Here is a 72,089-nt window from a genome sequence, read left to right as displayed (position 1 = left end):
GCTTAGACCTGTGGCACAGTTCCACCCCCTGCAAGCCCCTGATGGACTAAGATGCCTGGATCTTGCTCCTCCTGCCTGCTTCAAGCCTCTGTGATACTCTGCCTGTCTTCTTCTACGGCCTTGCCCGCCTACCTACTCCAGGCCATTGGGCCCTGAAGACGCAGGGCCGCAGCTTGATGACTCAAGTGTTGGTTGTACCACTAGTATTACATTCTTCATGCAGAAGCTCCCAATCAGTTGCCAATGCCCTGCCTCCATATACCCACACAACTTCATCCCTGACTTCCTTCAGCCACTTGGGTCTCTCTACTTAAATGCCACCTAATCAGAGGGCCCAATTTCAAATAATATACTCATACACCCCTATCACTGTATTTCCCCTTACCCTGCTTTTATTTTTCTTTGTAGCATTGATTGCAACCTGTTCTTTGGTGTGTGTGTGTGTGTGTGTGTGGGTGTGTGTGTGTGTGTGTGGAGTACTCAAAGGAGATGCGGAGTACTGCTATCTTGGCCTTCAGAGCCAGACTGTGTGCTGTTTCCTCAACAGGATACACACACACACACACACACACACACACACAAACATACATGCATGCATGCATACATACATACTGCTATTTGATATGTATATATATGAAAATAAAAAATATTTTCTTATTTATCTACATTTATGTATGAGAGCAGGGCTTGGTTTTATGCACTGCTGCATCCCAAGGATCTACACGTTGCCTGGCACAAAGTAGGAGCTCCATTAAGCTCCCTTCCTTGAATGAGAGAAGGGAGAGAGAGAGGAAGGAGGGATCTCCCACTTGGTGAGAATCCTCTAACTTAAGTGGTTCCTAAACGGTGATGACATTCCCATGTCACCTACATTTTTAGTATAGTTTGTGTATTTCTTCCTCGATTCTTGTAATAAAACAAGGGTACTCTGCGTAAATCATGGAATGCTTCATGCACACAGCAGGTTGCCAACAAAAAATCAGCATTAATTCTGCACCGTAAATGAGAAAACCACAAGTGCTTGGTCCAAGGCCAGCAGTATTTTAAAACCATAATTGTGGGATTTGAGCCATTCTGCTGGGCAGAGGGCAAAGATGAACCCAAAGGCTCTTAGCAAATGGCTCACCTGGGCTTCTCATGATGAGCAGATATGGGGCACCATGTGGTGAAGTTTAATCCTAATTCAGAATCAAAGAACAGAAGAGCTGGGAAGGACTTAGGCAGATCTGCATCCACTCCCTGTCTCTGCAGTGTGACAGTTGGAACACTTTTAGGGCTCTGGGGTTAAAAACGTACGCCCCTGTTCCCAAACCTCCCTTCTCCCATTCCCCATCCGTCTCCAGGGGACATGGACACCTGACCGGCTTTCATGACACTCTTGGGGACATGACAGAGAAATCCTGGCTTGATGCAAAGGCAGGTGGATTGGTAACTGTCGCGGACCCTGTCGGACTAGCACTTGTACCTGCTTGCCTGAAGGCTTTTCTGGCAACAGGCAGGAGAAGCCAGGAGCCAGTGAGGGTGGGGAGTTTGTGGATAAGTGCCTGGGCCTCCTTCCCCTTGGTGGGAATGATTCTCAGACATGTTCCACACTGTCTCCTAGCACCCCCCAACAGGATAAGAGCTCCAGTTGCCCTTGGCAGTAACTTGCTTGGTAATGCCCCTCTTATTGCCTTCCTTTCCCTGTCCTCACTTCCCTACCAGTATTTCCAGGAATCACCTCCCAAATAAAATATTTGCACTGAACCATTATCTCTGGGTTTCTTCTGGGCAAACCCAAACAAGACATCAACCCAGAGCTCCAGCTTAACCACATGGTTCACTCATGGATTCTCTTCATGCTAGCATCTGAGCATCTGTTCGTGCCATTCCCCACCTCTGGAATTTGGCACATATTCTCTGTCTGGTTCTAGTATTAGCTATTTTTGCAGTCAGGGCAGCTAGGGCAGGTATGTCATTACCATGAGACCAGAAGTTCCTGGTGCAAAGGGACTTATGCCTTAGACTTTTTACTCTCCCACAGTCTATGTCTAAGACCAGATACTTAATAGGTTCTCAATAAATAGTAGTTTAATGGTTAAAGTCTCCAGAAAAGAGGTTTGTGGTACCAGAAAAATTTGATTGTAGATGACAGAAAACCCAACTCAAATAGGGCTAAGCAGAAGTGGGAATGCATTGGCTCCTAGAACTGAGAAGTCTGGGAGTAAACTGGCTTCAGGCAGGTCTCCATCCAGGGCTCAAACAATGGCATGGGGACTCAGTCCCTCCTGTTCTCTGCTATCCTCTGTGTTGGCTTTGTTTCAGGGTTCCTGTTGGGGGACCTCAGCAGTTGTCTCATCAACTTCATTGCATGGTGGCTCTGGGAGCACTGGTCCCAGAGAGAATCAGCCAGAATGCATACCCATCCCTGGACCTATCTTTATGGCCAGGGAGATGGGTCATGTACTTCACTCTGGAAAGGGGGTGGTGGCGGACCCTGAGGGGCATGGTAGAATGCCATGTGACTCATGTGACCTCCTGAGAGGAATGGTGGGGTACTCAAAGGAGATGTGGAGTAATGCTATCTTGCCCTTCAGAACCAGACTGTGTGCTGTTTCCTCATCTAAAAAAATGGGAATAATAATGGTGTCTACCTCAAAGGAGTGTGTGAGGGTGAATAGAATTAATGCTAGTGCCTTTAGCCCATGCCTGATACATGTAAATCATTCAAGTGTATTTTAGTTATTATTACAGCATGCTCAATAAGTTATTACTATTATAATAATTATTACAGCATGCTTAATAAGTTATTTTTTTATTAAATTCAGTTTTATTGAAATACATTCACACACCATACAATCATCCATGATATACAATCCACTGTCCACAGTATGATAACATAGTTATGCGTTCATCACCACAGTCTATCTCTGAACATTTTCCTTACATCAGAAAGAACCAGAACAAGAATAAAAAATAAAAGTGAAAAAAAACACCCAAATCATCCCCCCATCCCACCCCATTTGTCCTTTAGTTTTTATCCCCATTCCTCCACTCATCCATACACTAGATAAAGGGGGTGTGATCCACAAGGTCTTCACAATCACACTGTCACCCCTTCTAATCTACATTATTATATAATTGTCTTCAGGAGTCCAGACTGCTGGGTTGGAGTTTGGTAGTTTCAGGTATTTACTTCTAGCTATTCCAATACATTAAAGCCTAAGAGGTGTTATCTATATAGTGCATAAGAATGTCCACCAGAGTGACCTCTCGACTCCATTTGGAATCTCTCAGCCACTGAAACTATTTCGTCTCATTTTGCATCCCCCTTTTGGTCAAGAAGATACTCTCAGTCCCACGATGCCGGGTCCACATTCATCCCCGGGAGTCATACTCTGCGTTGCCAGGGAGATTTACACCCCTGAGAGTTGGGTCCCACGTAGGGGGGAGGGCAGCGAGTTCATCTGTCAAGAGGGCTCAGTTAGAGAGAGAGAGGGCCACATCTGAGCAACAAAGAGGTACTCAGAGGGAGACTCTTAGGCACCATTATGTACAACTTTAGACTCTCCTTTGTGGTAATGAGCTTCATAAGGGCAAGTCCCATGCTTGAGGGCTCAGCACATCAAACTGCCAGTCCCAATGTTTGTGACAACATACGCTAGGGGATCAGCATCTTAAAGTTTAGAGATAGGCCTTACAATTCAGGGATAGAGTTCACTGCTATAAGAGCTTACAATCTAGGGACTATTACAATTATTGTGTCCACGTTAGGCTATGTTCTAAGATTCAATTCTGAGTTTACACATTGTAGTTAGTCCATATTAGTGAGGCATCATCCCTCTCACCATGTTTTCTCCAACACTTTTACTCCTATATATATATTTTCCTACAATTTTACAGAGTTATATTCACATACCATACATTTATCCACAGTGTACAATCAGTTGTTCATGGTATCATCATAAAGTTGTACATTTATCACCACAATCAGCATTTGAACATACTGATTACTACAAGAAAAATTGTTTTTTTTTTTTTTTTTTTTTTAGCAGTAAGAAAAAATAATAAAAAGAAAAATAACATATCATACAATACAATATACTACTAAGGGCAGCAAATAACACCACTACCAAGAATCCCATATTACTCCCCTATATCCCCTTCTCATATACATTTAGCATTGGCATATTGCCTTTGTTACATTTAATGGAGGTATATTACAATGTTACTGTTGACCATAGACTCCAGTTTGCTTAGATTATGTTTTTTCCTGAATACCATCCCTTTTTCAAATTTCTACATGGTTGACATTCATTTGCTTTCCCACATGCAAAAACATTTTTATATTTATATATTTAGTAACAGTCATTGGCCACTCCAGTTTTTGCCACGTTATACAGTCCCAGTCTTTATCATCCATCTTTACCTCTGGTGTCATACATTCTCCTATCCCACCTCTTTCAGCTTTACTCACAGGCATCTTTGTTCAGTGTACTTACAATACTGTGCTACCATCACACAGTATTATGCTATCTATTTCTGGATCTATGCAATCAGTCCTAAACATTCTGTAGTCCTTCAGCATCAAATGGCTGATCTCTGCCCTCTTTCTATCTCCTGGTCGCCTGTGTTGTCAGCTTTTAACTCCCAAAGTTTGTTCATTAATGTCTGTTCATATTAGTGAGACCATACAGAATCTGTCCTTTTGTTTCTGGCTAACTTCACTCAACAGAATGTCCTCAAGGTTCATCCACATTATTACATGATCCATGTCTTTGTTCCGTCTTACAGCTGCATAATATTCCATCATGTGTATATACCACAGTTTGTTTATCCACTCGTCCTTTGATGGACATTTGGGCTGTTTCCATCTCTTGGCAATTGTGAATAATGCTGCAATAAACATTGGTTTACAAATGTCTGTTTGTGTCTTAAGTTTCAGTTCCTCTGAGTATATACCCAGCAATGGAATAGCTGGGTCATATGGCAAATCTATATTTAGCTTCCTGAGGAACCTCCATACTGTCTTCCAGAGTGGTTGCACCATTCTACATTCCCACCAACAATGAATAAGTGTGCCTCTTTCTCCACATCCTCTCCAGCACTTGTCATTTTCTGTTTTTTGGATAATGGCCATTCTGGTAGGTGTGAGATGATATCTCATTGTGGTTTTGATTTGCATTTCCTTAATAGCCAGTGAAGTTGAGCATTTTTTCATATGCTTTTGAGCCATTTGTATTTCCTCTTCAGAAAAATGTCTGTTCATGTCTTTTGCCCATTTTTTAATTGGATTGTTTGTCTTTCTGTTATTGAGATGCAGGATTCCTTTATATATTCGGGATATTAAACCCCTATCTGATATGTGGTTTCCAAATATCATCTCCCATTGTGTAGGTTGCCTTTTGACTTTTCTGACAAAGTCCTTTGATGTACAAAAGTGTTTAATTTTGAGGAGATCCCATTTGTCTATTTGTTCTTTGTTTGCTCGTGCCTTGGGTGTGAGGTCTAAGATACCACCTCCTTTCACAAGATCTTTAAGATATTGCCCTACATTTTCTTCTAAGAGTTTTATGGTCTTGGTGCTAATGTTTAGGTCTTTGGTCCACTTTGAGTTAATTTTGGTACAAGGTGTGAGATGGACATCCTCTTTCATTCTTTTGGAAATGGATATCCAGTTCTCCAAACACCATTTGTTGAACAGGCTGCTCTTTCCCAGTTGCTTCAGTTTCACTGCCTTATCAAAGATCAGTTGTCCATAGATGTGAGGGTCTACTTCTGAACACTCAATTCGATTCCATTGATCAGTATATCTGTCCTTATGCCAGTACCATGCTGTTTTGAGCACTGTAGCTTTGTAATATGCTTCAAAGTCAGGTAGTGTGAGACCTCTCACTTCATTCCTCTTTCTCAAGACATTTTTGGCTATTCGGGGCATCTTACCCTTCCAAATAAATTTAGTTATTGGTTTTTCTATTTCTGTAAAGTAAGTTGTTGGGATTTGAATTGGTATTGCATTGAATCTGTAAATCAGTTTAGGTAAAATTGCCATCTTAACTATATTTAGTCTTCCAATCCATGAACATGGTATGTTCTTCCATTTTTTCAGGTCTTGTTCAATTTCTTTTAGCAGTTTCTTATAGTTTTCCATGTAGAGGTCTTTTGTGTCCTTGGTTAAGTTTATTCCTAAATACTTGATTCTTTTGGTTACTATTGTAAATGGGATTTTTTTCTTGATTTCCTCCTCTTATTGCACATTACTTGTGTATAGGAACACTACAGATTTTTGCGTGTTGATCTTGTAGCCTGCTACTTTGCTGTATTCATTGACTAGTTCTAGTAGCTTTGCTGTAGATTTTTCTGGATTTCCTACATATAGAATCATGTCATCTGCAAATAGTGAAAGTTTTACTTCTTCCTCTCCAATTTGGATGCCTTTTATTTCTTTTTCTTGCCTAATTGCTCTAGCTAGAACTTCCAGCACAATGTTGAATAGCAATGGTGATAGTGGGCATCCCTGTCTTGTTCCTGATCTTAGAGGAAAAGCTTTCAGTCTCTCCCCATTGAGTGTGATGTTAGCTGTGGGTTTTTCATATATTGCCTTTATCATATTGAAAAAGTTCTCTTCTATTCCTATCCTTTGAAGTGTTTTCATCAGGAAAGGATGTTGAATTTTGTCAAATGCCTTTTCTGCATCAATCGAGATGATCATGTGGTTCTTCTGCTTTGATTTATTGATGTGGTGTATTACATTAATTGATTTTCTTGTGTTGAACCAGCCTTGCATACCTGGAATAATCCCACCTGGTCGTGGTGTATAATTCCTTTAATGTGCTGCTGGATTCGATTTGCGAGTATTTTGTTGAGGATTTTTGCGTCTATATTCATTAAAGAAATTGGTCTATAATTTTTTTTTTTTTTTGTAGTATCTTTGCCTGGTTTTGGTATTAGGGTGATGATGGCTTCATGGAAAGAGTTAGGTAGCTTTCCCTCTTCTTCAATTTTTTTGAAGAGATTGAGCAGGATTGGTACTAATTCGTTCTTGAATGCTTGGTGGAATTCACATGTGAAACCATCTGGTCCTGGGCTTTTCCTTTTTGGGAGCTTTTGGATGACTGACTCAATCTCTTTACTTGTGATTGGTTTGTTGAGGTCATCTATTTCTTCTTGAGTTAATGTTGGTTGTTTATGCTTTTCTAGGAAGTTGTCCATTTCATCTAAGTTGTCTAGTTTATTAGCATATAGTTGCTCATATTATCTTCTCATTATCTCCTTAATTTCTGCAGGGTCAGTAGTTATATTTCCTTTTCCTTTTCTGATTGCATTTATTTGCATCTGCTCTCTCTTTTTTTTTGTTAGCCTAGCCAGTGGTCCATCGATTTTATTGATTTTCTCAAAGAACCAACTTCTGGTTTTGTTGATTCTCTCTATTGTTTTCCTGTTCTCAGTTGCATTTATTTCTACTCTAATCTTTGTTATTTCTTCCCTTCTGCTTGCTTTGGGGTTAGTTTGCTGTTCTTTCTCTAATTCCTGCAGGTGAGCAGTTAACTCTTCAATTTTTGCTCTCTCTTCTCTTTTAATATAGGCATTTAGGGCAATAAATTTCCCTCTCAGTACTGCCTTTGCTGCATCCCATAAGTTTTGATAAGTTGTGTTTTCTTTGTCATTTGCCTCGAGGTATTTACTAATTTCTCTTGTAATTTCTTCCTTTACCCACCGGTTTTCTAAGAGGGTGTTGTTTAGCCTGCATATGTTTGTGAATTTTATGACCTTCTGCCTTTTATTTATTTCCAACTTCATTCCATTGTGGTCTGAGAAAGTGTTTTGTATAATATCAATATTTTTAAATTTGTTGAGACTTGCTTTGTGACCCAACATGTGGTCTATCCTAGAGAATGTTCAGTGAGCACTTGAGAAAAAAGTGTATCCTGCTGTTGTTGGATGTAGTGTTCTATAAATGTCTGTCAAGTCTAGTTCATTTATCATACAATTCAACATCTCTGTGTCTTTAGTGATCCTCTGTCTAGATGTTCTGTCCATTGATGGGAGTGGTGTATTGAAGTCTCCAACTATTATTGTAGAGGTATCTATTTCTCCTTTCAGTGATCGCAGTGTTTGCCTCATGAATTTTGGGGCATTCTGGTTTGGTGCATAAATATTTATGACTGTTATGTTTTCTTGATGAATTGACCCTTTTATTCATATATGGTGTCCTTCTTTGTCTCTTTTAATTGTTTTGCTTTTGAAGTCTAACTTGTCTGATATTAATATAGCTACTCCCACTTTTTTCTGGTTGTTGTTTGCATGAAATATCTTTTTCCAACCTTTCACTTTCCGTCTATGTTTGTCCTTGTGTCTAAAGTGAGTTTCTTGTAGACAGCATATAGATGGGTCCTGTTTTTTAATCCATTCTGCCAGTCTGTGTCTTTTTATTGGGGAGTTTAATCCATTTACATTTAGTGTTATTACTGTAAGGGCAGTACTTTCTACTACCATTTTGTTTTTTGGAATTTATATGTCATATCTTATTTTTTCCTCTCCTTTTACCTTTCCTGATAATCTTCATTTCTGCACTCTTCTCCAACTCTCTCTCTCCTGTCTTTTCCTATCAGCCTGTAGCACTCCCTTTAGTATTTCTTTAGGGCTGGTCTCTTATTCACAAACTCTCTCAGTGTCTGTTTGTCTGAAAATGTTTTAATCTCTCCCTCATTTTTGAAGGAAAGTTTTGCTGGATATAGAATTCTTGGTTGGCAGTTTTTCTCTTTCAGTATCTTAAATATATCATGCCACTGTCTTCTTGCCTCCATGGTTTCTGCAGAGAAATCTGTACATTGTCTTATTGACTTTCCCTTGTACGTGATGGATTGCTTTTCTCTTGCTGCTTTCGGAATCCTCTCTTTGTCTTTGACATTGGACAATCTGACCAGTAAGTGTCTTGGAGTAGGTCTATTGGGATCTATTCTATTTGGGGTACGTTGTACTTCTTGCCTCTCTAATTTTCTGTCTTTTATAAGAGCTGGGAAATTTTCAGTGAATATGTCTTCTATTATTCTTTCTGCCCCTTTTCCCCTCTCTTCTCCTTCTGGGATACCCATAACACGTATATTTGTGCGTTTCATGTTGTCACTCAGCTCCCTAAGACCCTGCTCATATTTTTCCATTTTTTTCACCATCAGTTCTTTTGTGTGTATGAATTCAAATGACCTGTCTTCCAGTTCACTGATCCTTTCTTCTGCCTGTTCAAATCTACTGTTGTGTCCCTCCATTGTGTTTTTCATCTCCTCCATTGTGGCCTTCATTCCCATGAGTTCTGCCATTTGTTTTTTTAAGTTTATGAATTCTTCTTTATGGTCAGCCAGTGTCTTCTTTATATCCTTCAGCTCTTTTGCTATATCTTCCTTCATTTCATCAAATTTATTTAGCATTAGTTGCCTCCACTCCTGTGTCTCAGCTGAGCTATTAGTTTGTTCCTTTGGCTGGTCCATGTTTTCGTGTTTCCTGGTATGGCTTGTTATCTTAAGTTTTCTAGGCATCTGATTCTCTTGATTAGTTTATTTTGGAGCTTGTTTTCTGTCTTTTACTTAGTGGTTTTCTTGTTGGTTGGCTTTGTTTTCTGGCCTCTGTTATTCAGTTCAACTTATTCTAGACCTCTAACTTAGGTTCTATTTAGTTGATCAGAATTTTTCCCCTCTTGTTTTTTCTGTTTCTTGCTCTGCCTCTATGTAACCTTTTTGTGAGTGGGTCTCCTCAGATATGGTCGACCCTAGTCAGACTTTCCCAGTCTAGTGAGGCCCAGGTCTCATTGGGAGGGTATGGAGTTTTCCTGAGAATGAGACCCTCCTACGAGGCCTTTAGAATTGGTGCTTTTCCTCTCCTGTCCAGCAGGTGGCGCTGGCCAGCCCGCAGCTCCCCCACCAGTGAAAGGAGGTATGGAGCCTTTAGTTCTCCTGATGACTCTGATCCTGTCAGGGGCGTGGCTGACTGAAGCTGGAATCTGAATTCCAGCCCCTGGGGTCTGAATTCCCAGAAGGAGGACTGCCAGTTGAGCTGGCCTCCCTCCACTCTCCCAATCCTCAGAACTCCAGTTGTCTCTCAGGGGCACAATTCCCTTCTCCTCTCTCCTCTTTGGGGCCTCTCCAGGTAGATTCCTTGGTCAGCCTGAGTTGCCAATTAAAGACGGGGGTGGAGGCCTTCAGTAGTGAATACAGAACTCAAAGACACTGTGGGTACTCTGTCTCCCCCAAGCCCAGCCTAGTCCCTCAACCTGGGCTTTTGGATAGAAAATAACCACATATATTACTTTTAGATTAAAAAAAAAAAAAATAGAAAAGAAATCAATAAAAAGAAAAAAGGAAAAAAAAAAAAAAAAAAAGAGTCTCTTTTAAATGTTTTTCCCCAGCCTGGAAGTTTTGTCAGTGTCAGAATAGAGCATTTAAAGATATGCTTTGGGCTATTGTCTGATAATTACTCTCCAACCGCTTCAGTTCCACCCCTGCCGGGGTCTATTGAAATGCAAAAAGATAAGGGATCAGCGAGAAGCCAGAAGGGACAAAATGTAAGGGAAAAAAAAAATGGCTTTTTTGGAGTCTGGGAATGGGTGCCCTCTTTTAAGTCCGCCCACTTCTTGGAGCCCAGCCCTTCTTTAGTGTCGGAAATAAAGTGGTAACTGTAAGGGAATAAACGCTCTCTCGGTTCTGGAGGAGAAAAGAATTTATTTACGATCTTGCAAGATGGGGCGTCCAGCCAAACACGCGGAAGGCTGGCGCGCCAGAGGAAGAGAATGGCGATGTTTAAATCTCCTACTCCTAATTCGCAAGTCCCTCCCCTGTTTCCCCATTGACTGGGTACTACAGAGGTTACAGCCTATCCGAGAACACTAACTAATTCATCTTTTGAGATTTTAATTTGTACAGCCAATCCCAGAGAGCCAACTAGCTCATTATTGAGATTTTGAACTGATTAGCCAATGCCCCCCCCAAATTTTTATTTTTTTGCTGTGAGTTCCCGCCTCTGATACTACCTCATGTCTCTTTACATCAGGCAGATTCTCTCTTCTCTTTGTCTGGGGCTTGTTTAAACTGGTTTTGCCTCCATTTCCCTTATTCCATGCTGTCTCTATGTGAAAACGAAACTTATTCCTTTCTTACATTTAGCATCCCAGCTCCCAAAGTTAGTTAATTAATTTGTTAATTAATTCTGCAGTTGAGGCTGGTTTGAGCCTCCCTTCTTGCCCTCAGCAGATTGCTGTTTTTGGTTTTTTTTCCCCCCCTTTCAGGGAGCCGGCAGCAAGACAGTCTGTGAGGTCTGGGTGGGGAGGGGTGTCAGACCCCTGGTCCGGGGAACTTACAGTGTTCGCTGCGATCTCAGCTTTTCCTCCAATTCCAAACTTGTGTCCAATGTGTGCCTGGTTACTGGAGACCCCGAAAACACTGTTTCATATAGTTCTTGGGTAATTGCCAGCTGCTCTAGGGGAGAGAAGAAATTCTGCTCCTCACCACTCCGCCATCTTGCCCCCTCCAATAAGTTATTTTTGATTCTGCAGAAGCTCTCCTTTTGACCAGTTGGTTAGTTGGTTGGGTAATAAAATGATGAATCTTTTAAAATGTTGTATGCCTTCACATTTTAACTTAAAACATGTTTAAGTCTGAAGCCATCAGCAGAATTAGGACTAGGGTCAGCCAAGTGAATGGCATGGGGCACAACATTTAAGGAGGCACTCACTCTCAGGACTGATCCTGCTCTTATAGGGCCTTGAGAGTAAGTGCCTCCTTAAATTTTGCACCCTAAGATCCACACTTACCTCGCCCTGCTCCTGGCCTTGCCATTTAGGTCTGTTGATTGGAATGTCATGTTGTCTGTCTTTCATAAGACACACCCCAAAATAATGCATCATCTGTAACCTCCAGTTTCAGTTTCTTTAAAGTCGAGGGAGAACTAAATGCACTTGCAAAGCAGATTTTGAAATTCTTACAGATTTTCCCAACCTTTTTTGGTGTCTGGGCCACACCAAATTCAATAGCTGTGTGTGCATGTATGTGTGTGTATTAGCAATTACTGAATTTCTTCAGTAATGCCAAAACATTCAATTTGGTTTTCATACAAAGAAGACTTTTTTCATGGATTTCATAATACAGAATTAAACTATGGAATTAAATAAGTATTATGAGAATGCAAGATCCTTGAGGGCAAGACTTCTTTGTCTTATTCACTGTTTTGTCCTCAGAGCTTAGAACAGTGTGTACACATCACGGGTGCTGAGATAGCAGTTGTGTCAATGACTTAACTGGCACTAATAGGTTTTGTGAGCAAAAGGTTGTTTCAGTAAGTGGGAGCTGCATGATGTGTGCAGACTCAACTTGTCTACCAGCTTTGAGCATTCCACAGATGTCAACATCATGGTTTAGAGAGGGAATAGGTGGTCTCAGTTAATCCAGCAAGTGCAGCAGAAGAGCTACTACCATTTTATGTGTAAATATATAGGAAAAGGATCCAGAAACATAAATTGTTTTTTTTCTAAACAGGTGTGAGTCTGTCTTTTGCCAGTGACCCTCAAATAAGGAAATACTACTCACCTTGATCGGGAGTGGGGGTGAGGGGGAGGGAAGTAGGGGTAGACAGTATCTCCAGGTCCAGTAGGAACACATATAATTTGAAAAAAACTAGTATAATTTTTATGTATTTGAAAATATGTTGAAATATCTACTGTTTTCATAATAAATTATGGGAAGCAAAGCTTGAGAAAATGTTATTGACATAACAGTTCTAGAAAGAGAGTTCCATGAAGGCAGGTGTAACTGTGGTGTTGTACATCTGTGTATCTCCAGAACTAGATAGATTGTACTTGCTCAAAAAAGATTGCGGAAGAAAATAAATTCTCAACAAGAAGTGCATTCCTTATGGGCAATACAGCTGTGAGGGTGTAGGTTAGAGAGATGGAAATTGGTGTTTTTTTTAACAAAAGAAGACATAGCTTTAAATATTGAAAAGCAATACTCTAAAAGCAATAGCAGTTGTTTTCCCCAAATAATTCACAACAGAATTCTCTGAATGTGCTTCCCCAATATTAGTTCCATAGGGATTTGGTGGACAGTTGATTGGCCCAATAAAATTGTCCAGTCCATGGGGATGAGCTTGCATGGCATTTTGGGAATAGATGCATACGGTAAGCCCACAGAGCTTATTCCCACCTCCCAGGGCAGAGGAAATTGATCTCTTCTGTTGATCCCATGTCACCTGGTTCATAGCTCCATTACAGCCCCTCACTCATCAGAATTTATTTGTTCAGTAAACTGTGGGCCTTCGATAAGCAGGGATCATGCTGAATTTCTGTGACTTTCAAACTCTTCTGACAGGGTGCCACACTAAGAAATCCACTGTACACTATTAACCCAGTGTGCAGACTTATATTTAGGCATGTATGTAGAAAACTGAAATGAAAGTTTCCAGAAACACTAAGCACCCTTACTTTGTGTGATGCACTTGTACTTACTGATTCTGTTCTACTCTACTTGAAGATGTTGGGCATGACCCACTTAACTCATTTCATAACTCACTAATGGGTTGAAAACCACAGTTTTAAAAAACCCTGCTCTATTTTCCTGTTTATCCCAGCACTTGGCACAGCTTCTGGCACAAAGCAGGCACTTCACGTGCACTTGAGAGATGGATGGTTGGATGGATGGGTAGGTGGTAGACGTGACTGCCCAGCCCTTTGATTGACTTATTCTTCTTCTCTGGGTCTTCTTAAGGTTTTTCATATTTCTCAAAGTACATAGCTCTGAATTAACCAAAATTCTCTTAAAACATACATTATAGAATAGAAAGATTACTTCTTGGCCGTTGTGCATAATTTTCTTAAAAACATTCAAACATCTTGTTGCTTCTTTGCATAAGAGTAGTACAATATGGTCTGTAGCCAGTGCGTGTTTAACTGTGATCCCTCTGTGCTTTTCTACTCTGAGCTTGTAGCCGGGTACTCTTCCCCCATCAAACAATTATGTTCCTTGTTATGGGCTCCTCAGAGGGCTTGCCCCCAAACTTTCAGGGCCTTTACCCCAATATATTGAACTCATTTTAAAATTGCCTCCTCAGCTGACAAAGATTCCATATACTAAGGAATCTGCACTGGAATGGGATAAGAGGCGTTCCTGTTTGCTAATGCTGCCGTTTGCAAAATACCAGGAAATGGATTGGCTTTTATAAAGGGGGTTTATTTGGTTACAAAGTTACAGTTAAGGCCATAAAGTGTCCAAGGTAAGGCCTCAACAACAGGTTACCTCCACTGAAGAATGGCCACTGGCGTCTGGAAAACTTCTGTTAGCTCAGAAGGCACATGACTGGTGTCCTCTTGCTCTCCCAGGTTGTGTTTCAAAATGGCGTTCTCCAAAATGTTGCTCTTGGGGCATTTTGTCCTCTCTTATCTGCAGCTCCTCTTCAAAATATCACTCTCAGTTGCTCAGCGTCTGGGCCTTTATGGGTCTTTTTAAAATACTCCAGTGATTCAATAAAGACTCACCCTGAATGGGTGGGGCAACACCCCCATGGAAATTATCCAATCAAAGTTTTTGCCCACAGTTGATTGAGTCACATCTCCATGGAAACACTCAATCAAAGAATTCCAATCTAATCAACACTTAATATATGTGCCTCCACAAGACTGCATTAAAGAATATGGCTTTTTCTGGGGGACATAATATATACAAACCAGCACAAGAGGTGTTCATTTCCAACTCCACACAGAATAGCAATCTCTTCTGGAGCACTTGGTCAGAGTTCCAAGTGGCAAGCAAATTGAAGTGGACTCCAGCTCATTAGGCTGAAGAGGAGTTTATTTAGAGAAAGCTGCTAAACTCAAAGACTTGTTGGCGATGTTGGAGAACGAGGTTACACTTGTGAAAGCCTCGAAGACCTGGTATGATGAGGAAACCACTGCTGCCACCATCACCAAGCAGCAAGTTTGCTTCTCTACTGGGAACTTGACATCACCAGAGTTGCTACTATCAACAGCACTGATGCCACTTCTGTGGCAGAAACTGGATTTTGTGGCCACCTTAAGAAAAAATAACCTCTTCAGCAAAATGGACTTTCATGCTAGGCTCTTCTGGAGCAAAGTCTATGGATGCTCTGATTGGTGGAACCCTGTTCACATCCTTATGCCCTAGCTGCATGGGGGTATGGGAAAGCATGTTTTCAGGCTTCTGGGAACAGGGCAGCAAGGAGACATGACAAATGTGTGTACTGCACTTTTCCCATATGGCTCCTCCCCTCAGTCACCTCTGCTTGCAGAATTCTAGTGGAGGGGCTCCCTTCTTTTGGGGACAGTCTGTTCCATTGGGCTTAGCCCTAATTATGAGAGAAATGTTTTTGCTAAGCCTGAGTCTGTGTCCTTATGACTTCTACCTTCTTATTTCAAACAGTAGAGATGTTACATCTTACTATTTTGGAGTGGAGCAAATCAGAATTCTAGACCTGGCTCCATCTTTTATGAACTGTGTGATCCTGGGCAACTTACCTAGTACCTAAATTCTGTTTTCTCCTTAGTAAAATGGGGGTAATAGTGTTTACCAGAAAAAGTTGGTTTAGCATAAGCGCAGAGTACTTGACCCATAAAAAGTAGCTTTATCATGGTAGTGATACTTTACCTTTCCTTCACACAACAGCCATTTTTTTTTAAAAAAGGCCATAATTCCCCTCACCCCCACCTCTAACACCCCTGCCCCTGGTGTTCTCTTCAGGTAAATATCTGTGCCCATCAGGAGGACTTCTGCTTCCTTAGCCTGTATCTGAGTCCTGCCAATGGACCTTCCTGTCTTGTCTCCCCTTTCAACCCTCTATGAGCATTCCAGTCATATGTTCCAAAACATACTGCCCCTAAAAGTAACCTTTTTGCTTAACCTCCATTGTCTACTCTTCTCTAACACCAGTCTCCTTCTTTCCCCATTGCTCTCCCCTAGCCTCCATTCTACTCCAGCACATCAAATCCTGCCCATCTTCTCTCCACCTTGAAAGGTATCTTACCTCCATGATCTCTGACCCAATAGTGTCAGTGCCAATATTTTACACTTGGCGTTAAAAGGTCTGGCAGAATTTATCTTTGTTTGCTTTCTCTCTGAATAGGCTTTGGGCGTGTTGAGGGCTGGATATTATTTTTAATGCATTTTTTCCCTCCTTAGTGCCTATTTTGATAATTTGCCCTATGATGTTGTCTTCTTCCTCCTCCTCTTTGTCATAATGACCACTTGTTGAGAGCTAATGCATCAGCCACTGTGAGAGATCTGTTATGGATTAACTCATTTAATTTCCAACTATGGAAGAGAATCTGTAGAATCAGTTGCATACCATAAAGGCTTTAGGTTTTTTTGTTTGTTTGTTTGTTTGTTTCTGGTTCTGTATTTGTTTCATAACACAGACTTTACATACTCATCTCATATGTTCAGAAAGGTTAAGTAACTGGCCTACAATTACATAGTCAGGAATGTAACAGAGACTGGGTGACTCCACAGGTCTTGATAACTCTTAACCTTTTTCTATACATACATACAGTCCTTTTATCCATCTGTCTGTCCATCCATCCACCCATCCCACCAAACAGTGCTTGCTCATTCTGTTCTCTTGGTGTGTGACAGGAGCTTACAGATTCATGGCGGAACATGTACAAATCCTCACAATACAAGCTGTGAAGTCTGGAAGCAAAGGGGAAGAACATCTAAGCAAGTGGGGAGGGGAAAGCAGGGAAGGATTATGTATTTCTCAAGCACATAGATGGGGCTTGATAAATATTAATCATTTGTTGATTAATTTGGCTCTGTTTGCTCCCCAGGAAAAGCATCTGCTGTCATGATGAAATGAGAGCATGTGGGTAAATGTAGTTTGTAAACACTAAAGCCCTTACAAATGTAAGGAAGCGTGCCTGTGGATACCTGGCAGGTGAAACACCTGAAGCCATGCCTGACACCTAGGAGGTGCTAAACCCATGGCAGAGATTATGAAAGGCAGATGTCACAGGGTACCGCTGGTGTGCATGCACGTCTTGCTAATTGAAAAGAAAAAAAAATTCTTTCAAGTTGTGAAAATGTTCACTTTCTTGCTTTTTCCTATTCAGTCTATAGCAATGGCAGAACTGAGGCCAGATGGAGAACATATTTTCGTGAAAATCCCCAAATGCCTAGAACTTATTTTATTTTGGTTTAGGCCAGACTCTCTGAGGTGCATTCTCTTATACTCACACACACTCACCATCCATTCTACTTTTCTCCCACCCATCCTGTTTCTATCCTATCTATCTAGCATATTCCGTGAATTCTTTCCCTACGGTATTGCCTAGTCATCAAAGATATTGGAGAAAGACAACCAGGGCTCCTGTGTGACTTTGGGTGAGTTTCTTAAATTTGCCCAAGGTCAAAGTCTTAGTTTTCACATTTGTACAATTAGATACCTACTCCACAGAATTTTTTTTATAAATTATAGAAGATAACAAAATGCAAAGCACCTGTTCTGGTGCCTGTCATATAATAAGTGATCAATAGAATTGTGTGCCAGTTATCTATTGCTCTGTAACAAAAATACTCTCAAGCTTAGTGGCTTAAAACAATCCTTTTAGCATATTTCATGATAGGATCCGGTTATTCAGGGAGGGCTTGGCTGGATGGCTTGTGTGTGCTCCACTGTAGCATTGGCTCGAATGGGGCTGGAAGATCCAATTCCAAGATGGCTCACTTACATGGCTGGAAAGATAGTGCTGGCTGTCGGCTGGGAGCTCTGCCAGAGCTGCCACTCAGGGTCTTGGTTCCTGTCCACAAGGCCTTGTCCTAGGGCTGCTTGGTCTACTTTATAGAACAGTGGCTGGATTCCAAGAGCAAACATTCCAAGAGATGCTGGCAGAAGCTTCAGAGCTACTTGTGACCTGGCCTCAGAGGTCCCAGAACATTTCTTCTGCTACATTTTGTTGGTCAAGTGAGTCACTAGGGCCAGCTCAGATACAAGGGAGGGCAATAAGACCCCACCTATTGATGGCAGAAGTGTTCAAGTGTTTTCAGCCATCTTTAACCTGCCAGGAACACTATACCTTGTTTTTATTATCTACATCCTGTGTCATGAGGTCAGCACAACCCGCTGGGTTGTCCTTGCAGCTGCTCCAGCTGTGGAGTGCCATTGGGTTCCTTACCTGTCTTCAGTGGCCTCTCACTGAACTGGAGCATGCAGGCTCAGAGCCAGCCATAGGTCTTCCCTTCTGCCCCTGTGGACTATACTTTTCTAAACCATTCAGTACAGAGTCATAGCAAAACTTTGATAGTGTTGGTCAACACGGCAACTTCATGAATAAGCTCACATGAATGTGGTATGACTTTAGCTCTTAACGTACTTTCAAGGAACTCATAAAATACACATTTTTGTACCCCATGGTATAAAACAACTTGGTTGCCATGGCATTTTGTCTTCTGGATTATATTCAGGAGCCACCCTAAATGCTGAAATTGGTTTCCCCATTGTAAAGATTTTAGGTTTCTTTATGGTCATGTTTTTGTTTCACAACTCTGACATTCCATAATTATCTTGCTTGCACACCTTTCTCTCTGTGCTTGGGACATCTGTGTCAATTCGTGATTCAAATGTATGAAGTCCCATTTCACTTTCAATATGTTCCTTATTTTCCTAAACCAGCATGTCTCAAAGTGAACATTAAGTGATGTCATATCTATATTTATATTTACATATATGTCATATATACATACGGGAAATGCTCGCTGGTTTAAAGAAAGTCAAGCAAACAGGTTTCTTTACTGCAGGACTTCTCAGAACCTTTAACCAACTAACGTGTACTTTGCATTTCAGAGAAAATAGCGAGCACCATATTTAACAGACTTATATGAACCCAGGACCCTTTTACAGAGCCCCTCCTGGGACTTGTGCTCAGTGGGTCACGCTTTGGGAAGCTTAGGCCTAAACCTATGCTCCTTTTTGGGAAAGAAGACCGTGGCCCACCATTTTGTCTGTGTCTACATTTCTGGTGTGTGGACACCTTCCCTTCCCACAGGCAGAGCTGAGTGCTGCCCTCTCCTGGGATCCTGGAGGCAGCCTGGTAGAGTAAGAAATCTGGATTCCATCGAAGCTCCTTCTCTTAGCTGTGTGTGATCCTGGGCAGGTTAACTTAATCCCCCAAGCCTCACATTTCTTAGGTCTAATATGGACCTAATACAAGCTCCCAAGTGGGGCCCGAGGAAGAATGCTATGAGGTAGTGCACATCGAGATGGGATGAGAATCGGTGCCGGTAAGTTTCAGCTTTTCCTTCCCAGTTCCGGGACGGACCCACCATAGGAGGCAATGAGTGAATGCACTCGCCCCCTGGTGGGCATGTCTGCCTCTGCCACCTGAGTCGGCCAATCCTTAACAGAGGTCTGAATGGCTCCTACTGTGCGTGTTGCTTGCTACCAAATTGAGTTGACATGTTTGCAATTCGTTTCAGACCGAAGAAGCCAGAAATTATTCAAATGAAGGGAAGAGATGTGAGGACAGGAATTTGGGTTCTCTCCCCAGCAGGGGATGAAGGACCACTACTACCGTTTTACAGATGCTGGCCTTGAGATCACACAGAAGTGACCTCAAGGTCAGCATCCCAATGGCACTGAGACTCACGGCTGAGTTATGTCCACACACCTGAATGCTCAGGTCAGTGGTCAGGAACAAGACCTGCTCATTACCTTTATCACGTGTGCTGGTGAATTTTGAGGGGAGAGGCAAGGTCTGAATCACCCTATTCTATCTGTGATTCAAGGTAATTTCTTATATTGAAAAGTCTTACAAATAAAAGGCATGCAGTGATGACAAAACTTATCATTCACTGAGAGTCTGCTACACCAGGCACCACCCTAAGTGACGTCCTCTAATCTTTGCAACAACCCTTGGAAGATGGTTGTTACTCTCATTCCCATTTCATAGCCCAGGAAACTGAAACACAGAGCATTTGAGTAAGTTGCTTGAGGTCACACATTTAATGGGGATAGAATCAGCATTCAAACCCAGGCAGCCTGATTTCACACCCATGCACTTAGCCAGCACCCATCCTGCCTCTCGAAAAATTGCTTGTTGACTAACTGGGTCACCCACCTGGGATTTAGCCTGCTGTGGGGCACCCTGGTGCCGGGTGCTGTGGAGGATAAAAAACATTCATGAGACTGTTTGGTATCTACAACTGCCCCAGAATGGGTTTTAACTTCTCAATAAAGGGTCCAATCCTGAGGAAAGACCAAAGGGTGAAATGTAAAAGAGCAAGTTTTTCAAAGTAGGAAGAAACTGGTTAATAGCAGACTGAAGGGCAAACATGTCTGAAAAAAAAAAAGAACCCACCCAGGGAAAATCAACACCGTATTAGTGACACATATGATTTATATGCCTGGGAGCAGGAAAATGTAAAAGAGGGAGAGAGCCGTCTTCTCTGAGTAAATGAAGCATAGAAGTTCATTAGGACTATAAAAAAGTGTTAAAAGAGGAAACCCTGCCTTAACAGCATCAATGGATTGTAATATCAACTATGTCAGGTAGGTGCAAATTGGAAACTGGAGCTGCAAAGGCATGATCTGAGGAATACATTTACAAAAAATATCAGATAAATAATAAATTATTAAACAGGTTAAAAGCTAAAAGGATCTTTGTGTCTGCAAGGCTCTTAAAATTCAAGCAAGAGAAAAAAAATGCCTGGTTGCTCTGGTCCGAGTTGGTAAAAGGAAGACACTGGAGCCAGTCTGGCTGGATTAGTCCCTTCTCTGAAGACAGGGGAGAGCAGTCCAGGGGGAGCTTTCATAGGAAATCATTAGACCCAGGGCACAACGCAACCCCCTGGGGAAATGAAGGGACAAGTTAAAAACACCAGGGCATTTGTAGGATGGGAGGCCCCCATCCTCACGCCGTGCGCAAGAGAGGAGGCCGGAGGGGGTATCCCACCGCCTGGAGGGAGGAGACGGTGCCCACCATGGCTGCCGTCTTTGTTTCCAGCTGGGGCAGCTGCTGAGGGGCAACTGGGCTGAGGGGGAAATGGGCAGGGCCCCATGCCAGGGGCTTGGGAGAAGATGTGAAGATGCTCCTGTCTCGACATGTTTCCTCACTCAGCTTTCCCTCGCGCCCAGAACACGGATCTTGCCACCATGGACCGGAAGGAAAGAGACTTTGGCAACAGAATGGCAAAGTGGGTATATTTGTTTCCCAGGGTACAGTAACAAAGTACAAACCGGGTGGTTCAGAGCAACAGAAATGTATTGTCTCCCTGCTCTGGAGACTTGAAGTTCCAAAGTCAGGGCACGGGCAGGGCCGTGCTGCCTCTGAAACCCTTGGCCACCGTTGTCACTTGGTGTTCACCATGTGTGTCCAAATTTCCCTCTTCTTTTGAGGACAGCAGTCCTACTGGACCAGGGCCCACAATTCAGCCATCACAGTGGGTAACGGCATGGGAGCCGGGGCAGTCTCAAGCTCTGCCTTGTAGCTAGCTGGGTGAACTTGGGCAAGTGACTCAACTGCTCATTGGTAAAATGAGGATGATGAGCATATTAGCACTTCACTGAGTTCAACGGATATTTATGGGGCATCTGCTCTGCTGGGCACTGAGTGGGCCTCGGGGAGCAAGCCCAGCACAGCCTTGCCCACATGGAGGGTCCACTGCTGTTGGGAAATAGCCTTTTCTCTCCCCTCCCTGTATGTATCGAGTGTTACCGCTGGGCATTACTCAAAGCATTCATGCAACACAAGTTGATTTAATCATTGGCCCCATCTTGTGAGGTACTTATTATTATCACCTTCATTTTACAGAACAGGAAACTGAGGCAGGAGATGCTAAATAACTCACCCAAAGCCCCTCAGCAGGAAACTGGTAGCGTTTGCTTCTAAATCCAGGTAGCTGATGGGTGAGCTTATCCCCTGCATTACACACGGATCCAATAATCCAGTAACAAACAACCATGTAATCGTAACTGTGACAGGTCCGAGGGGAAGAATATGGGGCTTGGCGTGCCCATCGTATGGATGTTGGAGGACGTGACACTGAAGCTGAGATCTGAAAGGGAGCTCAGAGTTAACCAGGGAAAGATGGAAGGGAGCAAAGCCTGATGCTGTTGTGAGCACTGAACACGAGGATGAAAAAAGTGCCCGGCACAGAGCTAGTGTGTACCCCTGGCCAAGCTCCTCAACCTTCCAGAACCTCAGTCCCCTCATCTGTAAAATAGGGAGAAAAAGGAGTAGGAGGATGAATTTAGACGATGTGTGTCATCTGCTTAGCCCAGCTGGTGCCAGCACCTGGTAGGGGCAGTTATAATTATTTATCGACAAAAATGAGTGAGGAAGTTTTTCCCAAATGGCCTCAACAGAGGCATCACCTGAGAAGTGAGAGACAGCCTTCAAAGGAGGTCCTGGGGGCTTGGTTCGCCCTTTCCCTCTGTTTATCAGAGTGAACAGATTAAATGAGAAGCCGATGGTCACTCATCAGAATTTTCCAGGCTGCCCCAGTGGTGAGACATAGCAAATGATGTGCAAAGTATCATCTGGAATGTAATTGTAATATGGTGACAGTGCCAAACAAATACGTGAAGTTTGTGAGGCCTCAGGAATCTCCTTATTCTACTGTTGATTAGTGCCAATGTCTCAGTGACCCAGATTTGCTCCTTCAAAAGGCAGACCACTCAAACACTGAGTGTTGAGGCCAAAAGAAGCTAAGTGTTCAGTGCCCCACCGCCTCCCACCACCAGATGCCTCATGTGGTTATTTCATTTCATGCTCACAGCAGCCCTGCCCTAAGGTAGGTGTCAAAAATTCATTTTAAGTTGAGGTGACTGAGACTCTTAAGGCCACAAAGGGAACAGAGCCAGGATTGCTCCCCAAAACTCTGGCTCCAGTCTAGCTCTTCCCATTCTGTCCCGCTGCCTCTTGTGTGTTTTTCTGTGAGAATGTGTTAGGTAAAAGATGCTGAGGGCCACCATTCCCTTGGGGTGCCATTAAGCTTTGGTTTACTCTTGAGAGATTTAAATCCATCTCACTCTTGATTACTTCCTGGTTACCTCCTTCTTTCTTCTCATTGGGCTGTCACTTCAAATATTACCTCCTCAGATGACAGTCTCCCTGAGTTATCATTGCCAGTCACAATCATCCCATCACAGTGGGAATTCTTTTCTTAGTTCTTATCAATATCTCAAATCATCTGGTTCACCCATTTACTTGTTCATGCATTGTATGTCTCAACCTGCTGGAAAGCAAGTTCCATAACAGTCAATCATATTGATTTTCTGTTCTCCACAGAGACCAGCAAATACTGGTGCTCAGCAAATAGTGGGTGCTCGATGCTGCTGTTTCTGAGAGAGCTTTGGAGGATAGACAGAGCCTTGGGTTGCCGGCAGGCTGTGGTGGCTCCGCTTACTCTCTGCTAACCTATTGTGCATCCAAGCCTCACTTTTCCTATCTGCAAAATGGAGATGCTAACAGACAATGGAATACTAGGCAGTCAACAAAAATGATGTACAAGAACTTAGAATGATGTGGAAAGATATTTACAATGTGGCAGTGGGAAAAAAATGAGGCAAGGAAACAATATGTCAGGATGAACCCACAAAGGATGCAGTACCTGGAGGTGAAAAACATGGACTGTGCTTCCAGGCTACCTGTTTTCCAACCCAAATTTCCCATTTACTTGCTGTCTGACCTTATGTAAATTATGAACCTTCTGTTATTCCTCTGTTTCCTCATCTGTACAATGGGGGTGATAAGAGCATCCATGTCAAAGCATGGCTGTGAAAATTAAATGAGGGAATGCACTTGGAATGTTCTAGAGGAGTGTTTGGCACATAGTAATAGCCCAGTATTGACTAGCTGTTGTTATTCTTGCTATTCCTACTATAGTCCCTATTATAATGATGATGATGTATCAAGTGAAAATGAAAAATTGCTAAATGGTATCTACAATGTAAATCTCATTATTTATATGTGTACATATGACTGGAAGTATACAGACTGAAGTCTCAAGTGATCTGTGTGTGCTAGATAAGTAATTTTATTTTATTTTCTTCTTTCCTTTGTCCTTTTTTCCCTCTTTATCTGACTCCCTAAATCCCCTTCTCTTTTCATTCTTTCTTTTTTTCTTTCTATAAACAATCATGTTGATACTTCATGTAATAAAAGCAAGAAAAGTTACTTTGTGTAATAAAACCAAGAAAAGTCATTTGATACTAAAAATCATAAAATAACACGACAAGGTACACTTGGCCATGGGGTGGGGGAGTGGGGCTCTGATCTCCTTTCCATCACCATAGGGATGGTTTCGTACAAGACGCGCCTGAACCAATCACCCCCAATAACCAACGCCTATCAATGCTTTTCCGACTTGCTGGGCATTGCCTTAAGCCCCTCCTGAACGTTATCCAATTTAATCCTCTAGCACTATCATCGCCACTATACAGATCTGGTATCGGGACTCCAGAGAGGTCAAGTGATTTGCCCAAGAAGGCCGAGCTTCCACATTCCCAGCCAGGCCTATCTGACTCAGCCCGAGGCCTTGCCACTCTAGGTGTGGGCCACGGGGCCAGCGGCATCATCCGGGAACTTGCTAGAAATGCTGCATCTCGGGTCCCAGCCCAACCCTGCCAAGCGTGAAATCTGTGTTGTCACAAGATCTCTGGGTGATTCGTGAGTACATGCAACCTTAAGAAGCCCTGGTCTGAGCCGCCATCCCCTATAGTGTCAGTTTCTACCAGCTGTAATGGTGACCCAACTCACGGGTTTTCCTGGATGCCTGTCTCTCCTTCTCGGCTGGCCCTGCTGCCGTCTCACTGGGAGTCACTGGGGTCTCACTTGCCAGATGTCCACAGGGAAGGTGGATAGAAGTGACATCCAGACAAGTCTCCTTGGTGACTATTTGGCAGCCCTGGACAAAAGGTCAGAAGAAAAAGATGTTGGAATCCATAGATGCAGAGATTACCTACGGGGTATCTATCTCCATGTTATCCCTTTCTGAACAGCAGATTGTAAATAGGATATTTTTGTTATTTAAAAAAAATAAATGCTGCAGTATTTATAACCAGAGGCCTTTCTGATATGCTTAAATGTGGTTCAGGGTGCCCTGATTTAAGGGTGTGTGATGGAACAGCAAAGGTAAATTATCCTGGCCTCTGCGTGTTTATATATGAGGATGGAATGCAAACAAGCGTTGTTTGGCTCTGAAAGCAGAACCAGAGAAAACTTCATCTAGGTATTTAATTATACAGGGCAGAGTGGAAACAGTCTTTTATTTCCTCACTGGTCCATTGTTGGAAACTCATAGTTCACTCTAAATCAAAAGGCATAAAAATGCTTAAGAAGGAACTGGAACACAGCATTTAGCAGAAGTTTTCTGCATTTCTGGTTGTGTTCTTTGCTGCTAAGGCTGTTTTACTGTGTAATTCACTGCTGTAGCTGTGTATGGAGTTGAATAACACCATTGGCGTATGGACACACACATACACACACACACAGAGGCTCTTTAGGGTATATGTGAGAAAACAAAATGATCAAATATGATAATTTGGTGTTTAATCCCTCCTAGGTAAAAAGGAGCATTGGAAATGAACATTTTCTCCTGTTTAGATGGACACAGGGGTTGCACAGCCAGATAAAGTCAAGGTACTGGACTGGAGCATTTGCTTCTGCCAGTTTCTTATGAAATATCGGGGCTTTTTCACTAGTGTTAGAGCCAAGGCAGAGAACTAGAAAGATAAATGATTTAATTCGGGCTGTCAGGTTCTGTTTGTTTGGAAGCAAGGATTCGCGAGGAGAAAAGCACATTAATTGAGGTCTCAAGGTGGTAGTAGAACACATTTTCTTTATTACTGCTTTCTGTGTAGGGGGATTGCTTTTTCTTTCTTTCTTTTTTTTTTTTAAGTTTATTCGTTTTTGTTCAGTCAACTTTTATCGAGTAGGTCCTTTCGAGGGGAAAGCAAAGGTGAATTAAGACCGTCTCATGGGAAATGGACTGGATAAGTGGTATAAACAGGGATAACAGAGACACAAGGGGTTTCCTCTGGGGCTGTACCAAAAGGCTTCCCCCCAAAAGGTAACTTCCAAGCCAGGTCTTTGCCAGGCAGAAAAGATCAGGAAAAGCACTCCACGCAGTGTGGAAACAGTACAGGCAAAGCCTTAACATTGTGAAGGAATCACTGTCTCTGGGGAACTTCAGTGTGTCTGCAACAAAGGAAGCTGCGAGTGGGTTGGGAGTCCTGCAAAAGGGATCAGAGAAGAAAGTTACTTGAGAGGAGACTGGAGAGTTACGTGGGAGGAATTCCATCATGAGGGGCATTGGGGCTTCTTAGAAGGCCACATGGGGCATTGGAAAAGCATGCTGGATGGGAGGGGGTGTTGTTTGGAAGGGCTGGAAGGGGCTATTTTAAGAATTTGGGGTTTGGTACAAAGAGCAGTGGAAGCTACTGAAGGGAAGCTGTGGTTAGGCTCGTGCTTTGAAACGATTATGGCAAGAATGGATGCAAGACCTGTTTTGGGTCTACTGGGAGGTCCTGGCAAAAGATGAAGGGGGCTTGGGCTAGGAGGACAGAGTGGAAATGGAGAGAAGAGAGAGTATTTCAGAGACGTCTAGGAAGGAGCATTGGAGACAGGTTTGAAGGGGATAGCGGTGTCAAGATTCTTCATTATATGAAGTGGTGTAGACCTTCACCTAGTTCCCCTTCCACTGACAAACACAACTTGTCTCATCTGTCTTACGACAGCAGCCAGGACTTACAGGAACAGTCCAGATAAGGTCTGAAGAGTGCAGGCTTCTGCAGATGTCTTACCCCTTGCCATCCAGAGTCTCTAAATTTTTAGCAAATGTCAGATCCAAAGCAGACAACCCATGTGACAAATGATTGGATCTTGAATCCAGCCTTTATCTTATTCTCTCCCTTTGAGCTCCTGTAATCTGCCCAATGGCTGGTACTATAGATTAACTCATTCACTATCCATTGCCACCCTCTCTTATTTTGCCGTCTGGTGCTTAGAGACCAGAGAGCAAAGAACAACCATCTAGACTCTCTTACAGCTAAGGGTATGCATGTGACCAAGGTGCCACCTGCTTCAGACTTCCAGGCAGAAATGAACAGTGAATGAACAGCTGCTAAGTGCAGGGAGATTGGATGTTCTGCAAAACAAGGTGGCAATGCCATGTTATTCTTCTGGGACAGTGAGTATAGAGTATCTGGTGTGTAGTCCCTAATGTCATATGGCTTTTTTCTCTGGCTGCTTCATTCCTGGGTTAGTCAAATATAAACCTAATTCTCTGGTACTTCCAGGAATTCTATGAAAATCCCTAAGATTTTCTGCTTACTGTCTCTGAGGTTAATTCCGTTGTCTGTGAAAACACATTCCAATTAACTTCTCTCATTATTATATGTTTCTTGTCTTGTTCTTTGTTGTTCTACATGTAATGTTACCTTCCTCTGAACACAGGATGGGCTCCCTAAAGACAGGGAACAGGGCTTGTGTCCTCTGTAATGTCAACTACAGTGCTGAGCACATAGTAGGTATGATGTGGACAATTGCCATTTTTGCCTGCTTGACATCCAATTATCATTCTTCTGGAAATGGAAGATTACCAGATTGTGCCCCAGTTTTCCTCTAGGGAGCCACCTCTTCCTGGTTCTTGTGATTTCCAGAGTCAGGGATGGGTATGTGACAAAGCCCGGCCAATCAGATCATTGCACTCCACTGGCTACTGTCATGAGTGTAAGGATGGGCACATAACCCAGTCAGGGCCAATGATTTTAAATCTCAGGATTTTTGCTGGAACTGCTGAGACAGAAGACATCTATCTATTCTTCTCCCGTTAGGACCACTGGTAAAAAGAAAGAAGTGAGCCAGGAACTGCTGGAAGCCCCATGTAGAATTGAGAATGAAGTCAGCCCAAAGCAAAGCCAAGAAATTATGTTGTTGATACTGTTTGAACCCTGGATATACCCAGCCTTGCCTGAAAAGAGCCTACTTTTGTTCTTTTCAGTTAAGTAAGCTAATAAAACTCCTTTTTTTTTTTTTTTTCCTTTAGCCAGTGGAGTTTGGTTTTAGTCACTTGCAACCAAGAGTCCTGAGTGATACAGGGGCGTTGTCAATAAGTATCTCCTGATTGGCTCATAAATAAAAAGGCAAGAGGTGAAAGTCTTAATTCTCTATCCCTTTTAAAATTTTCTGCCACCTCCACTCCAGCCTTTCTCCAAGTGACCATCATTAAGACATGGCCACCTTTTTAACGATTTGATGGAATAAGGAATTGAAATAAAGCTGGGATTCATTAGCCTCTTAAACAGATCAGCAACTGCTTCTTGAAGGAAAGATGCTCCATGTGAGGGACAGGCAGTGAGAAAGGTGAGTGGCTCTGAGTTCTGTTCTGAGGGCACGGCAATTAAGAAAATGGACTCTAGCACTATATGGAATTAAGGTTACTTGGGTTTGGGTATTGCCTCCACATTCATTAGATACATGATCTTGGCCAAGTTGCTTAACTTCTACGAATCAGGCTCAAACTGGCTTATAAGCAAAGAGGAATGTATTGGCTTAAACACCTGGAAAGTCCAGGGAGCTTTCTGGCTTCAGGTTGGGCTGGATCCAGTTGCTCAAAAGAAACAAGTCAGCAATGTTTGGCCCTTCATCTCAGGCTCTCTTTCCTCTGGGCTGGCTTCACTGCCATTCTCGTGGGAGTACAGTGGCCTGGAAGGGCTCCAGGCTTATATTCTCCCAGCTTTGCTCCCCTAGCAAAAAAGAGCACACCTCTTTTGCTGTGGCTCCATCAGGCCAGCTTGGGTCACCTGTGCATCCCTGGAGTGAGGGAGTTAGGAGACATCACTGAGATGGAGGAGGGAATGTTGCTATAAGGAAAATCAGGGGGCTGTTCCCAGAAGAGGGAACTGACACTGCCTGTGCAAAAACAACAGATGCCACTCCTCACTCTCCTAGGCTGTGTTCTCTTGGGGAAAACTAGAAATGTAATAGTTCCCACTTCTTAAGGTTTTTGTAAAATTAAATGAGTTAAGGTTTGTGTAGCAGATGCTGTTGGCGCCCCACCTATATCCCCACAGATATGTACAGGGCCCAGAATTCCAACGGCAGCATCTGCATTCCTTAGCCTGAGGACTGCCAGGCCCTGTTTTGCCCATGCTTGCCCCAGGTCAGATGTGGCAACAGCTGGGAGTAGCCTTCAGTCAAGGAAGTGGGGGATTAGTACCCCAGCTCCCTCGCTCCGCCAGTGGGAGAACTCTGAGATGTGCATGGTACACTGCCTCCTAAAGTATCCCAGGTAGGATTCCACTCCAGTTGCCCACAGTTGCTTCCCTGATAGCTTCCTTCACTTCTTTGTCTCACTTCTACTCCCCTACCTGCATCTCCCAGGATCACCTCCCAAGTAAACAACTTGTGCTCCAATCCCGGTCTCAGGAAAGCCCCAAATAAGAAAGATGGTCACATGCTTTGTGTCATTCCTGACACATTATAAGCATTCAATAAATGCTTGTTGTTATTATTGCCATTGTGATTTTAAGGTTTATTTTCTGCCTCAGTTTCTTTTTGCATTAACTGCTGCTTCCTTCTCCCTGCCCTTGATTTCTTGCATTTTCACAGGATACCTTCCTATTTTGTTACTTCATTTCTTTTGCCTTCTCAACTTTTCCTTGTCTCACTTCTCCTTAACTTTACTCTTTCCCCAGGGTGGTTATAATTTTGACAATATAAATATTTTAAAACTTATAAATTTTTAAAAACTTAAAAAGAAAAATGGGCAAACAAAAAAATTGGTAGACCAAATAATATTCACTGAAACTGTAAACTTCTTGAAGGCAGGAATAATATTGGTTTTCATTTTGTTTGGAATCAATACAGGAGTATGTAATTGGAGAGGTTTTTTTTTTTTCTTTAAACCCAAGACAAATTAGCAGATTTTATTTTAATAAAGGCTGGAGACGGAATGAAGTCTCTTTCCTCTGTACATTATATCTGCTTCCCATCTGCAGTTCTAGCCAAAACGATCATTTTTATTCACATCCACAACAACTTGGCCCCTTGCACCTGCAGCATGGTGCAGCCAGTCACTAAACGATATCCTAGTGGTATGAGAGCGTCAGTGCACCTCATTTATAAATAAGGGAAACACCTCAGCATCATCTGGACTATTAACCAATTTCAAATATAACACTCATGCAAACCTTAATTTCTTGGGGGGAAAGTGTTTATGAATAAAGATGCACTTTTTCACTAATGAAATAACATGACTTCAACAAATTGCATATTTTCAATGTGACAGATCCTAACTTGTCAATAAGACAGAGGAATTCATGCCAAAGAAAGTTAGGTTTGTCTGGGTGGAGCTAACCCACTAGGAGCAGATCTGGAAATCCAAAAGCTTTCCAGTTTGGGTTTCCATCTTCAGACTTCTGAATCCTGCACAGTCAGGAGTAGGCAAGGTGTCTGGGATGATATTTTCTCAATGAGCTTGCTGCTCCCTCTGCTTCCCAAGGGGCCATCTCCATCTGCTCTGGGCCCCAGTGGGGGTGGGGTGGGGAGCTGGCTTGTTTTTATGCTGCTGGGAACTAGCAAACACATCTCCATGTTACTGTGCCAGAACCAAGTGAACAAACCTAGGGAGGAAGGCAGAATTCTTTCAGGGTGGCGGGGGCTAACCAGGGAGATGGGCAAGCTGGGCAGGGAGGGGGGCATTTTGTCAGAAGCCTATCCAGGTGGCCCTCTTTGGGGGCTTTCTTGTTTAAAAAAGGAGGAAGGAGCTGGAGACCCAAGGGGAGCTGAAAGTTTGTGGCCAGAAGCCAGGCTTTGTTCATAGAAACGGTCCTTTTTGCTGCTCAGAGATTTTTCCTCACCTGTTCTTGCTTCCCTGGATGCTTCTGCAGGCCCTTTGCCTGCTTGGCAGATCCATGCACTCATTTTCCCATGTGTTTGGTGATGGGAAAGACTAACTGTTAGAGAAAGGTCACGAGCCGGTAGTCTTTGGTTCAAGACCCAGCTCTGCCACTTATTAGCTGTGAGTTACATGAGTGATCATGCCAAGGATCTTCCCCTGAGCCTCAGTTTCTCCATCTATGAAACAAAAACAATGAAAGCCACTTGGCTGGGCCCTGGTGAAGAGTGGATGAGCTAAGAAACATGCATTCGATGTTTAATGCATTTCACCGATGTATGACACTTGTCATCAATTGGGGGCAATAAGAGGGTTTGTACTGCTGACTCCATTCTTGGAGGTGTGTGTGTGTGTGTGTGTGTGTGTGTGTGTGAAACGGCCATACAAGAGCATGCTGTGAGGGGCTCAGATCTGGATGAGGGAAGTGGATGGGGTCACAGAGTTTGGGTTCAATTCCTACTACCTTGTAGATGGATGACCTTGGGCCCGCAATTTAGTCTCTCCGAGCCTATTGCCACATCTGTGAAATGGGAATAAGAGGAATAAATCCTTTCATTCACCAAACAGAACAGGGAATAACAAGGACGGACCTTCCACTGGGGTGGAAGTGGTACTTGAGCTGAAATCAGGGAGCAACGAATGGCTGAAAGAACAGTACATTAACTTTAGCTAATAAATATGAACAGCACTTTATAAACTGTATATTTCTGTGATGTTCCTCATACATATTCTCTAAAGAACCTTAGACAGGTAGCCTAAGAAACCCCAGGTGCTGGTCCTAAATTTTGTTGAGTATTTATAGGGATGGGATTGCAGAGGGATTGAGGTGCTTCCTTCTTCTCCCAGCCTGGAAACACAGGTTACAGTAGAAGGAACGGTGGAAGAGAAGCCCCTCTTTTTAATATTGGTGAGATCAGCACTACTTTTGATAACCAAATAGAATTTCTGTGGACCTAATACTTTTTAAACTATTGTATTTTTGAAGCTGTGTCAGTCAGCATTATTTGGGTTTGAAGTTAGTACATTAAATTTAATCTCTCAAAATGTTTTCAGATTCCAACATCGTTTTCTAGGGAAAAAAAAGAACAAAAACAAAACCTTTTCCTTCTTATTAAAATTTGTAGTGGCCAGTGTGGATAGGGACCACAGCTTTGAAACACCATTCTACTACAAACTCAGAAAAAAGAGGATGATAACCTATTTTTCCAAGGATCATTAAATGTATCTCTGAAAAATAATCTCAGAAAAAAAAGCAGGAATTTAGCCAGAAATCTATGTTTGCTGAATTTTGAATAATTCTGCTCTTCATAGGTAGCAGGAGCTGTCTTTCTAAAGCGATCTTTTCTTGCCGCTTTATTTCCCCTCTGAAATCATAAGCCGATGTTTGTGACATCACTAGGGTTGCTGTGGAAATGTTTATTTCACAAAGGATTTCAACCTCAAGTTGGGAATTTACAAGAGGAAGTGTGAACTCCCTGAAAAACACAATTGCTTCAAACAAAAATGGGCAGCATTTGGAAAAAGGAATCCAAAGGAAAAGAATTTAAACTGCCCATAAGGGGTTGTTCAAAGTTTTCCTGAGAGGTTTCAAGTATTTGTTACGAGCTTCTTACAGGGATAAGCTGTTTTTTTGTATGTGTTTTATTGACTATAAATATCTGTATAAAGAGTAAGGGGGGACCAGGTAGGGAATGGTTTTTTTTGCAGAAAAAAACTTTCAGCTACCAATTATTAAGATTGAGAGAAAGGCTTGGACCTAGAATACTATCTTGGGGGAAAAAAAGAAATTATTTCCGCTTACATTTTTATAATATGTAATAGACTTAAGAGAATAGCTCCATTTAAAGAATTGTGACTCAAGAGGCCTGAGTTTTAGTGCAGAAGCTAGAAAATCCTTTTTCTTTTTAAACCGTTAAATCAACAGAATGCCAAACTCGAGATGGAAAGCCTCATTAAAAGTCATCTAGCCTTTCTTCCTGCTGGGGCAGTATTGTCCCCTAAATCCACTTTCCAGTGCTCTCAGCCTAGCCTAGTTTGATGTAGCATTGACTTAGCTGAACTACAACAACCGGCAAAAGGAAGTGGGTTTGCGTTTGGGATGGGAGGAGGCGGCCACGAATGTGTGTGTGCGCGTGTGCCTGTGCGCGCGCGTGCAGGGGAAGGGGGGGGGCGGCGAGGACCACCGGGAAAGAAAGAGAAGCGAGATATATTAACTATATGAAAATAATTTCCCCATGGCTGGAAAAGGGGGCTCTGCGCGGGAAAGCAATTTCAGGAATTAGAAAATCTTCAAAGCAGGTAGGAGGAAGGCTGGCCTCCAGGAGGGTGCGGGGCGCAGCGGGGGACCTCTGAGTCTCCGCAGGCATCTTTCTTTTCCTCCTCGGCTCCCGGCGGTGCCCCCATCCCGACCCATCCATCCACCCACCTGCCCGCGGCCACCCCCGGAGTGGGCGGCGGGCGGGCAGCCGGGGCTGCACAAGTCCGGCTGCGCGGGCTGATTTAGTGGCCGGGGCTGTAGTACAGGCTGTCCCCGGCAGCCGGCGGAGTCAGCGCGCCCACGTGACGGCCCCGGCTCTCCGGTGAGCTCCCCAAACAGACGCACACCCAGCCACACGCGCGCGCGCGCACACACACACACACACACACACACACACACACACACACACACGCACGTACCCCCGCGCGTACACGCCTGCCCGCTCTCGCTGCCTCTGCGCCCTCCCTCCCGGCTCGCTCATTCTCTCGTCCTCTCGCTTCCCCTGCGGTCTCTCGCTCTGCGCGCACACACCACACACACGCACACGCACACACACGCGCGCACACACGCAGCCGGCACAGGCGACGGCGGCGGCGGCGGCTGCCCAAGTCAGGACGAACCTCTCTAGGTACCGTCTTGAGAAAGCAGCAGCGGCGGCGGCGGCGGCGGCGGCAGCCCAAGCATCCCTGCTCACCCGGAGAGGGTGCACCGCCGAGAGTTTCCGTTCTCTTTGCCGTGCCCCCTCCTCCTTTTATTTATTTTCGAGAGAATTTCTTCGCTTATTGGTTTAATTTGATTTTGAAAATTTTTGATTGCTTGTGTGTGCGTGCTTTTTTTCTTTTTTTTTTCTTTCCTCATTTTATTTGCATCCAGAGCATGGCGGGCTGCAGGCTGTCGGAAGACACCTTCTTCTCTACCTTCTTTTACAACTACGGCTCCTCCTGGGAAACCCCTTCCAACCAGGTAAGGGGTGGCTCGGTGCCGGGCGGCGTCGCGCCGCGTGCCCCTCGCCGCGCGCTCGCTTGGCACCCAGCAGGGAGGCAGAGGCTGGGAGGGGGTGGGGAGGAAGGGGGGGCAAGTGGGTCGCACTGTCTGGGTCAGTGCCAGCCGGTTAGAGGAGATCCCCTCCCTTTCCAGCGCCAGTTCTCAGTCGCCAGGATCTGTCGCGTCCCTCCCATGCCCAATCTGCCATCGGCACCCCCCCTCACCAGCCCAGCGGGAACCCGAGAAAGAGGCAGGAGCCGGTGTGTTACCCCGAACAACTCCACGCAAAATCAGGGAACTCGAGCGCAACCTTCCTCAAGTCGCCGCCGGCGCCGCGCCCCTGTGCGCCCGGCGCCCGCCTGCTCTCTAGTTGCGCCGGGGGGCTGCAGACTGTGAGCCCCCCGCGACATGCTGTCCCCCGGCGATGTGCTGTGTCCCCCAGGGCCCAGAACCACCTCTTCCCCTAAAATGGCTGCAGTCGCAAGTGGAGGCGTCCCCTGACCCCGCGGAGTGGGGGTGCAGAGTGGAGGCTCCGCTCCCAGTGACCCCGCGCCACCCCCGGCACGGACACGCACCCCACAAACACACACTTAACTTTGATGACTGTGCAATGCAGTTCGGCTGCATCGTTTCGACGCCCCCCGCCGCCGGCCTCCAGGTGTGCGTGTCGGTTTGACTCGGGGGGACCGGGGAAGGTGTGGGTAGACGCTGGGAGGGGGCAACGTAGGTGGAGAAGGGTGTCCGGGGGCCACTGGGAACCTGGAGAGACAGGCGTGTGCTCAGTGTCTAGGGGTGCAAAAGCTATTCTAGGAGGCAGACCGAGAAATAGAGGAAAAACGCCTTTTAATTAAATAACTGTTGTAGTCTGCTGCCCCCACCGCTTGTTTGGTGAAAGTCTACCGGCATCTGTCGTCTCCAAACTACACGGGGAAGTGGAACCCGGGTCGAGGAAGGGGAGAGAGGTGTGTGTGTGTGTGGGTGTGGGTGTGGGTGTGGGTGTGTGTGCGTGTGCGCGCCCCTGCGCGCTCTTCGGGGCTGGGGAAAGTTGGGGCGGGAGGCGAGGTGGAGGAGCAATGGGGAAGGGCAGCAGCAACTCGATGGGCGGTCCGAGGCGCGGGGGATTCCCGGCCCAGAGGAGCGCGCGCCGCGGGGTGATCGGGCCAGTCGGGGAGGGGGGAGGGTGTCGAGGAAAATTGCTCTACTGGGCCCGGCTCGCCCGGCTCGCCCGGCTGCCGCGGTGCCTCTCCCCCGGAGCCCGCCCGCCAGCCTCCGCCGCTCGCCGGGCCGCCTGCCGCGCTCGCCCGCGCTGGCGCTCTCTCTCCCGGGCCCGGGGCGCAGCGCGCTCTGCCGAGCTCCTTCTCGGTAAAAAAAAAGAGAATCCAATCCCAAAGCAAAACAACCGAAGAATGTGTTCCACCGGCACCGACTCTGCATCACTCCCAGTTTCCAAGAAACTGATATCGCTGAACTAGTAGGTGCCGGGTGAAGACCTCGCCTCTCCGGCGCGGGCTCTCCAGAAAGCGCCGCGGCCACCCGAGTGAATAATACATAAGGGCGGCCGGGGAGCCTTGCAGAGGCTCCCGCCGCCGCGGCAGCAGCAGCGGGAGGCGGCGGTGAGCTCGGCCAGACCGCCGGGCCGCCGCTGCGGGTGGGGGCGTCTGGGCGTCCTCCGGGAAGCGCGCGGGTTGCTCGCGGGTCGCGGAGCCCAGGTGGGGCTGGGAAGGCGGCCCAGCCGCGTGAGGTGGGGGCTTGGCGTGAAGCGGTGGGAAAAGGAGAGGCCCGGCTGCGAGGAGAAACTTGCAGGAGCTTGCCGGGGTGGCCGAGCCGGCGCTGGAGTTGCGAAGGCTGGAGACACAGGAGCGAGGCGCCGGGGGGCGCCCCAGCTACCCTTGGCCAGCCCTGGGGGCTTTCTCCAGACCACCTAGTCCCGCCAGGGCCCTGGGTCCACTCCACGCCTTCAGGCGCCGGATGGGGACTGCGGAGAGCCGAAGACCCCTCCTCCGGCTCGGAAAACTCGGGCTCGGAAAACTCCAGCTCTCCAGGAGCAAGCATCCGCGCGCCTATGTCGTGTGTGTGCGTGCGCGTGTGTGTGTTTGCGTGTGTGTGGTTGTCGGTGAAACAGAAACCGACCCCAGCTCGCCTTTGAGGACCGACGTGGGTAGGAAAGGCTTGCACAAAACCACGCAGCCTGCACAAACCCTGGCCGGGATTCGGGATTCCTGGGCAGCGCCGCGCCCCCCAGTTCTGGAGTCAAAAGCGTTAGGATAAGTTTCCAGGCGCATGCCTCCGACCTGCACCTCTGGGCCGCGAAACTCGGGCACTTTGTTTTCCCCGGACGGAAGGGAGAGAGGAGACTTGGATGTAAGGGGACACATGCAGGCATACAGCTTTACAGTGACCAGAGGCTTCTCAGTATCTTTAATAAGACAGGAAACAAACCATATGAGGGCGTTTTAAAGTGGAGGGCTGCGGCCGGATTTTGCAAGACAGGCAATCACGTGCAACCTCCTTGGAAACCAGAGGAGGTTGACAAGAGGGGGGAGTGCGGGGAGGTTTGGAGTAAAGGAAGGAAAGAACCAGAGAAGGAGGTGGGGGTGCATTTTCCAAAGAGAGAGAGAGAGAAAAAAATAACGGTTTCTTCGGGTAAAGTTAGTTTAACTTGATTTGGAAAAGCATTTCCCCAGTAGACAAGAGATCGGAGCTTTTTTTTTTTTTTTTTTCCTTTCTTCTAGAAAGGGAGACTTACATTGCTGAGAAAATCGGAAAGAATTTCTGATAAAGCAGCTGGCGCTGCTCTGTGGAAGCTGATTAGCTCACAGGCTGGTATTGGGTAGCGAGCTACTCTCAGTTCAGTGGAATTGTATGGTGGGGAAAGGGAGATTATTTGAAATATTGATTTCTACTTCCAGTGTTGCGGTATGAACTTTAAGATAAAGTACAGAAACAAATGAGAGATATACATCATTAGGAGAAGATGTCCTCAAGTGCTATCAGAGCTTTAATTTCTGGTGGTAAATGCAACCAGGCAGTATGTCTTACCAGGATTTGTGGTTTCCCAGCGTAGCCACACCACCATTTTCAGGGCTAAAGAGTATATGTGCATGAGGGCTAGCTTCATATTGATCTCCAGTTTGCATTTTTAGTGTCCAATGACTGAGCAACCTGCTCCTAACTGTTCCTGTGAAGAAAAAGGATAAACAAGGCCGATACTTTAAATCCCTTTTCAGACTCGGAGAGAGCTGCTATGGGGAGGCCTGGGCCAAATTTGAAAGAGGGAGACTTATTCATAATTTTACCTGATTTGCTGCCAAAAAGCTTACAAATCCTCTGTTCACTAAAAATAGCAATGCTCTTCAAATATAATTTGTTTACTCCACCTCAATTAAAAACACAACCTTCTTCCTAGTGTTATAAAGTGCTTATGAAGGTAAGGGTTGACTGTACTAAAAAAAAAATCAAGCATTTATTTCTAGATCAATATGATGTGCTCTCAACATCTAATACCATGTAAAAGGAGCCTTTTTACAACATCAATAGCAGGCAGGGATGTCTCCCTAAGAAGCTCTTTTCCTGGAATCATAAGGCATTTTGATTACTTTCATTTTCACAAGAAACATGATTATGACACCTCTCGTTATAAACAAGCAAGTGAAAAAAGTAACGAAGATGGGAGTTCTTTCAATGCAGACCTGGAAATTTGGAAACAACTGGGGCATTTATTCATTACTAAACCCTCTCCCACAAATCATTGATGACTGGATGGTTTTTAGTTATTCTGTGACATTTTATTAATAAAGCTGAAGGATAGAGGGTTTTTTTTTTTTTTTTTTTTTTGGAGAGAGCCCAATGTGTATTAGAGCCGAAAGTGCATCTGTTACCATTTAAAAACTGGGAAATTCCATCCTATATCTGAGTAGACCATGTTGCAGAAAAATGCACCCACTTGCCAATGTGCAAAACATACCATAGCATGTGGGGGTGGGGAGGGAGCATCTGCTTAGGTAGAATTTATTTCTTCAGTTAGAATGAAACCTCCAATTAAAGTATGTGTGTGAAATGTCTCTGATTTGGCTCAGTGCAGCAGACAACAGACCGTTCTTTAATTTACAGTTTCATGCCTAGGGATGGCAGTAGTGCAAGCTTCCAGAACCGAGCTTTATCTTTTTATGTTGTGCTTTTCAACCTGAGTCTTTTTCGTGGTTGTTTAGGTTTTCTGTCTCCATCATGAAGCTGGCCACTGAGGGGTCATTACTGCTTGCAGTTTGGACCCGGGTTACCTTATTAATTGTTACTACGTAAGCCGGAAGCAGACCAGGTCTGTATGATATTGAATCAATCAATTGAAAGTGAAAAATGGAGCCAATTATCTGACTGCTTGTGTGTCCACGAGGCCAGGCATCTGATTTCAGTTGCTCATTTGACCAGTTCTTTGGTTACCGGGTAGCTTAACCTGAGTTTTGTGACAGACATTACTGCCAGACTTGAGATACTTTTTTTTACTTCTCTTCCCTCCCTCACCATCCCCCGCCACTCTATCAAATTTTCCAGACTAGAAATATGAAATGGCATCCTTATAACGACACATACTATCTTCTTAGAGTAGGCAATGAATGTTTTGAATTCAGCCTTGGACTTTTGTTAGTCAGTACTTGTAATTCTTTGTACTCACCCTATCTTTTCAAGCAAGGTAGAAGTTTCAATGCAGAATCATAAATGGATGTGGGTAAGTTGTGAAAGCTTGTTCTGACTGCTTTTTTTTTTTTTTCTTTTTTTTGGCTTGGCACTACTTCCAGGAATATGGACTAGCCAACGTAGAAAGTAGCTCACTGAGGAACACTTCTTTTCCATCCAGTCCAAATTGAATTCTATATAGAATTCAATATATGTTTTTTCTTCTTTTCTGGGTATTTCATAATTCTTAAAATGGTAACAATGTTTTGGATCCATGGAGATGAGCCAATACTTGGGAGTGTCCTTCACTTACAGGTTGTTAGAAAGCCAGTATCTTTCAGTTCAATGATATAAACTGGTCTTCTATACATTTTACACATTTTTATTTTCCTGAAGATATGTGTGGGTGAATGGAAAAATGGTTCATGTCTATATATTTACCTTAAATAAATTTTAGAAATTCACCTGTAAATACAGTTGTTCCCCCATTTTTCCACACTGGGTATCTCCTAGGTAGATAGAAAAATAAAGAGACATAATAACTTGGATTTGTTGTGGGTCTTTCAATAAAGCTATCTTCCTTAAGTCACCAGCTTGAAAATATTGTTTGCTTTTCTTTGTCAAGTTCTGCAAACCTAAAACTTGGGAACCAAAGAGCAGTGATAATAACTACCATTTATTAATGCTGCTCCAAACACTTTGCATGTATTTGACTCATTTAATCACATTTTGATATGAGGTAGGCACTTTTATTATTATTCCCATTTTATGAATGAGGGAAAGGAGACAGTGTTAAGTAACTTGCCTGGAGTCCCACTGCTAGTTAGGGGCAGAGCTGGGGTGGACACTGGGCAGTCTGGTTTCTGAACTCTTGCTGCCAGCCTATTCTTACTCTTATACTCTGCTTCCTCTTCATTACAACGTAAAGACATCGCATGATTGTTTCTAGCGAGTTTTTGTTGGTCATTTCATTGCCACCTTCACGAAATAGGGGAATCTCCTTTGCCCAAGTTTGCCTGTGTTTCTTTCTTTTATATAATCAGATATAATTCTCTTTGGTGAGTAAAGTCTTCTGTTTTGGTGGAATCAACCATAACTACCCGACATTTTTTCTTTCTAGATGATGTACTAGGTGTTTGTGTTTGCCCTTCTTTTTGGATGATTGATACAGTTTGAGAGATGTAGACAGGGTCTCCACATTGCCAACTTCCAATAACACGATTCTGATTTAGTGGACAGCTCTTTCCAAATGTACATGAGTATCCGTCAAATAAGGCTCTACAGAAGAAATGCCGTTTTAAAATGCACAAAGAAAATAGTTTTATGAGTAATCATTCAGATGCATCAAATCCCTGTCAAATATATTTTTTTGAGGGATAAGCTCTCTCTCATTTTACAAGCAAACCCGTATCATTTTGGGCTTGTGCTATATATAGCTATGTTTCAGATTTAGTCCAAAAAATTTACCTTTCTCCTCTTGGTCATGTTATACTGGGCGTCTTGTATACCGAATCATGCACCTAACATTTATGTCCATCATGAACTAATGCCTTTCAGTGGTTCAGCCCTTTTATTGTGATCCTCCAAACAAGAGTTGTGGGAAAGGGAGAGAAAACATTAAATGTCAGTAGTTACAGCAAGACAGTCTCTACATAGAGGGCAAAGAGCTGCTGCTGGTTTCACATTCCTATGGCTCTAGTGGAAATGTAAAAGTGCAGAGTTTGCATTGAAATGAGAATGGGGTCACCTACCCTTTGTAGTCATCATCAAGGAAGCAGAACTTCCTTCCAGAGAGACCATAGGAAATCAATGATCACACTTTGCCAGTGAAGAACTAAATGTATACAGCAGACGGCATCAAATAAAAGGGCAGCAGAAATGTGATTTATTTTCGAAGGCAGTGTGACTTTTGGTCCCTTCAAAGGATTCACATTGGGATATAATAATTATATTTAAATATTTCTTTCTCTTGGACCACAGTGGTTTAAAACACTGAAAAGAGTTGCATTTTTTTTTTTCCTTGAAGATGCTTATTTAAACAAAGCAGTGTCTGGAAGTTACCAGATCCTCTCCTCCCTACCCTCCTGCCTTTTAGTGAATAAGAATTTCCCTGATTTATTAAAAGTTAACTGCTTATCTGTGTCATTAATTAATTAATTAATTAATTAGTGTATTCCGTGAAGCAGAGGGGAAGCTCATCTTTGAAGGAGGCTCATCTTGGCCGGAAAGTGTTATAGAGGGGTATCTATACAGGAGAAGCACAGGGGGGAAAAATTGCTGATGTAAAGGGAAATTCAGGTGTGGAAGTTTAATGAAATGTGGAAAGCAGGGAGCACATCTTCCTGTAGATTTGAAATACTGAGCTGCAGGTAGTACTAAAGGGCAAAGTACTACCCCTTACCAGCGTTAGGCTGGTATCTGGAAGAAGACAAGATATCCCTGTAATTTCTTGCCTGAAAGAGTATGAGAAAGTGAGAAAGTGTGTCAGTTATGTACCGACAAAAAAAAAAAAAAAAAAAAAAAAAGCCCAAGCAAAAAGGACTAAAAGGAAAAAGAAAACTCTAACCAACAACCTTCACCATATTCCACTCCAATTTATCATTTCCAGTAGCATTTTAGTCCCTAATGTTAACAATGAATGATTATGATTCTGTAGTTTCGTTTACAGCATAAATTAGCATTTTGTTTTCTGTTACAGCTTTTGAATGAGGAATTATAATGTATAATTTGCTGAAAATAGATGTTATCATCTCTTAGGATGAGAACAACCACATAAACTTGAACAAATGATAAAAACGGAATCAATTACACTTCAAATGGAAGTAGTTTACAAACCTCCAAATACAAAGTGGCAGTAGTAGCTGGTTATTGTAACAAATAATTAGTTTTTTTAAACAACATTTATTGAATTCCATTGACAATTTGGTAATTGTTCACAGTCATTTATTGCCCTCCCCCTTCTAAAATGAAATGTGGTGTGGAATGACTACATTTTATAAATTGCGGTTTTTCTCATTATTTAGTGTTGCAACCAGAAAGTATATTTATTTGTTTATGTAACCCTTTCGGTGCTTTATGAAAACATGGAATATCACCAGGCCTAGATGGTGGTTTACGTAGACATCCAAGGGCTGATGATTTCAGATGGTATTCAGGTGCCAAAGAAAGAAGACACAAATAGTCAAAATGGGTGTGAGTGAGTGTATGTTGAAGGGGACTCATTTTCAATGACTTATCAAGTATATGAGGCATATTTTTACTTCAGCAGGAATTATGTTCTCTTTCCCACTCCAATTGTTCTCCTCCCCATAAACCTTTCTATCTTGTATCGCGGTTGTATGCATCTAAGTCTCACCTCCTCTACTGTTTAGGAAGCTCCTTTTTGGAAGGAGCCCCACTTTCCACAGCTCTGGATCCCCCCGTTATGCCTTTGCCCTTAGTAGACAGAACAGATGCATTGGATAAATGACTGGAATTTTAGAAAACAACTTTTATGCCATTATTTGTGTCACTTTATTTATTGTTCTTTGTTCCATCTCTTAGGATGATGAGGACAATTCTGCAATGTCATTTTTGAAAATGGGAATTTGACTTGGAGAGTAAATGAACACTGTTTCCATTTAAGCGTCCCCAGGGAGGAGTAAGATTGGTTTCCCACAGCCTCCCTGAACTTCTTAATTTTTAAAATGAAAAATTATGAAGTCTCTACTTAAATTAATAAATTCAGGAAGAGGAAAAGAGGGAAAATGGGAAATCTGAGGGTTTTTTTCATTTTTATTTTTTGGCAACTGCTACATGCTGAGTCGATCATTTATTTTTGATTATTTCTAAAAGATTAATCTATTTCTTTAAAGTTAATGTGCAAAGAAATATGTGTTCAACGTTACTTTATTTTTAGATCCCACGATTTAGTCTGAAACAAATCAGTGGTGCATTATAAACACACAAGAATGTATCTAATGACAGGAGTCAGGCTGAACAGATGTTAAAAAGATGCTTCGTGTGAAGTTGAAAGAGCTGCAGGAGGGAAAGGGAAAAAATCTCTATAAGTTGGAGGGCTCGTGAGGTGAACAGTAAGGGAACTTTTCACCTACCCAGTATGGGCTTGTGCAATACAGACCAGAAGGGACTCCATTTGTTCTTGGATAAAAATAGGGATGATGACACCCATCTCCTAGAATGGTTGTGGGGATTAAATGAGATCTTGTACCTGTAAGACTTTTGTTATTGACTAATAAAGGCCTGAGTCAATGTTAGGTCTTATAATTCATTCTTCATGTATTTATAGAGCACCCACTAATGTGACAAACTAGCAGAGTGCCTGGCACACAGTAGATTTTCAATAAATTATATTGAGTCTATAATAATAGAAACCTTTATTGAACACTTACTATAACATTCCAGAAACCTCTTAAAGTGCTTTAGAAGGATTAATTCATTTAGTCATCAAAATAACTTAGTCATCAAAATAACCCTCAGAGGCGGATACTCTTATTACCTCCATTGACAGATGAGGGAGGTAAGGCACAGAGAGGTGAAGCAACTTAACTATGGTCACACAGCTAGTAAGTGGTAGAGAGCCAGGATTTCTATCTAGTGGTCTGGCTTCCGAGCACATGATTTAACCATCATGCTAAGCTGCTTTCAGATGAATGATGGGTGCAAGGTCAGAGGAGATACAAAGATGAATAAAACAGATGTCACCTTCTCAATGCAGAGAAGGTCGAAAATGGTTAGTGCTTTAAGAAAGGAACAGATAACAATGCTATCTATGGCTGCTTGAAGAAGAGGTGCTTTACTTTTGTCAGGAAGAATCACAGATTTTAATGACATAGTGGCATTTGTTCTGGGTCTTAGAAAATAGAGATTTGGGTGGGTGAGAATGGGGTAGGGGAAACATTCCAGGCAGAAAACAGGAGGAATTTGTCAAGGAGTAGTTGTCAAGGGTTGTCCTTTATTTTTGTCAGGTTTTTTTTGTTGTTGTTGAACAAAATTTATTGACCACCTACAATTTACTTGTCCCTGCCTTCGAGGAGCTTTAATCTAGTAGGAGAGAAGTAAATCACATGATCCACATATATGACATCCTTCTGTAGATATAGCAAATATATATCATCTATTTATCTGTCTGCTATCTATATCTAATCTATCTACCTATCATCTATCATCTATCTATCTCTTCATCATCTCTCTATTTATCACCAATATCCATCATTAACCTTCCCAAATTGTGAAGTACCGATAAGGAAAAATAAAGAATGTTTATAGAGAGAAGAACAGCTAAGTGGGGGGTGGATATTTTGTCCTACTCATTTTTTTGACTTTTGGAAAGTGACAAGTAGGGCTCCCAAGGGTAACTGGACAGTCCTCCTTGGGTGTTATTGACTCTCACCAGTAATCCCCCTCCTTATCTGTTAACTTAGCCGAGGGAAGGACCCACCAGACTTGGGATCTGAATTAGTAATATTGATAGGAGAGTTTCTTTCCACCCTGTCATTGTGTCTGTCACAAGCTAGAAAGCTTTCAAACTTGGTTGAAAGTTAAGATCTTTGCATCGTTTAAAATACAATCTGTTGGCAGTCTCAAAAGAACAGTTTAATTAGTAAGCCCAGCGTAAAGTTTTATTTAGGATTTTATTGCACTTCAATGGATTAGCAAACTTTTTTCTCTATTAAAATTAATCACCAAAGCTGGAGAGTGAAAATAGCATCTGAAGTCGGGACCAGCTTGCAGTGTTAATGAAATCCTTTATGTCTTTCCTTGTGCGATGTCAAACTAAAAGGGTTACATGGTTTGATGAAAAGAGCCAAACAAAACGAAACAAAAAACAAACCACACACACAAAACTGTAAAAGGGAATGGAATCATCTTTACAATGGTTATCAAAGGTTTTTATTTTAGGAAGTAGGACTCCATTGCTAATTGATTTTTTGACCCTGATAGTAACAGTTGCATTAGAAATAATTTCCCCCAATTAAACTGGTCCTAAAGAACAAGTTGCTAAAAAACAGTGGGTGAATTTGCTGCTTACAAGTATTAAAGTGAATGTTGGTTTATTTTTACAAAATTTTGCCCATCCTCATTCTTTTACTGCAGTCGTAGCATGATCAACTGTGACGATGTTTTTGGGAGTGTTTATAAACTCTAAAGTGCTGTTTTAGTCATTAATCATCTTGGTGGAAGGAGAGCTTGCTGCTGAAAAGATGTGATGGTTAGGTTCATGTGTCAGCTTGGCCAGGTGATAGTACCCAGCTGTCTGGTCAAGCAAACACTGGCCTAACAATTGCTGTGAGGACGTTTGTGGCTGGTTAATAAACCAACAGGCTGGTTTATTGAATCATCAGTCAATCGATTGCAGCTGTGACTGATGACTCACCAAAGGGCGTGTCTTCCACAACGAGAGAATGCAATTGGCTGGATTTAATCCAATTAATCAGTTGAAGACTTATAAGCAAGACAGATAGAGGACCTTCACTTCTTCTTCGGCTGCCCAGTGAAACGTTTCCTGAGGAGTTCGTTGAAGTTGCCAGTTCGTTTTCTGAGCTGTTCATCGGACATCTTCCTTGGAGTTGACAGTTTGCTGAGGGCTCTACAGAATTTCGACTAGTGCCTACCCACAGTTGTGTGAGTCACTTTTACAAATTTGATAGTCAGAGATACCTCTCATTGATTCTGTTTCCCTAGAGAACCCTCACTAATACAAAAGAGAAACCATTTTTGTATTACATTAGCATTGAATACAGACCTCAAAATAAAGTAGGTGTTAAACCTCCATTATACTCCTGTAGGTAGTTACTTTTTAAATGCTTGTTTATAATGATCTTAAACATTTGCAGTTGTGGGCCTCACCCAGGAACAAAGACTAAATCTGTATTACATCTTTGTCGCCTCTAACTGATATTGTCAAGTGACCTCTCTAAATACAGCAAACAAGCATGTGCTGAGGTCATTTCAGGCTAATGAGTCTTCCCCAAGCATTATTTACTTGTTCAAATAAAGTAATTAGGAGAATGCCCTATAATATAAGAGCCTTCAAAACTACTTGAATATAAGGTAATTCCCTCTTTTTCAGAGAATTTTGGGAAATTGCCTCATATGATATTAGAACTTAAATAATATTAAAGAAAGCATCATAAATATTAAGCTCTGCTTTAATACTTGCTATTGTTATTAGTTCTTTTATGTCTATCGTACTTAGAAGAAATCATTTTTTTCTTAATTGATTTAGGAATGCCTTGAGTTTTTTTTTTATTATTGTTGTTAATATAATTTGTGCCACCCACAGCCTTAAATACAGTGACATTTATGAAATAGGTGCTAACTAAAATTTTTATTGATTATCTGAATAGCGAAATTACCTTTGACCCATTCTGGGAATTTGAAGACATCAACCCCTAATGGCCACATGATCATGAGCAAAAAGGATCAAAACTTGGAGGGGCAGAAACATTTCTTTAAAACCTAAAAGAATGTTTGCTAACAAGAGTTTTGTCCCCTAAATTAGAATGAATACCGATTTTGCTATGCATTTCATTTGTTGGGAATACTTTCTTCCTATGTATTTTATTACTCAATTTAAAAGATGTATTTAAACTTAATTTTCCAAGGTATTGCTTTTGAACATCAGATACCAGAAAACTGATGACAGTGTAATTTTAAGTTTTTCTTATTAGAGATGTGACATATTTCTGTTGTGGAAAATTTTCTTAGTAAAGTCCAGAAAAAAGGGGAAAAAGGAGAAAAAGAGGAATAAGAAAAATCAAAACCTCTTGTAATCCAAGCACCTTAAATATAATGATAATCATGGGCAATATTTTGATGTATCTCCTTCCATTTATTTTTTCTAGGCCAATTTATTTCATTTGTTCTAAATCGGTATCATATTTAAGTATTTTTATAATCTGATTTTAGGCCCACAAATCATGACCAACTTGCCATGTAATAGTTCATAGACCTCAATATTATTTTTAGTGGCTGTGTATTATTCCACTTTATCATTACAGACCCATTTATTTAACCATTCTCTATTATTGGGTATTTGGGTTGCTTCCATATGACTAAACCTCGCGCACATCTATGATTATTTATTTAGGAAAATACCCAGCGGTAGAACAGCTGGGACAGAGGGCATAAAATTTTAAAGATGTCCCACCTTACACTCTCAGCAGCTGTATGTAAGGGTACCAAATGGAGGCTATTATAAAATCAATTCTCATATTACAGTGTTTTCTTTGTCCATTTGAAAACCCAGAAATAAACCATTTTAATGACCATTTCAGTCAAGAGGTCAGCCTTATAACGGGGATGACCTTCTTTCGTCTTTAGTTTTTGCAATTTCTTTTGGCTATTAGGACAAAATGTGGGTCAAGTGATCCAAGTAAATAGTTTATATTAAGAGTTTAACTCTGGTTATCAAATGAGCTTTTTTTTTCTCCTTGCAGGACATAACAACCCTGCAAATACCTATCGGCTCATGTTCTGTTGAGATCTTCAGAAAGAAAAATCTTTCTTGTTCCATTTGCTCTATTACTAAAACTTCACAAGGCATGGCCTCTGAGCAGTTTCTCTTGTCGTTCCTCAGATAATTCCAAGTGGAAAGGAACGTTAACTACATTCCTAATGCATCATTATTGTTGGTCTGGTCTAGACCCAGACATGACAGATCTTAGGTTTATGAAAATAAAAAATCTTATACAGAGTTAAACATGAATAAACTCCACAGTTAAGCACATTCTCCTTCCTCTTCGCACTTGCCCCACTTCCTTCCTCAGTTGACCTCACACCTCTTCCCACAGTGCCTTTCGACCCCTGGTCCATCAAACGTAATCCCCCTTTCCCCAAATCTTACCTTTATTGCATCTGATTCTCCCCTATGAAAGTGGCATTTTTGGGTGGTGGTGACTGCTCATTCATCTACAAACCTTAGAGCCATGGAAGGTGTGGCCGTGGTTGCTTCCAGAACATTACTTTGCCACCATCACACAAAACTACAGAATCCCCTGCCCTCCAGTGAAATTCCCATCAGTCAGACTACATCCTACTGTTCTTCCTGACTATCCTTATCAACCTCCCTGTCACAAGCCCTTCTCCCCCCAGGGCTCAGACTCCTGGCTCGTGTCCTCCTTTCCATCCCAACTGCCACCACCAGAATGATCTTTGGCATCACGTGGAGGTGCATGTAGTGACTTAACCTCAGAGTCCCAGTGCTTCATCCCCCTCCCCACATCCCAGCTTTGGCCACCCAGTTGCATTGCCCACACCCTGGCCTCATATTTTGGAATGTCTCTGCTTATGGAATCTTAAACTCCAGGGTAACCACATGTGATTATAACCTCATGGTCTTTCTCCTCCCTTACCCATTTATTTCCAAGATCTCCTGGTCCCTCTGTGACTCCTCTCTTTCCCCAGTTTATCATCCATACTCTTTCCCCACTCCTGTATAGCCAGCTGAGATTCCGTGATCCATCTGTTTAACCACTCTCTTACCCAAATCTCAAAACCCTTAATCTCTTGCACTTGTCTACAAAATCCCAGGCTTGGGTAATGTAACCAATTGCCTGTTTGCTTCTACATGCCAGCTGTTGCCAGTTGTTGGGAAAAAAACCCATCATGCCAAAGAGTGTCACTGTAATTTTATTGTCCCAACCTCAGTACTATTCAGCAAGCCTGGTACAGGTCATCAGGCCTCTGTCCAAGTCTATAACTCCAAACCCCACCCACTTGCCTCAAATCTCCTGCCCACCTCTGGTCCTCCTCCCAGTTGAGGATTCATGGTCATCTGACATGAATTCCCTCAACCTCTTGCCTCAAATCTCCATTTTTCCAGTCCTAGCTTTCTTTCTACCTGTGCTGTGGATATCAGCCCCAACCGTCCCTTCCAGGACCTTAATCCATCAGTTATGGCTTTATGGCTCCATACACTTAGGAAAAATGTATTCAAATCTCTCCCAACTTGAAAAATTCCTCCCTCAACCTTCAGTTCTCTTTACTGGTTGCTTGCCTCCTTCTTTCTTTTGCTGAATGGCATTGAAGACCCAGCTGGTGTGGGGACTATACATTTCCCTGGCATGAAGCCGAATGACTGTGAGGTCTGTTCCTCTCTGTAGCTCAAGATTCCTGGAGCAAAGAAAGCAGGGAGTGTTCCAAGGCAGGGAGTTTACAGGACCAATCTGTCGTGCTCAGCAAGAGAATTATATACACTTATTGCTACCAAATCCCCCCCCCCATTCACTTTTTCCAAAATGCAATTTTATTGAGATGTATTCACACAACATGTAATCCATCCAAAGTATACAATCAATGGCTCACAAAATCATTAGATAGTTTGCATTCATCACCACAATTTTAGAACATTTTCATTATTCCAAAAAAATAAAAAATAAAAAGGAACATCCAAAATATTCCATACCCCTTATTCTCCCCTATTTTTTTTTGTCTTCATTTTATTACTCATCTGCCCATACACTGGATAAAGGGAGTGTCAGTCACAAGATTTTCACAATCACATGGTCACAATAGTTATACAGTCATCATCAAGGATCAAGGCCACTGGATTACAGTTCAAGAGTTTCAGATGTTTCCTTCTAGCTATTCTAATACACCAGAAACTAAAAAGGAATATCAGTATACCCGTTCACTTTTTAATGATGTCTAATGAGGGCTCATCTTTTACCACTTCGCTGAAACTCTGGCAATGACTTCTTAAGTCCCAAATGCAGGGGACTCTTAACCTTTTTTTGTTTTTTAAACAAGAGAAAAATATTGTTCACCGGTTTATTTTTCCAAAAGAGCAATAGACTATTTAGAAATAAGCAGATCTCCAGTGCCATGTATTAAAATGGTAATCCTATCGTTTGAAATCTAAATGAAAAAAAAATTCATTAAGGCACATTTGATCTGTGAGTTTAAAACAAACTTTCTGATGTAGTGACAGATTCATTTTACTTCTCTACCCCTCCCACACACATGAGCACCAAAATTGTCAAAGAACACTTAATATTTAGTAAAATGGTAAGGAATGTAAAAATTAAGGAAGGGAACTTTTCAAAAGGAAATCTTTAGAGATCAGTTTACTGCAAGTAAAATATTCTAAAAGTGAGTGCACACTACTGATACACATAAATACTAATAGCAAACAGGTACTCCAGAAATGACAGAACTCGAAACAATGGATATTAAATAAATTAAAGGTACTTAAGATGCAAAGGAGAAAACAAAACAGTAACTAAAGAATTAACCACCTCCATCAACATAACTCTTTTTTTTAAAAGACATTTTTGTACCTTCAATTCTGTCGAGAAGCTCCTCTGACTTTTGTGACATCTCTTCTTTCTTTCATCCTGTCTCCACTCCCCCTTGTTGACTCTCTTGCTTTGTCTGACCCTAAATGTTGATGTTTCTTGGGTCCTAAGCAGGATCTCTTCTTCTTTCAATCTATTCTTTCTCTACTGTGGCAGTCTACTGATGCATGGAAATCAGAGACATAACTGTCTCTCAGATTTGTAGTTCCAGGCCAACCTCTCTCCTGAGTTCAAGAGCTATTTAACCAACTGGTTACTAGACAGTCCTATAGACATTTCAAACACTCTGTGTCAAAGAAAGAATTTCTCACCAGAGTGCTTTGCTCTTGAATTCCTTTCCTGGGTGGAAGGCAGTAATAAGTATTTGTCTTATGTATCAGTTGACTTTTGCAGTGTAACAAGCTACCCTAAGACTTTGTGGCTTTAAACAGCCACCCTTGATAAGTGCACAATTATGTGGGTCAGGAGTGTGGGCTGGGATCAGCCAGGTGGTTCTTCTGCCTGACTCAGCTGGGCTCACTTCTGTCTGCAGTCAGTTGGCAGTTGATGGCCTCATTCACATATCTGGCAGGTGGTGGTGCAGATGGGGCTAACTGAGCCATGCTGCTCTCATCACCCAGCAGGCTAGCCCATTCTCATTCACTTCTAGTTGGTTGTCAGGTCAGGTAGATTATGCCTCTGTGATAGTGCTCTGATTTGTTCCTACCTTCAGCTGCTGGTGTATATAATTCTTAAGCTTAACCTCCCCACATCCTTCACTCAATTCTAAGACAGAATTATTATAGTGGCAGGGTTGAGATCTCAAGAAGAGCAAAAGAGAGGAAATGGCAGGGCTTCTTGAGGACTAGGTTCAGAACTCAGAAAGCATCACTCCTGCCTTATTCTGTTCGCCAGAGCAAGTCACAAGTCCAGCCCAGAATGAGGGGTGTAGAAGCAGACTGTACCTCTTGATGGGGGAATCTGCAGTGTCGTATCACAAGGACATGCATGTGGGGGTAGGGGGTGGGCAGAATTAGGGGCACATCTTATATAATCAACCACACCCATAACTCAAGTCAGAAGCCTGGAAGTCAACCTCATCTCTTGCTTCCCTTCTGCTTTCACTTCTAGTTGGTTGTCAGGTCAGGTAGATTATGCCTCTGTGATAATGCTCTGATTTGTTCCTACGTTTAGCTGCTGGTGTATATAATTCTTAAGCTTAACCTCCCCACATCCTTCACCCAATTCTAAAACAAAATTATTATAGTGGTAGGGTTGAGATCTCAAGCCCTTTCTTTGGAATTGTTAATGCCGAGTGATACTGTATTTCTTTTGCCATTATTTTTTTATATGATTCCCCATACGGACTGTAAGTTCTATGTGACAAATGAACACACTTACTTGTCTTTCTGTCTCCAACCCTCGAAACAGTCAGACCCCAGTAAAAAGTGGTTGATTTGAATGACTGACTGCTTATGAAAAAATCAGCAAAATTAACAACCTTGGGGAGATATCCTCTAGAAATACAGCAATTCCAAGATCCATAATTTAGAAAAGACTGGTGAATGTTGTTTGTGAATATGGACTGACCATCACCAGGGAAATGAAATGATTTTACCCCTCATCCATTCAAAGTCATATTATAACTACTGCAGAAAGATTGAAGGGACATGGTTGGGAGAGTTAAACTTCTTAGACTCACCTGTGCAGTTAGAACATGTTCTGTTAACTGAAGTGAGAAACGGGATGGGTGCAGATGACAACAATGTTAGACTTTTCTGAAACAGTTCAATCCTCCTGGTCCCATGAGATCCTTCAAAGTATAGAATGTAGCAACTGTAATATAGGCAGAAGGATTGGACTAAAATAAATAAGCAATTGACTTAACTGTGCATCTGTAGAAGAGACTCATTGAAAATTCCATTAGGGTCTTGCCTGATTTAGATGTTAGCCAGTGTTTTAAAAAGATATTCAGTACTCCAAAAAGAAATAGTCCTATGATTTTCTGTAGCTAAGGTAGAAAATATGACAAGCTCTGAGTGTTTGAGAAAACTTTAAAAACCATTATTTGATGGGGAACTTAATTCTAGTCAAAAAGATACAACACAAATATAGATACAATATTCATTTTTATACAAACATGAAATCAAAGTTTATGGTATATGTTGGGAAGGGGTATTGTAGATTAAACAAAATAATGACAATCAAATAATTACTTGATTAGGAATCCAAGCTGAAGTGCTGATTATCTCAGCTTAGCTATCTTCCTTTACTCTTACTCCGAGATCTGTTTATGATTCTAATCAATTTCCTGTAATTCCTTGTCTTTGAGTAGACTCAGAAGAGCTATGAAAAGAAATAATTGTTTTCTTGGACAGTTTTTGGTTTCTGAGAAACATCTTTCATAATAGAAGAGGCATCTGGGGGTGGTCATTTGAGGGCCAACAAGGGGTACATTCCATTGAGCCTTGAGAACTTTATAAAGGTGAGGAATTTGGGACAAGCTGTTTTTTTTTCTTCAAATGGCCAAATATTCAGATGATGAAATATTGTCTTCAAAGATGTCTGTAGGCATCTGGCCCAGATTTAATATGCAGTGTTTATGAAAGCAAGGGAAGAGAGAAAGGTTACTTGTAATGATGAATTCAGCACAGTGGTTTTTAATATTATCATTTTTATTAGTGAATATAACTCAGGCTTCACAGTCCTTCATTTTCATTGGGAAGAGATGAATCTTTAAAACATTTACGTCTTCCCAGTTTTGTATGAGAATTCCTTCTTGCTTTCAAGTTTTGAGCTCTCCAAATTGAAATCTATCCATACAAAAGGTCTAGAAGGAAATCCCAAATATAGTGTGATGGTGAAGTTTTGTGTTTTGCAATCAGCTCTGACCTCGGTTTTCATTCTGTCCACTTTCCAGTTGTGTAGTCTTGGGCAAGTTACTAAGGCTCAGGTTTCTGATCTGTAAAATGGAAAATCTAACAAATGAGATAAACACATGTTCTAAGCTTAAGACAGTGCTTCTTTTGTGGGAAACATACAGAGGCTAAAATGATGATGCAAGTAGAAAAGGAGATGGAGACAGATATGCAAAGAGATGTTAACCAGGTTTACAAGAAACAGTATGGGGGAAACCATAATGCACATTGGATCCCAATTGTTTCTCCATCACTTTCTGTATTTGCTCTCACAGACCATGTTTGTGATAAGCTATTTTTTTTAATAAATATTTTCTGTAACAAGCACACTCCTTTGTTTTGTTGCTTTATGCCCTAATAGACACCAGTCAGATCATTTCTAGGTCTGTTGTCTGATTCAGAATTTAATGTTTTTTCTCTCCTGATTTGCAAACAAGATGGAAAAATTTCCCATTTGTTTGCAGAAAATAAAAACATAATAGCAATGAAAATTAGAAAGTAAAACTCCAGAATAACATGATTCTTCAGAAAATACAATCCAATTATGGGAGACAGATAATATCCAATTTTTTTTTTTGTTGTTGACCTATATAATAAATACAGATTGCTTAGGTATTTAATATAGAGTGGTATTTCAAAACCAAATGGTGACCATTATTTCCATTATCAGTGAAAAGAAGTATTATTAAGGTAGAAATGAGTATTTTTTGCTTATAAAGGAGAAAACATATTTTCAGGAAAAACCTGAAAAATTGTAACTCCTTTGATCCCAAGTTAGAGGATTGTTATTTCAGTAAATATTTTTGGAGCATCTATTGTATGCCAGGCACTATTTTAGAACCTGGACATTCAGCAGTGAGTGAGAAAGAAAGGCCTTGGCCTTTGGCAGGTGGAAACAGACAAGAAACAGTAAAATTAAACAGAGGCACATGATAGTTTTTAAAGGTGGTAAGTACTGTGTGGATTATAAAAAGGGTGTTGTGATGAGTGGACAGTGATGAGGGTGTGTGAGATGGAGTATTCAGACGGGAGGAGGGTTGAGGGACATCTCCCTGTGGAGGTTTGGTTTGAACCACCTGCAGGGCTGTGTTCCAGGTGGGCTGCAGGTGGGAAACACTTCCTTGGTGGCTGCATCTGGGTGGGTGAGGGGATGTGCCCAGAGATGGAGATGATCAGTGGTAATAGGACCCAGAGCCCACAAGACTGCAGGTGAGTCAGTTTAGAATTTACTCTCAGTGAGATGGGGAGCCATGGGAGATTTTTAAGCAGGGGAGTTACATGACCTGATTTCTGCTTTCAAAAGATTCCTCTGTCCCTGTCCCCCTCCTCAACCTCAACTCACACCTCATCTCTTCTCATGTAGTCTCAGCTTCTAGACAAGGAATTCTCTCTGCTCTTTGTCATCATGGGGTTATTTGTCTCTACTTTTTTTTTCTTCCTGAAATGCTCTCCCAGACCCTCCCCACCATTCACTCAGTTAACTCTACTTTCACATCTCAGGTCAAATCTCTCTGGCTTAGTTGGAAGTAAGCTCGCTCCCTCTGGCCTCCCTGCCTCAGTCAACATTTCCTATCAAATAGTCAAGTAGGAAAACATAGTTGCCATTTGTTAACATTTAACCCAATTGCAGTGTTGCATCTTTTGGCATGAGGCATTGATTAGCATCGGCCTCTTGCATTAGAATTTATGCTCCATGAGGGCAGGGCCTATTTGTAGGAAGACAATTCTACATTGTGTTTCTGCAAACAAACAACACACACACATACACACAAACACACACACAACCAAACCCCAAACCCCAAACCCCAAAAGATCACTGGTTGCTGCGAGGATGGATTGGAGTAGCGGCAAGAAGGAATCAGAGAATCATCAGGGGCTCGTGTATGAAGCAGGTGAGCGATGGTGGTGTCAGGGACTAAAGACTAAAGAGAGTGGTTAACTTAAATGAAGAAGGGTTTGGGTACCTGTCTCTGTTTGCCAGCATTGTATGGACATCTGAGGGTCTGGTAAGGAGAAAGTGCACGTGAGAAACCTGAATGGACTCAGACATTTGACGGTGGGCAAGCCCTTCTGACCAAGGCACAGTCTGCTGTTTCATTCAGTTAGATTATTGTCAGGTGTTGAGCAATGGTATATCCGGCTATGGGGGAAAATAATGTTTGCTCGGGTCAAAGTAGAGATTTAAGAAAGTCTAGCATGACGAAGTTAAGTAGCACGTTAGGATGTTTGTCCCACAGTTCTCATCAGTTGGAATCCAGCGGTAAATGAGAATGGTACAACTGCAGTGCACTTTATTGCACTCTTGCAAATCCCCTGGTGTTTTTAAAATAAATGTTTAAACTTTTAAAAAAATAAGCAGGCTGCTATTTTGTTGGTGCTCAAGGTGTGGAGTTTCTAGAAGTGTCTGGTCATTGCCTGCAGTTGTTCTGTGGGATAAGATGTCTTCCGGGACTGTCTCACGCTAACTTTCTTTCTAACATTTAGTGCTTAAATGGAACCGAATTAGGTTAAATCGTATATTTGGGAGACATAGGAGAGGACCAGGGAAGCCAGGAAATCCAGGGAAATAGTCCCTATCCTTTGTTTCATTCAAGCCTTTTTGTTTGCAAGGAAGAAAGTCCTAATAAACAAACAAACAAAGAACAAAAACAAGGGCTTTGATGGATAGTGAATATATTGTTATATTGTAAGTATTCAAACATATCATGAAATCCAAGGTCAGAAAGTGAAGTTAAGCCATGTCCCAAGTGAGACTGGGCATCGCAGAGTTGGGATCAAGGCTTACTTGCGCTGGCATCTTCAGGAGCCCCTTCCTCCACTGACTCATCTGGCATAAGATTCAGCCCAAATGACTTTCAGTCCTGATTCGCCATCGTTGCTACTCAACTCCAGTGCCCCATCCCAATTGGAGTTTCCTTTTCTGCCTCTTAGTTCAGTTTTCTAGAAGGCAATTCTGTTTGGTTGAGCCCCAACTAGGAATGGGGCCCTCTGGCATCACGTTCTTGTCCTGATTAGTGGTGGTGGCCTGGGGCAGGGTAATCTGGCCCCTTGTCTATTCAGTGGTGCTGGGCAGGACAGGCAATGATGGACATGTCCAATGTAGCTGTTTTGAGAAGAAGAACCAACTTCTATTTCCCCAAAGCCTTGGGATCTCTTGGGTGTAGAGGGAGGAGAGTTTTTATGGTCAAGTTCTGGAGAGAGGGTGCGAAATCACTGTTGCTAGGAATTCAGGGACATCTCTTAGGGAGAGCTAGGGGGAAGTTTGTGGTGGAGTAGCTGCAATTAAATAGAGATGTGTTGGGTAAGGGTCAGACCTGCAACCGGTGGTCATCCGATGGCTGAAGATGCCTGCTCTAGAAAGGGGTGTTTTATATGCTGTGGTTAGATTTTCATTTATAAAATAAGGCAAAGAGGTGAACCAATTCTCTAGTAAATTCAACATTTCTTACCTCATCTACTCTATGTATTAGACCTTTTGTTCTGTCAATGCAGACCTTTCCTTAGCATGCCTCTTGAGTTGTTATTATTCTAAAAGAGCCTTTGTTTCTTCTCTTCCGTTGAGTGAATTTTCAGCTGTTCCTTTCCTTATCCTGGCCTGGTGTATGCCAGGTTCCAGAACAAGTTGGTGTTGGGCAAACCCTGCTTTGCCACATCTCAGGATTTCAATGATTATGAATAAATTTCTTTTAACCAGCAATGTTCTCTGGATTCTCAGAATATATTTGGCAAAGGTGGGCAACACCTTCCTTTAAATAAACCCAGAAATGTTTAATGGTGGGATTATCTGATCATTTCATGTCCCACCTAACCCCCAGATAGTGTGGGTGAGAGACAGGTGTACTCTTAACTTACCATCAAAATGTTTGTTCCAGTTTGCTAATGCTGCTGTTATGCAAAATACCAGAAATGGATTGGCTTTTATAAAGGGGGGTAATTTGGTTACAAATTTACAGTCCTGAGGCCATAAAAATGTCCAAATTAAGGCATCAACAAGAGGATACCTTCACTGAAGAATGGCCAATGGCATCCAGAACACCTCTGTCAGCTGAGAAGTCACTGGCTGGCATCTGCTGGTCCCGGGTTGTGTTTCAGCTCCTCTCTCAGCTCCTGTGCATCCTTAGCTTAGACGTCCTTCTCTCTACAACTCCCAGCGTCTCTGAGCATCTCTGTCAGCTCCCAAGACTCTCTCTAAAAGTCTCTCTCAGCTGCTGTTGGGGCATTTTGTCCTCTCTTAGCTTCTCCTGAGCAAACTCTGGGCTAGCATCTCAAAGCATCACAAGTGTCTCTCCAGAAGTCTCTCTTATAGGACTCCAGTGATTTAATTAAGACCCACCCTGAGTTGGTGGGGCCCATATCTCCATGAAGATAATCTAATCAAAAATATTACCTACAGTTGGGTGAGTCACATCTCCATGGAAACAACCCAATCAGAAGATTAATGTCTGCCCTCACAAGATTGCATTAAAGAACATGTTTTTTTGGGAACATAATATACTCAAACTGGCACAATGGTTTAATTTCAAAATTTAGCAAGTACTGACACATTTCTTCAGATGTTTGGAAGAATTGAATCTTACAGATGCAAATTGTTATTGTTTTAAAGTAATAAAACCCACTGCTGGGATTCTGAACAGGGCCTTTTAAAATACACTAATTCATCTGGTTGTGTCATCAGAATAGACAAAAGAAATTGTGAAGATACTGATTTTATATCAACACAGGCCTCCTGATATGCAATTTAGGACATATTTAAATAAAAGACCAGTCAGAGAAAGGAAATTTTCTGAGTCTTCTGTTCAGAAAGACAACAGTCGTGAGAACGTATTTAATTTCCACGACCATAAATGTATTGGCCCTAGATAATCGGGGTGACTGTCTTACCATCTACAGATGCTTTGTGTTGACCTGGTCATTCAGTCATGGGGTGTTTTCTGGAGACTCTGAGAGGGATTATCAATGGAAGACTCAGTTAGTGATAACTTGAGTGTGAAGCATCCATAGGTTGGTGTGAGGCCAGCCAAACGGGCTGCCAAGCTATCACAGACTCATTTGCTCACCAACTACTCACACTGGTCTCATCCCCTGAATCACTTCTTCCCAAGTTTAAGTCCAGTCTTCTAGGAGGCCAGTTTTGACTTTCTGGTCCATGTTGCTCTTATGTCCACACAGTTAGCAGTTGCTGAAGAAATACCTTGCACTGTTCTGTGATTGTTTTATTGTTTTATTGCTTTAGTTTCATCTTCCAATCCAGGTGGTAAGCAACTTGGGGTGGACGCCACTCTCAAAATGGCCTTTCCTTTTGCTACAACTCTAGTTCACACCTTTGTCGTTTTTTTTTTCTGCCTGAACTTTTAATGGAACAAATCAAACCATAGTGTTCCCTTGTTAAATCCCCTTCAATGCCCCCAAGTGTCACTTCAAACTCCTTGGCTCTGCTCTCCACGGCCCTGGCATTCTTGCCTGTATTTTCCCATCACAACTCCCACTGCTTCAACACACCCCTCCTTGTCCCACACTAGAACCCAGGTGAGCTCTTTCTTGGTGTCCAAGTGGCCCGTGATCTCTCATTCTGCTGAGCCTTTGCTCTACAGTCCCCTTGCCTACACCTTCCTTTCCATTTCTTAAGGTTCTGTACATTTTTTTTTTTAGCAGATTATAAAAACCAAAGCACATTTTTCAAACAGGAATGGTGACATTAAAAATGAAGTAAGAGAGGTAAAGAAAGTATGTAATAATGAACATGATTTGACCAACCAGACAAATAGATAATTTGTGCAGGTTAAAAAAGCATATTAATAACTTCGTGAGGCTAACCAATTTAGGACTCAATTAGAAATGTGATCCCAATGACTACATACAAATTATTATAATTATGGTGACAGGAAATGGTGCTCCTAGGAAATGGTAGGAAGCAGAAATTTAAAAGGGGAATATATTATTTAAAAGTCAGGCAGCTTGTCTTTGCGGCCCTAAGAGTTGAATTGGGAAAATTAAAGATCTGAGATCATAAAACAACCAGCAGAATGAAGTACTAAGCTAATCCACTCAGCAGAAAGTCATTCCCCACCATAATTGGAAATACAGGCTTGTGGTTACTTAATAGAAGCGAACATTTAATCATGTCAGGGCCATTGTGTGCCATAGATTTAACATACCACCTCAAACATATTTTGCAACTTGGATAATTAATTCCACACCTGTACTGTCCTGTATCCAGCTTTATTAAACAAGTCCTCCCCATAAAAATAAATGTATGTGGCAAATAGCCCTCTTTCCTGTTTGCCAAAAAAACATTACTATCAGGAAGACCGAATTATCACCTGCTGTCAACAAATGGATTACCCAAGTTAAGGTGGTTATTACTGCTATCGTTATCTTATATATTAAAGCCATTATGTAGGAACATAGGCATAAAACGGATGCTCTTGAATTTATCTGGGGTTTCTATTAGACCTTTTTGAACTTCATTTTGCATGCTTATAAGATTATGAATTAAAACTTCTCAGCAGCCCCATTTTTTGAAAAGAGAAACTGCCTCTTTAAATGAAGATTTTTCTCCCCCCTTATAGCTAAAGGTTTTAGATTAACTCAGCAGTCCATGAACCTTTTCATGTTGTCATCTCCTGACATTTTTCTTTCTGGATTTTTGGAAATATAATACAAGATAAAAATAAACTTGGAGGTGAAACAGCAAGAGGTAGAGATAACAAGAATATTTATTTAGTTTACTCTTCTGCTTTTATTTTTCTCTTACTGTTTATGTAATTTATGTTTCTGCTTTTTTTTTAACTTCTAAAGACTGTTTCAGTTAACTTCGATTTCCATGATTCTATTTTATTTAATTAAACTTTTTGAAGAGGTTTTTATTCACTCCATTTTAAATGAAACATGACTGAGGAGAGTGAATATAAACATCTTTGCATAACTGATACGTTGAAAAATGCATGACCGCTTAAATGTCACAACTCACTGAAGCATTTCTTTTCCATTCTAGTGCTACTGAATTTTAAGGACAAGCTGTATTTTGCATTTGTAGCTTTGCTAAAATCAGGTAGCCCCATAGTCCTGAGCTAAGGACAAATTCAGTGATGAGTATGTTGTTAAGATCTCAAAGTTTCTCTCTCCCTTCCTTTCTTTTTCCCTCGCCTTTCTTTCTCTCTTTTCCTCCTTTCTTCCTCTTTATCTTCTTCCTCTCTTCCTCCCTTCCTTTTTCCTCCCTTTTCCCTTTCTCCATTCCTCCCTCCTTCCCCCCACCCTTTTCATCCTTCCCTCCCTTCTTTCTCCCTCCCTCCCTCTTTTCACTATCCTTGTCTTCATCCTTTCTTTCCTTCTTTCTTTTCTTTAGCAAAGGGCCAGGACGGTGGTGCTGACAGACGTGCGGCCAGCCTTGGGCTGGGGCAGCACACTCAGATACTATGGTGAAGCGACTGTCCCCCTCCCACCTCCTGTGCCTCCTGGGCCTGTTACTGAGTGAGGCTGCAGTTCTGCCAGGTCCAGCAAGCCTCTGGGAAGTGGTTTTGATCTAAGTAGTGTACACCACCCCTGCCTCTGGCTTGGAAGGGTTGCTCATTTACTTGCTCCTTAGTAGTCAGGCTGCGGTAGCTTAGACTGGAAGAATGAGGTAAGGTCTGATTCAGATGTCCTACCAACAGGCACTCAGGGGCAGAAAGAGGCAGGGGAATGCAAATCTGAAAGGGAGATAAAAGGTCGCAGAAACAATTAGGTTATAATGAGAGAAAATAAACCAGAGTTAGAAAAAGAGTGTAAGGACTGGGCTAAGAGGGTCAGGAAACTGCTGTTTCCAAACTACCTAGTAGGGGTGGGACATTCACTTGACTCCAGGAGCAGGGGATGGAAAGAAACGTTGGGTGGGTGTTGATGGCCTCTTTATACAGAGCCTGTACTTGTCAGTTTGCCACAGTCCCTACCATCCTATAATGTCTCTCTAATAAACAAGTGATGATTGTTTTTACGGAACAGGAGTTTTTAGGTTTACTCAACTCAAGCTTAATATTGCATTAGATTGCTTGGGAATGGCTAGGACACTATAAACTTGAAAAAAAATAGAATAAAATAATGCTTTTCTATGACACATTCCAAAGTAATTTTAGCAGAGAATAAGAATATATATGCAGGCCCCCCTGAGTTGCTGGGGGAAAATGCAGAGCTGTTGGGCTTCCTCACCTGGATTGTTGCTGATGTTCTCACAAACGTTGAGGACTGACTGTTTGATGTGCCGAGCCCTCTATCATGGGACTTGCCCTTATGAGGTTCCTTGCTGCAAAGGAGACACTCAGCCTGCTTATAATTGTGCCTGAGTCTCCCCCTGGGTACCTCTTTGTTGCTCAGATGTGGTCCTCTCTCTAGCTAAGCCACCTTGGTAGGTGATCTCACTGCCCTCTGCCGTATGTGGGAACTGACTCCCAGTGGGTATAAATCTTCCTGGCAACGTGGGATATGACTCCGGGGTATGAATCTGGACCCTACACCATGGGATTGAGAACATCTTCTTGACCAAAAGGGGTATGTGAAATGAAATGAAACAAAGTTTCAGTGGCTGAGAGATTCCAAATGGAGTCGAGAGGTCACTCTGGTGGGCACTCTTATGCACTGTATAGATAACCCTTTTTAGGTTTTAATACATTGGAATAGCTAGAAATAAATACCTGCAGCTGTCAAACTACAACCCAGTAGACTTGACTCTTGAAGACGATTGTACAGCAATGCAGCTTACAAGGGGTGACAGTGTGATTGTGAAAGCCTTGTGGATCACAGTCCTTTTATCCAGTGAATGGATGGATGAGTAGAAAAATGGGGACAAAAAAACTAAATGAAAAATAGGGTGGGAGGGGGGGATGATTTGGGTGTTCTTTTTTACTTTTATTTTTTATTCTTATTTTCACTCTTTCTGGTACAAGGAAAATGTTCAAAAAATAGTTTGGGGTGATGAATGCACAGCTGTATGATGGTACTGTGAACAATTGGTTGTACACTTTGGATGATTGTATGGTATGTGAATATATCTCAATAAAATTGAACAAAAAAAATAATGCTTTTTCAGAAGCAGCTGCTTCTCAGCTCCAGTAACTTGTTGCCTGTAGGGTGCAACACTAGCAATGTCCTCTGAGTTTCCAACAGTAGCAAGTGTTCTGGTTTTTTGTTTTGGTGAAATCTTCCAACTTTTAAAACTTGACAACTAAATAAAAAAATAAAAAACACAGACTGTGGGCTGAATGAGGCTGGTGGTTTTGACCTGTGGCCTTCTCCATGCCGTGCACTGGACCAAGCACTTCCCGTGAACTAGCTGACTCGCTCCTTATCCCAGCCCAGGAGGCTGGGATTGCTTTCCTCTTTCACAGGGATTCAACAAAGCTGACAGCAAGCTTGGAAGAAAATTGGATTTAGCAACTATCTCCTGGGCACCTACCATGTGTCAGACACTATGTTGCTCTTTGTGGGAAGATGCAAAAGCCCTTCTGCCCTCCAGACACTTATGCTGTGTCTGGGGTCACTGGAATGATGAATGGAAAGTTCACCACCACAATATTTAAATAACAGTTGAGAACAACACAAGGTCTCGTAAGATTAATTGTTAAATGAATTGCATGAATAGTCTTTGTTACTGGAACTCAGAGGAGGGAGAGAGACCTCTCTTTGGTCAGAGTTGTTTGAGATGGGGCAAGGGATCTGAACAGCGATCAAAAGATAAGGAATATTCTCCAAAATGGGTTGGCTAAGGAGGAGAGAAAGAGCAAGAGGCCGAGGCAACTTCTCTTTTGTAAAAATTCCTTCTGGCCAAGAAAAGTCTCCTTGGAGATACTGGATTTGACCCAGAGGGTTAAATTACTTGCCCTTGATTGGACAGTGAATTCATGGCATTACAAGTTGTTCCATTGGGATCTTGGATCTTTGGTGGGCAAAGATTAGAACTGTTGTAATCGGAGTCTCTACAGAGCGTCCACAGAGTCCCTACGCCTGCTGGTTAGAAGCTATTAATGCTGTCTTTGGTCTTTTCTATTTTCTTCTGGAAATCTTCTTTCATGTAGAAACAATGGCTGGTATCTCCCAGATGGTGGCCATAAAGTCTCTAGGTGTGAGAGTCTGCCCAGTACCAGTCAGAGACTTATAAACAGTCACTGGGGACTGTTTAGTGACTTCTAACCTTGAACATGGAAGAAGAAGTCAAGAAAAATGCAGGAAAAAGATGACAGCTGGAGAGAATGGAAGAGAGCATACAGATAACGTCTAACTGGCATGCCCAAGGACTTTGTAGCTGTGCTATAATGATTTTCAAATTCGTTTTTATTAACCACAACCACCTTTGTTCAGTTGGACTTCACACACATACACACATAAAATTCCTTCAATTTAAAACAGATGAAAATGGCCCTTCTATCTTCTCTACCCCTAAGACTTTCCTTAGGGTGCAGGGTTTAGCTCTAGGGGTTGGAAATACATTTTCCCATCACTTCTCTTAAAGAATAAGAAGGATAGCTAAGAATCAGAGATGAGGGGGGAAGGGAGGACAGTGTTCTAAGCTAGTGTTTTCCAGACTGCAGGGCACTTACCCAGAGGATATGCAAGGCAACGGGAGAGAGAAGGAAATATTAGAATTTCTGTTTATTTTGTTATCCCATCCTCTTCAAATTTCTGTTTGGTTCAGGTATGTTTTCATTTAAAAAATTAATATTATTATTTTTTTACTAATGAGGTCCAGGGTCAAAAACATTTGGAGACCACTGTCCTTGACTATGAGTTTCAACATTTATCTTTCAAATCCCTTTTACTAAAGTACCTAGTCCCTACCATGACAGAAGTGAGAAGCCCAGCTTTTCCAAGTAGGAAGTTTAATTGCTCATAGGCATTCTGTAATTTGTCATCTATGGCAGGTTTTAAGGACATAAACATTGCAGTGATATTTTTGAGAGGAAAATTTCATCATTATAGCTCCAAAACACATCACAAACAGAAACAATAATTTCATTAGTAGCCGAAAATTGTAATAATGCCGTTGAATATAAATTTCACTGCTATGGTAATTCTGAAACACAAGGATGATGAATAAAAAATTGCAGCAGTATGATTGGGAATAAACTTTATTGCCATGAGTAAGACACAAGTGGGAGGATTGATGGAGACTGAATTTTGGGTAATTGTTTTCCCTCAGTGGTATGGGTATTATCAGCAGGAATTTATTTTTTTCCCTCTAGTATCATACCCTCACCTATGGTGGAAATTCCATGCTCTGGAGAGAATGGAGTAATGCTTCCCGCACTCCATCCCCAAACTTGCCCATCTGTTTCTCAGTCGGTCTTTTATTACCTAGGTAATTCCATCCTATTGCTTAAGCCAAAACCCAAGAATTATGCTTGATACCTCCCTTTCCCTGTTGCTGCACATCAAGTCCATCGCTAGGTGCTATCCGTTCTTCCTCTGAATTATGTCTTGAGTCAGTTCATTCCTCTCCTCTGCTCTCCTCTGCCATATTCTGGTCCAATCCAGGGCACCCATGCCCTGTACTGGTCCCCTCCAAACCGTTCATCACCAGGACCCAAGTGAGCATTTCTGCACTGTCATCGGATCAACCCTTCTCCAGCTAAAACCCTCCCGTGGCTTTCCCTTGTTTACAGAATTAAACCTGAACTCATCCTGTTCTCTCCCTGGGCCATCGTGGCTTGGTGCTGAGGTCTCCTCTCTCATTCTCAAAGCCCTTGTCCACCTATGCCAGTTTGGGTATATTATGTCCCTCAAGAAAAAGCCACGATCTTTTAATCCAATCTCGTGGGATGTTTGGATTAGGTTGTTTCCATGGAGATGGGACCCACCCGACTGTGGGTGAGACCTTTGATTGGATAATTACCTCACCTATTCAGGGTGGGTCTGAATTAAATCACTGGAGCCATATAAATGAGCTGACAAACAGAAGGGCTTCAGATGAGCTGCAGCTAAGAGACGCATTTTGAAGACGGCTTTTGAAAGCTGACGCTGACATTTTGGAGAATGCCATTTTGAAACGCATCCTGGGAGCCAGCAGATGCCAGCCACATGCCTTCCCAGCTAACAGAGATTTTCCAGACACCACTGGCCTTCCTTCACTGAAGGTGTACCTTTGTTTGGACATTTCCACAGCCTTCAGACTGTAAATTTGAAACCAAATAAACCCCCTTTATAAAAGCCAATCCATTTCTGGTATTTTGCATTCTGGCAGCATTAGGAAACTGGAACACCATCTCAGCACACTCCATTTCCTCAGCTCTGAGCTGGCTCAGGTGCACCTTTCAGGTTCTCAGTTCTATGTCCCTTTCTCAGAGGGCCCCCCTGGCCACCGCAGCTACAGGAGCCGCCTGGGGCCTCGTTCCTGGGCATCGCCACACCAGCGCTGCTGCCTGCAAGCTTGCAGGGGCGCTGTCCACATGGCCCGGAGCCTGAGGGTCCCCTGAAGCTGTGCAAAGGAGCAGCTCTTCCCCATCTCTTTCCTTTCCTTCAGAGACATTTTCCCACTCCAAAATTACCTCACACATTTGATTATCATCTCTTGCTTGAATAAACAAAAGCCCCATCTTTAAGGAAGGGATGCCTTGATGACTTTCAGGTTTGTCATTCTACATCTGACTGGGAAGGTGGATGCCATCGCCTAGTGGCAAATATAATACCCATGTATTCCAGATGTTCTGCTGAATTTTCCATCAAGTAAGCCACACAGACATTCTTCACTGGGCAGACCTGTGCTCTGACAAACAGATGTCAACTCTTCTGCCACCTCTGCTCACCTGCGGGGCTGCACGGAGAAGTGCCTTGCTGTGCCACATGGGAGCTCAAAGCAAAGGAAAAATCAGTAATACCTGCCCTGTCTTTACTTAACATTTTGATATTTTTTTCACCCTTGATTTTTTTTCCCACCAGTGTTTTCACATGTTGCCTTGAAATATTGTTTACCTCGATTACCAAGATTTTGGTGCTCCCCTTAAATTTTGCACCTAAGGCAAGTGTCTCACCTGCCTCACCCTAAACCTGACCCTGCATGGAGGAGGAACTGGAGACCTTATTTCAGCTAACTGGGAGAGAGTGATGGATTAGTAACGGCCGGGATGTGCATGGAGTTGGGGAAGATGCAACCTGATCATCTGTCTTGCTAAACCAACACATAAGAACAGTACAGGTCATGGGTTAGGCGATTTCATAAGGTTATTATTTTATTTTTAAAACTTTTATTGTGGTAACATAAATACAACATAAGATTTCCCATTTTAACAATTCAGCCATTAATTACATTCATGATATTATGCTGCTATCAAGGGTTATTTCTTTTTGACAGTTCAGTGTTGACAGAGGGCCCGGGAGCGGGGCCATGAGAAAATGATGGAAAGAGCAGGGGTTGGGAGTCTCATGGCCTCAGGTTCAAATCTAGCTTTTGCCAGCTTATTAGTTGTGTGGTTTGGGAAGATGTGATTTATCTTCCTTGAACCTCAGCATCCTCGTTAGTAAAATGGAGATTAAAAAAAAATCACATCTTTGTTGAGCTGTTGTGAGCATTCAGTGAGATGACTGATGCGTTCACCGTCTACCCACCGGGAGCCTGTGATGTGTCTGTTCTGTGTGCAGCCCTGGGATTCAGAGTTGAGGACAAGGAACAAGGAGCCCTCGGAGTCCGTGGGTCTAGTGGGGAGATGGACAGTAATCCTAGTGCCAAACACTGCAAGCCCCCATGCTGTGGGGGGGGCTAGTTGCCCTCAGGAAGGGTGTCTTCTACAAGAGGTGATGGAGACAAGATCTGAAAGTAAAACAGGAGTTGACGAGGCATAGCAAGTGGGAAGGGCTTCCAGGCAAGGGAAGAAGCTTATACAAAGATCCAGTGTTGGAAAGAACATGGTGTCTGCGGAAGTGAAAAAGTACCAGCATGGCTGGAGTGCAGAGTGCTAATTTATGCAATTTAGGTTGTCAATTTTACCATTATCAGCCCCTCTGCTGGGCCCGGGTGATGGGGGGAAGAAGGGATCCAGAAGCTTCTCTGACTCCTAGTGAGAATCGTGGGGAGAACAGTTCTGCTTTCAAAAGCAGGGATCGAGTTCCAGGTATGAGGCTGTATTTCTAGAGAAGATTCCAGAAAGGAGTAGGAGAAGCCCAATGAAGCAAAGAAAGGGAAAAAGGGTTAAACCAAAAAAAGTCATCCTTAGGCTGGACAGTGAATAAACAAGAAAGGACATTTCTGTGTCACCTGCCATATTTCTTTGGAAATAAAAGTTATTTTTCCAGAAATAACTTAAGTATTCAGCAAGAAAAGGTCCTGAGCTGTAAAGTACCGGTTCTGAGAAAATTCCCTGGTGTGTTAACATTTCTGAACAAAATGTACAGGCAGCTCTCATTGACTATGAGGCCACTCGCCTCTGCCCATCTCCCCACGCGGTAGTTGAATTTTGGGGCTCTTAATTGTTTCAACCGGTAACATGTTTCCACGGTCCTCTTATGAATGGACAAAAATTAGGTGAGAGAGAAAGTAAAACTATTGACTGTTAAAAAGTAATTTCAAAAATCCATTGAGGGGAAATTTGCATTTGTGAATGATGTGATGTTGGCCGAGTTCATTCCCACTGGAGGTCCTGGAACAGGTGGAAAGGGTCACTGATTCCACCCCTCCACCTCATGCTTTCCCAAGGAGGCGTGATCTCACCTTGCATTTCCAAGCCCTGCCCCGAGACATTGTGCAGTGACTGTCACGTGAGCACCATTTGTGGCAGCTGATAGTGCCTTGGCAATATTCAGAGTCCACCAGAAGATAATGTCTTTCTTGGCCTTTTGCATTTGAATTAGTCACCCAGAGGTGAGAAGTTCTGCATGGCATTACTGACCCTCTCAGCTCCCCCAGGCTCCCTGCTATAGTTGCGACGACAGCCAGGGACACGTGCGACACGCCGTCTGCTCACGACGAAAGGCAAACCCCAGGATGCCAGCTTAGCCATAAACAGCTCCCACTTTCTTGAGGGGGGTTGAACTGAAGCTTAATCATTGCCAAACTGTTAAAAATCCCAGAGGAGAGGTGGCGAGTTCTTGCAAAACCCCCTCTGTCATCTGTTGTTTATACCTTTCATTAGTTCAAGTGCTCGCATTCTTCCTTGCTCTCCTTTTTGGGGAAGAGGGAGCAGTTCTAAACTGTATACCCTGCCAGGGATCAGAGGGACGTGAGCGAGGATGCAGGGCCACTTGGAGGTGGCGGGATGTTTTGACAATGATGACGAGAATAGCAATCAACAGGTTGTCCTCCCCATCTGGGGTCTTCTGTGGGTGGGAAACAGCAGTCATTATGGAGGCCAGTGAGGCTTGGTGTCATTTTGTTAATAAAGGCTTTATAAGAACCAGGAGAACACCATCTGGTCCTGGGGCTTTGCCAGGTTGAGGAGACTTAATAGCTTCTTGAGTTTCAGCAGTAAAAATTGGGCTATCCAGGGAACAGAACATGTGCTCAGGACTGGTGAGGAGTTAGAGCTTATTTAAAAAGTGAGGGGGCTGGAGATAACCCTTTATGTTGGCAGAGGAGAGAGATGGGCTGTGTTGGCCGGAGCTGCTGCTCTAATGATGCAAAACGGAATAATTTATGGCTTCCACTGAGCATCCCAAGTTACCCTGCTTGTCTGGGATCTGTGAATCAACAAGAGGAGGGAACTTGTTATGTAAAAGACTGTCACATAATCCTTCAGGCAAGAGACCTCATTCATAAACTCAATGCCCATAGAAAAGAGCCTTTAAAGTGAGGGTTTATTTGTCCCTTTGGCAGATAAGGGTGATTAGCACTGGTTACAGGAGATGTGGATTTTTCTAGATTGTGAAACTTGCAGGCCAAACTAAAATCCAGTGGCCTATTTCATAAAGTAAACTGCTAAAGAGTTGTCAGTTACCCTCCAGAGAATTGCTTGTCCCCCCTCTAGAGCAAAGTAAGATAATGTTTATGCATGGCATTAAAAAGTTTAAATTAAGTCATCCGATAGCAGCCTCTTGAGAAAGAAATAAAAGTGTACAGGGACACTGGTTAGAAATGTTGCTATAGATTGAGACTACGGAGGCAATTAATATGGAGAAAAAGTCAATCTAGTGAGGTAAGAAACTGAAATATTTACATAAAAAGTTAGAAAAAATCCCATCAGCTATTACCCAGGTGGACATATCTCCATGTAATTATGGACTCCGCTAACAAAAGCAAATTTCTCTCTCCCTGGCTCCATCTCTAAGGCATTAGAGCTGGCAAAAGTTCTTTTCATGGGGAAGTAATTTAAATAGATAGTGAACGAGTTAAGGGCCTCTTCTGTAAATTGTTCTTATTCTGTAGGTCAAAATGTGACTTCCCTGGGGCAGGAGAATAGTCAGAGAAGAGACCAGCAGGTGCCTAGTAGATGTTCACTACGTCCTCACTGAACTGCATTCAGAAGGATAGCGAGAGACCTGGTTTCGGGGCAGCTGTGACCTGGCAAAGGCCAGTCCCGTAAATTGTTCCATCTGAGCCCCATCACAAGCCAGTGAGAGTGGAGCACTGTTACAATCCCCAGTTCGTGGATAAGAAGCTCATAGAGGTAGTGTGACATGCTCAGGATGGGGAGGCCAAGACTGGGGCTGAGAAGAAAGGGAAGCTGTCTTCCAGGGCAATTCTCAGTATCCCATACAGTGGGTATAGATGGAGGGTGAGCCCAATTATTGCTTTCCTCTGCTTCTGCTCTGGGGCTGGAAGCATCACTAATGGAGTTTCATTACCATGCTGATGCACACTACCACAAAGTTATGGCTTCCAGTTTTGGCTAGCTCTTCGCTACTTCTTGAGATCTCTTTGCTTTCCCCCTATTAGCCATCTTTGGATTCCCCATGGCAGATGATCCAGAGTGAGCTAACCAGCATACTTATGCAGATTATAGAGATAATCTTGCTTCATCTTTCAAAGAAGAAAAGGAACTTGGGGATTCCCTCATTTTTCCTGCATATACCTGAAAAATTTACCCATGGCAGCCCATATCATCTTCTCGTCTTCTTTTCTGTTACAGGCAAAGTTTATTAAGCTCAATCTCTTCACCTGTAGAGTGGATTCCCTAACCCTTTCCACATTTTCCATTACTTTATTCGATTGCTTTTTCCTCTGTTGTATCTTTAATTTCTTTCCTCTGGCTTGTTCATCTAAAGCAATACATGATTTCAGATCGCTTCCATCCCTTCTCCCCTATATTAACATTCTCTTGACATTTTTTTTCTACTTCCTTGGAACTAATGCCCTCACTCCCATTTTCTTTGAGTCATAACAATTTAGCTTTTATCCAGAATACTTTAGTGAAATGGCTCTTGCTAAAGTTACCAACAACCTAATTTTCAAACCTAATGACATATTTTCAGTCTCCTTTCTTGATTCTTTTAGGCAATTACTTGTGATGACAATTCCCATGTTCTGAAATGCTTTCCTTCCTTGGCTTGCATTTATTTATTTATTCATTCACTGACTCAGCAAGTATTTATTGAGTCCTCTTATGTGCCAGAGGTGCTATTCTAGGTTCTAGGGATACAGTAGTGTATCTAAAAAAGAGAACATCCCTGTCCTCATGGCCACATGTTCTAGTGGAGGAAGCAGGCGATTAATAAACATGCAAATGAATATAGGGTATCGTGTCAGGTCAGAATGAGGCCATGAAATGCCTTCACTATCTGGCTCTGCTCTTTCTTCCAACCTCTTCCATCTTTTCTGTTTTGACATTCTCTCTGTTTTTCCTTCTGTCTGATTTTTAAATGTTGGTGTTCCCAGAGTGCCATGTCTGTCCTCTCTGCTTTTTCTACATGACTCCCCTGGCGATCTTGTCTACCCCAAGGCTTTAATAATCATGTCTATGCTAATTACGTTCCCATTCTTGTTTCATCTCAGCCTACCTTCTGCAGTTTGGATGTTTGTGTCCAACCATTTATTGTATGTAGCTCACTTTTACCATGTCCAAGTTGACAACCATCTATCACCCAAACCTGCTCTACTTTCTGTGTTCTCCATCTCATCTAGTGTTTTATGTCTTCCCACCAGTCTCCTAAGGTAGAAACTTGACCCTCATCCCTGTCTCCTTCCTACAAGTCACCAAGGCCAGTTGAGTCTGTGTCTTAAAGTTGCCTGAACTTTTCCCTCCTTTCCCTCTTCAAGTCCATTGCCTTAGTTAAAATTCGTATCTCCTCTCAGGACTCTTACTTTTCTCTCAGGCTTCCCTACCAACAGGGTTCCCAACCCTGTGCACCTCTTGCCTTGCTGCTGAAACCATCATCCTAAATATTCCTGATTTGGTCAGTTCCCAATGGAAAAAAAAACCTCTCTTGCCTCCTTGTTCCTAATAACAGGGTCTTTAAAACTGCAGGATGCAAATGATTTGTGACTCATGAAATCATTTCAGGTAGTTGCAGCAAACATTCAATAATATGAAATAGAAAATATCAGAGTGAATTTCACATAGAAAGGGTAAGTGTTCTTTTGGGAAATTTTTGTTTCAGTTAGAAATATGTGTTTGTACGTACTAGGTTGTGATGTAAAATGTGTGTCTTATCATGGATAGCATCAGAAAAGCTTAAAGTACTGGCTTCCAGGGAATAATCTAAGTTCCTTCACTTGAGATATAAGTCCTACCTCAGTCATCCTCAGCAGATTCTTACATAGGACCCTACGTCAAGAAAATTCTGCTCAGGTCATATGCAAAAAATTCTCACTGTTCCTGAGTATGCCCATATCTTTCCTACACCATGTCCTTGTCATTCTGTTCTCTGTGTTCTTCTTTTCTGCAGACAAAGACCTCCTTGATTTTCATTTCCCAGCTTCAATGTCACCATCCCTGAAGACCTTCACTGACCCTCCCTGAGCAGAGTTATTTATTCCCTTCCTCCATGGGGCTTTCCCCATGCTTTTTGATCTTCCTGAGCTCTTTGTAATGTGACTTACTTGTTGACATGTCTTATCTCCCTCATGTGGCCATGTAGAAGGTGGGACATGAGGCCAATTCATCGTTATATCTTTGGCATCAGCACAGGGCCTGATGCCTATGAATGCTCAGTAGATGGAGGAAAATGTGTGCGGGTTGGGGGTGGGGGGAGCAGGAGGTGGGAGTGGTCCAGGAACAGGTAC

Source organism: Choloepus didactylus, chromosome 3 (genome assembly GCF_015220235.1).
Source record: "Choloepus didactylus isolate mChoDid1 chromosome 3, mChoDid1.pri, whole genome shotgun sequence".
Taxonomy (NCBI): domain Eukaryota; kingdom Metazoa; phylum Chordata; class Mammalia; order Pilosa; family Megalonychidae; genus Choloepus; species Choloepus didactylus.
The sequence above is the reverse complement of the archived record's forward strand: the minus strand, read 5'-3'. Positions refer to the sequence as shown.